The sequence below is a fragment of the Drosophila sulfurigaster genome, chromosome 2L (genome assembly GCF_023558435.1).
Source record: "Drosophila sulfurigaster albostrigata strain 15112-1811.04 chromosome 2L, ASM2355843v2, whole genome shotgun sequence".
NCBI classification, from domain to species: domain Eukaryota; kingdom Metazoa; phylum Arthropoda; class Insecta; order Diptera; family Drosophilidae; genus Drosophila; species Drosophila sulfurigaster.
In genome coordinates, this window is record NC_084881.1 from 1,153,355 (window position 1) to 1,225,443 (window position 72,089).

Genomic DNA, 72,089 nt, shown 5'->3' on the forward strand with positions numbered 1-72,089 from the left:
AGAGTGTAAGTCTTTTGCAACTAAGGCTAGCTGCTTTCAAGCTAACGAATCCCGAAATCGCGTCAAAACAACTTTTTTTTTTGCAAAAAATGTCCAATTTGGGCTGTGAGACATGCACTTATGGTAACTGAGGGTGCACGAGTTATACATTTGTCACCACTTACCACTTCCCCATCTCATTTGTCACCACTTACAACTTACCCAACACTAACACATACAAAGCATTCCATTAGATCGGGATTGCGATCGTCAATTATGTAAACATAAACATTCAAGCTTCCACTATAAACTAATAACCCAAACTGGGACTGCTAGCTTCTTTAACGTAAACATAAACAACCAAGCTTGCAATCTCTTGCAACTGAAACTAATAACGAATCTCAACCCAAGTCCCAATATAAACATTAACCACAACTCCAAAGTCAGAATATGCTAACGTAATTATAAACAACTTAGACGGTTTGGCTGCCGCCAACATCCAAGTATATAATAGCACTTCTTGCACAGCTTAACTTCAGTTTGTATCAATTCTCTGAATAAACCAGTTCAAATCTACAACACTGTGTACATTCTTATTTATTAAATACAACTCATGTATATATATGTCAAATATATATAACTGGCGCAGCCGGTCTGAACGGACGGATAAATTAATAACACACTAAGAAGTAACATTTGAACTAGCTGAAAAGGCATAACAAGTGTTATCGAAAGTGAAAAAGTTAAAACAAAAAACAAAACACACACTAAGAAGTGATATTTGAACTTAGCAAAATAGGCATAACAATTATCGCCAAAAGTGAAAAAGTGTAAAACAATAGTGGCATAAAAAGGGACAAAGTCATAATTGTGCAACTAAACTAAAAACTAAACAATCCAGTGGCAATTTAACAATCAAAGATAAAAAAAAAAAATATATATATATAAACTTTAAAATGGAAAACGAAAATATAAACGAAATGCAGCATTGCATTCAGGCTCTCACTCAAATTGTTGTTCAACAAATGCAGCTAACTACCAAATGTGAACTCAAGAACAAGAGCTAGAAACCAGATTGAAAAGGAAACTCGATATCTTCCAACATTTACTGGACAAGATGGTACTCTCCATGGATTCATTGCTTCAGTGGACCAGATTATGCAGGAATATGCAGATGATGCGGATCAGGTTCAGCACGAAGATTCAAGGACAGGCAAGAACAGTTCTCACCATCAACACACCGACAACGTGGGAGGAATGTAAGGAGAAATTGCGACATCATTACCGGCCAAGAATGGACCAAATGGGTTTGACTAGGAAGATCAACAATCTCAGAGTGACATCTATTAAAGATTTAGATATTAAGGTAAGGTACATAGTGAAAGAAATAACAGACTTTGCTGTATTTGAAAATAATGAAAGCTTAGTAAATATATTAAGTTCACTATTGATTCATCGAATAAAAGAATTAGCTGCAGGCTCCATGGCAGTCTCGCTAATGCCATTAACAACAGTGCAAATAGTTAGAAATAAAATTGCTAAATATATCGGTCTAAATTTTGGAAATTTAAATCAAAGATTGTTAATTCGTAAAAATACCGAGAATGACTCAGGTAACAATATTGATCAAAGAAATAATAATAATAACAACAATAATAATAATAATAACAAAAAACAACAATAATAATGGCAATTTTCCAAAAAGTCAAAATACTAAGAGACAATATAACAACAACAAAATAGGAATAACAATACTAATCCACAATACAATCATAACTATAACAATAATCAACAAAATCAGAATACTAACAATAATCCACATCAATATCCAAACTTTAATAATAATTACAATAAAAATGAAAGTCAAAATGTTAGACAGAATCCCCCAAAGGCAATGAGTGTTGATAATATAATTGATGAGGATAATAAAAGTACAAGTGAAATCCCTAAAGATTTTTTTACCCAGTAGCCTCGGATGAAAGAAAAATTTTAATAGAAGGAACAATTGAAGATTGTAAATTTACTTTTTTGTTAGATACTGGATCCACAATTAGTATATTAAACACAAATAGAGTGCAGGAAAATTTTTAAAAATAATTGAAAAATATTCAAAAACAATTCATACAATTAATGCAAAGTTTGAAACTAATAATTACTTAGTTATGACAGAAGCACCAAGAGAATTTCAATATTCTCCACTAGTTCGTTCAAGATGGGTGGCTTTACCCCTGGATAAATCATATGATTTTCTATTGGGTATGGACTTCATCCAAAGAAACGTTCAATTTATTGATTTCAAGAAGAAAACAATTAAACTGATAAATGATGCTGAAATTCCATTCCATTCCAAGTATCCTGAAGAGGCTTGTGTTTTGGAAGTAAGTGAAATTGAAAGCTTTAATTTAACAGATTTAAATTTAGAAGAAAAGGAAATTATTACCAATCTAAACAAAAGATTTAACAAGTTATACTATAAAGAAGGCGACCAATTGACAAATACAAATACAAAGGTACACAATATAAGAACAATAACGGACCAACCGATCAATTCGAAAATTTACAGGTGTTCTCCAAAATATGAAGAAGAAATTCGAAAACAAATTTTAGAAATGGAAAGAAACGGCATAATAAGAAAAAGCAGAAGTAAATACAGCTCACCTATATGCATGGTGCCAAAGAAAATAGATAATTCAGGAGTACAAAAATATAGATTATGTGTAGACTATCGTCGATTAAATCATGTAACAATACCAGACAAATATCCGTTACCTCTCATGGACTCAATATTAGACAAACTTGGTAGGGCTCAATATTTCAGTACATTGGACTTAGCAAAAGGTTATCATCAAATCTTGATGGCTGAAGAAGACATAGAGAAGACAGCATTTGTTTCACCATTAGGACTTTATGAATACGTTAGAATGCCATTCGGACTAAAAAACGCACCAGCAACTTTTCAAAGATTAATGAATGATGTTTTAAGAGATTACATAAACAAAATATGTGTAGTCTACTTAGACGACATTTTAATATTCTCAACAACGCTCGAAGAACACAAACATGCTTTAGAAAAATTTTTTAAAAAACTCCAAGAACACAGATTAAAAATACAAGTAAATAAATGCTCATTTATGAAACAAGATACAGAATTTTTAGGACATGTACTCAGTAAAGATGGAATTCGACCAAATCCAAAAAAGATACAAGATATTTTAGCTATTCCAATCCCAAAAACAGAAAAACAACTAAAAGGTTTTTTAGGCATGACTGGTTTTTATAGAAAGTTCATAAAAGATTACTCAAAAATTGCATACCCTATGATCAAATATTTACAAAAAGGAAATAATATTAATAAAAATGACCCAGAATTTATAGATTCTTTTGAAAATTTAAAAGAACTTAGCTCACATCCAATTCTGAAATTCCCAGAATTCGATAAACCTTTTACATTAACGACAGATGCGAGTGATTTTGCAATAGGAGCAGTGTTATCACAGCAAACTCAGCCAATAGCATTCGTATCTAGGACCCTAAACAAACACGAAAAGCAATACAGCGCGACAGATAAAGAATTTCTGGCAATTGTGTATGCCGTAGACTACTTTAGGCATTACCTTTATGGCACACAATTTACAATTATAACTGATCAACAACCAATTATGTATCTAAATAAAAAATACAAAGGGAAAGACCTCAAGGACAAACATCAAAGGTGGATATTGAAACTACAAGAATTTGATTGTGATATCAAATATTTAAAAGGAAAAAATAACAAAGTGGCGGATTTCCTCAGTAGGCAGGAAACAGCCCCGCTTATAGACAAAGAAAATATTAATGAATCAAATTTAGCATTGACAGACACAATTCACTCAGCAAACGAGAACGAACCAATAGATTTTTATATAACAGATGATATAGTTAATAAATTCAAAACTCAAATCATTATCACATATTTAGCAACAGACAGTATAATTAAAAATAAAGGCAGAAAAATTATTGAAATTAATCCAACAGACGACAATTTAGAAATAGAACAGAAACTCTTAAACAATATTAATAGGGGAACTATTGGCATATATTCAGAAGTACCAGATTCCATTTACTATAAAGTACAATGTATTATAATAGACAGTTTTAAAGACACGAAAAATATAAAATTCTTAAAATGTACAAAACGAGCAGTAGACATAAATGACGAACAGGAACTCCACAAACAAATAACATAGCTTTATATCACACAAAAGAATCCCTACATAGTGGCATGAACGAGACATTTTATAGTTTGAAAGACAAAATTTATTATCCAAAACTTAGAGAGCACATTAACTTAGTTATATCAAACTGCACAAAATGTAGAGAAATTAAGTATGACAGGAAACCGATCAAAGCAAAATTCAATATCACAGAAACTCCTCAAGAGATAAATGAAATAATTCATATAGACATTTTCCATATCAAACACCGATCATTTGTTACAATCATAGATAAACTTACAAAATTCGTAGCTGCATACAATATAAAAGATAGGAATTGGAGGGCAAAATTGCAAATTATAATAGAGCAATTCACAAAATTTGGCAAGCCCAACAAAATTATTATGGATAATGAATTTAGATCAGAACAGATTCAAAGTTTCTTAAATAAAGAAAAAGTCGAGTTACATTTAACAAAACCAAACTCGCACACAGGTAACGCAGACATTGAAAGACTTCACTCCACGTTAATAGAAATTGTCAATAGCATAGATGAAGACATCTCGATAGAATCAAAAATTCAAATTGCTGTTAACACTTACAATAATAGGTATCACACAACTATAAAATGCTCCCCAAACGAAGCTAAAAATGCAAAGAACTCACAAGACCTTAAAGAAATAATAAGCGCTAACAAAGAAAAAATCATAACAAAACTAAATGAAGAAAAAAGAGAGGAAGGACCAATTAAAAATTACAAAAGATTAAGACATAAAGATGAGCCGTATTTTAGATACGCCAAACTAGAAGATATTCATCCATGTAATATCAAAAGACCATTAAAAATGGAACAAAATTAAAATACATGCACATATACATTAACAGTTTTAGTAATAAATACATATATATATACATTTTTTTCTTTTACTCGCACTTTCAGAATATTTTATTAATCACTTTAATGATTTTATCAATGACACATGCTAGACTGCATGTGGTCCCAATTCAAGAAGAGGCAGGATATGTCCCTATACATATGTATTCTACAGAAATTGTAAATGAAACTATTATAATTTTGCACATTATTGACATTAATCAAATCAATATAATAATCAATAAAATATACGACAATATAAAGAATATCGAAATAGCAAATAAGGAAACATTAATTGATGAAATAGAATTACTAAGGGCAAAAGTAAGTTTTATCACTCCATCAACACGAACAGAAAGAGGTATTTTTAATGGAATAGGCACCGTACATTAAATTATATTCAAGAAACCATTGCATCCGCAAAAAACAATATATTTTTACCAGAAATATTATCAAAAGACGAAATAAATAAATTTAAAATAGATTTTTATAAAATTAAATTAATCAGAATGGGCATATTAAAATACAAAAACAACGCAATTGTCATGGCAATCAAGCTACCCAAAAACTTTGTAAAAACAGACATCAAACTCATAACTGCAATACCTAACAGCAACAATATTCAAATTGATCAAGAAAATTTACTTATTACTCAAATTTGTAATAAAATATACGATTATAAAGAAAATGTAATTTTAAGGGAACTAACATTAAGTAAAAGCTGCACAATAAACAACAATTGTAAATTCAAATTCAACAATAAATCCAGTATAGAACAAATAGATGATGAAACAATAATTGTAAGAAACAGTAAAAACGAAAAATTAAAACAAAATTGCGATCAAAGAAATATTACATTAAATGGAAACTACTTAATACAATTTGTTAACTGTAAAATTCAAATATTATCTGAAAACTTTGCAAATGAACAAATAGAATTTTATGATAGATTTTTTTACCCAACAAACTTATTGTACCAATCTTATAAAAACACAATAAACTTTGAACACTTCTCAATACAGAACTTTGAAAACTTAAAAGAAATCACAGAGTTAAAATTTCATAAAAAAAATAAGTTATGGCATTTCAATTACATTTGCAATTATTATATTAATATTAATATTTTACTTGTGTATAAAATTAAGACCTAATAATATTCATGTTAATTTTAAAAGAATTCAGGAGAATTCAAATTCTGGCGATGGAGGAGTTATACATTTGTCACCACTTACCACTTCCCCATCTCATTTGTCACCACTTACAACTTACCCAACACTAACACATACAAAGCATTCCATTAGATCGGGATTGCGATCGTCAATTATGTAAACATAAACATTCAAGCTTCCACTATAAACTAATAACCCAAACTGGGACTGCTAGCTTCTTTAACGTAAACATAAACAACCAAGCTTGCAATCTCTTGCAACTGAAACTAATAACGAATCTCAACCCAAGTCCCAATATAAACATTAACCACAACTCCAAAGTCAGAATATGCTAACGTAATTATAAACAACTTAGACGGTTTGGCTGCCGCCAACATCCAAGTATATAATAGCACTTCTTGCACAGCTTAACTTCAGTTTGTATCAATTCTCTGAATAAACCAGTTCAAATCTACAACACTGTGTACATTCCTATTTATTAAATACAACTCATGTATATATATGTCAAATATATATAACTCACGCGCCTTGATTGGAATTATACACCAGCACATGCTTACAGCCTCGTCAGCACACAAAATCGAAATTATTGCCATTATAATTAATTTTATCAATTGCACAATAGTATGCCAAATAGTAGTATCGAAAAGCAATTAAAATGCGATAAATGACGGTTCTAATTCGAGCATAAATAAAAATAGCGCGCACAAATCAAAATTGTTCTCAGGCCTGTTTGGAGCTTTTACTGGCCGAACCTTTTTTCTTATTTTTAAGGCCCGGGCCAGCTCCGGGCCTGTGTAAGCCCGCGGTCCACGAAAAAAGCTCGGCCCGCGCCAACCTCTAATGTAGACATATGTATGATATGTATGTATGTATATAAGTACATACATTTCTTAAGAATAAAAAATTTGTAGGTTTAACTTAATCCATTAAAGAGAATCCATTTTTTGTGAGGTTATGGCTCTCTCCTGATGCTGTCTTTAAATTATACATAACTGCAACAGATTGTGCGTTTCGCCAGTCTGGTCTGGTCTCTAAAATTCAAACAATATGTCCTCCGCTATAGCCTCCGACGACATGTCAAAATGAGTTGGTTTTTTTTTTATTGACAAGCTCACTGTCCAAAAATGCTTGCTCTGGATTTCTGTTATATTGAAATCGTGGATCCAATATTGTAGCAATCTTGATTATGATTGTACATATAAAAAGCCGCTCTGCCATCGATTCCTTCTTTTTTTTAATAATGACAATGCGTACGATTTTACTAAGACCAATATCTCTTGCAATACGTTAGCGATGTTTTGAGCTGAATGATTCGTTTGTCCAAAAGATTTTTTGTCGCCAATGATGTTATAAATTCAAACCCATAAATAAAATGACAAGTGACGGTCAAAAACATGGCGTCGGCAATATACAGTGGATCACAGCTTATTTCAACCACCACCAACCGACAACTTTGAGTTGTCGCCAAACTAAAAGAGGTATTAACTTTGTTTAAACGCAGGATTTTAGTTTAATGATTTAACATACAAGATATTTTTTCATTTATCCACTAATTTGTTGTTTACCATATAAAATTATTGAAAAACCAAAAAATGTAAAAAAAAAAGTATCACAGCTTACTTCAACCTGCAACTTTGCAGCTGTACAAAGATCAGTTTCCTAGAAAAATAACGGTTCTTTATTGATCTATTTCATTATGTACAGTATTTTTAATGCTTAGAAGTTAGATTTTCGAAATTTTAAGCTTTAGATCTCAAGAGACACGCGTATTTTACAAAATGGGTCCATGAACCACAATTGAGAAGGAAAATGACGTCATAACTCCTTTAAAGATTGGAATGAGATGTCTTCCCGCATTTTTGACAGCTTTGAAGATTCCGTAATTATAATATATGTATAATATTATATTTATAGCTGCTGCTTGCAGATGAGGTATTGTCAGAATCTGTCAAAGCAATTACAGCAGGAGTGCTAGAATTTCCGATCATTTCATATTCCCTTCCGCAATTTTGCCAACGAATTTCTTGAAATATTTCCACACTTGCGATATTTTACTTTCAATATTAGGTATAAAATATTTCTCATTTACCTAAAATTTGCCAAAATCGTTAATAAAAATACTTTTGTATAATACATACATACTTTTATGAAGAAATCGAATTTTCTGGCAGCAACAGAACTTGCGCTAATTAAAATTTTTACCGATGTGTCGCACCAACTATAAATGGTGTTGGTTGCAACCAAGAGTGCGTCGATAGCGTCCAATTTATAATCGATTATTTTATTGTTATTATAGATTATCCATTATTTCACACCTCTAGTGGAAAGTTAACACTTTCATCGCACGATCAAATCTTTGAAGCAGATTTGATTTGATAAATACATATATGTATATCGTGTGACTTGAAAAATATTTCGAAAAATATTGTCCGCTATTTTCACATGTCGTATGGAAAATAATCGAGTTTTTGGTGCTGTGGCCTACAATTAATATTTATGACCACCAAAACGGTGAAAACTTTTGAATTTATCTCGGAATAGAGATCAGTTTTTACAGTCCCAGAACAAATTAAATAATAGGTTATCGGTGTATCAATAATAGAATGTAAAGACAACATATTTTTTCAAAATGATATATGAATGAATATATGTATTTTGTTTCGACGGGATAAGTTCACAGCCAGATGGAGAATAAGTATATCAGGGGTGCCACAGAAATCACTTGTGATTTTGGAAATTTTCGCCATGCCATAGAATTCCGAGTGGTTTGCCTGTGAGTTGTAAAAGCTCCCACATTGGATAATCAAAAAAAAATTTTTTTTTTTTTTATTTATTTGCCGTAATGGTTCAAAAACATCGATAAAACAGCATGTAATAATATTTAAATAAAAAACAACTTTAGTTCGCATAAAACCTCACTTTTCTAAAAAAAATAAAAGGAAAAATTCTCTCTTACCGAACGATTAAAGATTATTGGGATCTCTCAGTTAAGGATGCAATCAGCTGTTTAAGACTATTATTAAATTAGGCGGGTATTGTGTTTGAAAATGCCCAATGCACAGTGGATCCGCTTGTATGAAAGAGCGGCCAAAAATACTAATAATGGTCATAGCGTGCTGAAATTTATAACAAATATATAGAAAATTTGTCTAAACATATAACAACAAAAATTGGAGATATCGAACAGCTATATCCTATAGCTCCCATAGGAACAATCGATACAAAATTAAAAAAACATATTTGTAATGTAATTTATTAAGATTTTATTATTTATATACATGAAAGTAAATATTAAGAAGGAATGGAAGATATTTTCATATTTTTACATATTATCATGGAAACACTCACTTTTGCCAAGTACCTAGCAAAATCAAATATAATTCAAAAGGGAAAAGTAATCAAAATTAAAATAGGAATTTACAAATTAATAGTTTTGCAAAAACATAAACCACGAAAGACAAAGACAAAGCAACAGAACGATTGGCAAAGACTCACTTTTAACTGCTTTGATCTTTTTACTAGTGAACACTCATCTGCAAATTTCTGCAGCTAATTTTAAAGGGCGATTTAAACTAGAGAAATAACTTCCTGAGCGCAGCCAAAATTAACGATTGCGAAGCTATTTTTAGAAAGTACCTTTAGATTTCCAGTAAAGTCCGGTATGCCAAAAAGAAGTTTAGACATTTACGAGACAATTTTTTTACATTTTGTTTAAATAATACGCCATCACATTTTTTTTTTGGCCTCTGACGGATCCACAGTGCATTGCCAGCTGAATTCAGCTGCAGTACCATTGTTGCAGCTACTGCTACCCTGTCCCCTTTTATAAAGTTATAGTTATATAAATACAAACAATTAATGATCAAAAATTAAATTTCTTATTTACTATTATTATTTGGTATTAAATGTTATTAGTTTAAATGTTGGTAGTACTCTTCTTCTTCAATTGTTTTGTTTACAGTCTTATATTCAATGTTGCAATAACTATAGAAATAAGTAGAATATGTCGATTCATTCTAAATAATATAAATTTTTCTTTAGTTGTTTTTAATAAATTTTAACTACGTTTAATACATTTTTCAAAACACTTGTGATACGAATTCGGATACAAACAAGTTAATAAAAGCAAAATATTGCGGTATTCTCAAAATATACCAGAATTATATAAAAATACTAAAACTATACTATCGATATAGTACCGCATTCAAAATATTTCATAGATGGCACAATATACCAGAATGTCAGCCAAAGCAACTAAGACCCCTAGTAAGTAGGTTTTTTTTTTTGCCCATACAAAAGTATTTCTTTAATAACTTCGACAATTTTTATCTGATCGCAACCAAATTTTCAGGAATCATGACTACTATAGTTATTATTATATATATAAGGCTAGTTGCCTTAGTTTTATTATAATATAGTTTATATAGAGTAAGTTTAAGATAATTGATTTAATACTGCTGAAACGACAACACGTACGGCTGTTCTGCTTTAGTGCTGATTACGGCTCTGCTCGTACTGCTGCTTGTTCTCGTACTACTGCTTGTTCCTTCTTGTCGACTCCGATTTCTGCTCACGCCGGCTACTCGATACTTCCTCATGTCGACCAATCGATATCTACTCACACCGATATATCGATGTCCGTTTACACCGACTCATCGCCCTTTCCATCTTACATATATACAAAAATTCGACTCTAGCTTTAAAGTTACGCTTTTTGTTGATTTGCGGGGGCGCAAGTATGCGTGGCAAAAATTTGAAACAAACTTGATCTGTGTGCAAACATAATAAATGCAGTCGAAAAATAAAAAAAATTATAGCTCTATCTCTTATAGTCTCTGAGATCTAGGTGTTCATATGGACAGACAGACAGACGGACATGGCTAGATCGACTCGGGTGTTGACCCTGATCAAGAATATATGTAAATACTTTGTAGGGTCGGAGATGCCCCCTTCTACCTGTTACATACATTTGCTGCCGGCACAAATTTATAATAACCTTCTACCCTATGGGTAGTGGGTATAAAAATCATCAGCATCACTGAAGCGTTTTGCCGATTTATAAAATTTGATTAGTAATTTAAAAAAAAATGGTAATTTTAACATATTATTATTAGAACACAGCTTAGTCACAAATTCTTATTTAAAATAGAAGTTTCATTGTTGTTTGTAGCATAAGCACTGGCAATATAATCACCATGAAATGGGGTCTGCGGCACCTATAAGTGAAATTCGAGTGGAAGTGTTTTCTGTGGCTCCCCTGATATTCAGATTTTTGGATGGTGTATTTTATGATTTTTTCCATCTTATGCCTCATTGTTTCTATGTTCTATGTTTCTCGCCACTATCCCCAGATTTTACTATCCATTTGAAATAAATTTGACCTGGTGTCATAAAAGCAAAGATCTTCAGCAATTGTATAAAGAAAAACTTGCTTTGCGACGACACTACATGCCTTCGCTTCTCTCGTCATGAAGCACTTCCTTATTCTGAACGGGAAATACACAGTTTATATGAAGCAAGTATTGATGCATTTTAATGGCTATTAACCCAGCAACCTAGAGATATTATGGAGATACAATTGTGGAATGATCCATGTATTCCTCTATGACTAAGTAGACTATATTGTGTTGCCCAGGTGCCTCGCTGATCGGCGAATAACTATTAGTTATCTTGCCAATCTGTCGTTTTGGCAGCAAATTTCTGACGTCTTTTGGTAAATTGGAGTGCATTTTCGAATACTTGGATTGGTTCATGCAACACTCAACGGATTCTGCATTTTCTCTAAAATCGGTTATCCGATTCTTTTTTCATACTGCTTATTTATTTCTACATTAAGATTTTTAATATCGCTTACGTTGTTTATTAATTTGTTTATAATGTTGCGAGTAGGAGGAAGACTTGGAAATTCAAAGCTTGATGTCATCTTATAATTTTGCTGCGGCAACATAACACATCCCGTTCATTAATTATGAATTTACATTTATGAAATCTGAATGACCACGTTTGCTGTCATGCGTCATCGGTTCTGGTATTGAGAGCAATTTTATTTATTTGTATCAAAACTAAGCCGCAATTCACATTTCTTCGCAGTGGTCCGCCACATTTGCCTATGGCAGCGTTTTTAAGATCATTTGCACTCGTATACGCCCTAAGCAGATATTGTCGAATAATGCGACAAACTTTGCGAGAGCAAAAAATTAACTGCAAGATTTGATGCCTCTGCTTCTTAGAGCTGCCCATTTGAAGTCGATTTGAATTCTGTAGGACAATTCATTCCCATACGTTCTCCTCATTGCAGTTGATTGTGTGAGGCGGTCAAAACGTCCAAGAATCATTTTCTTCTGGGTGTCCCTAACTTGCTTTTGGACTGCGATGAAATGTAAGTTTTAGTATGCCAGGTCACCTCAATAATTAACTCGCGACCATTGTTACCTCTTTCAGATAATTCTAATGACATCGATGTTCTCACTACAGTGCACGCCTACAGTGCAACGCCTCACCGTTTTAAACTGTAATCGTCTTGATCACCAGGAGAGAACGTAGGATTGCTTCAGCATCGGTTTAAGTGGAACTCGATGTTGTAGATGAGAAATGAGAGCATGCCTCGAGTTACAAGGCTAATAACTAGAGCTCACTTGAGAACGGCATCTGGTAGACCAATGACAGCCGTAAAGAAGCTTCTCCGCTGTCAAAATCAGAGGTTAGCATCCACGGCAGTTTCAATAGAGGAAGTATGTTGGGTTCGGCAGGCGCTGCCAAAAAAAACAATGTAAAAATACCACAAAAATACTAAAATATAGCGAATGCTATATTTGGTATATCGATATTATAATACTTTCCAATTAAATTACAATATTATTACAGTAGGCGTTTTTTTTTTTTCATACAAACGTATTTCTTAAACAACATCTACTATTTTTATCTGATCGCTATAAATCGCAAAGAAATGCTGTGGTTATTATTGTATGCAGCAAAAATCGTGGCTATAGCTTTAAAACGTGGCAAAAATTCAAAACAAATTTGTTTTGCGTATAAAACTAGCAAGTGCTGTGGAAAATAATAACTCTATCTTTTATAGGTTTTGAGGGTCAGTGTTTATTACGGACATACGGACAGAGCATGTTAACGCTGTTCAAAAATATATATACCTTGTGGGGTTGGAGATGCCTCCTTCTGCCTGTTACATCCATTTTACCCAGGGACAAAGTGGGCTTTTATAAGTGAAAGCATTCAGGAAACAAAAGTCAAAATCTAAACGAAATTATAGAATTTTGTCCAAGAATCTAAAAAATTATAATAAAAATTTGAAAGCACATCAACCAAAAATATTATTGAAGTTGTGCTATTCACGTGTGTCTTAGTGACAGTTAAGTATCAAAAAAATAAACTGGAAGAAGTGTTTCTTAGTAACATGTGAGAAAGCTTTCTCGCACTCGCTTTCTCTATTATCAAATAAGGAAAGTCAGTGCTTCATTCTGAAAATATACTTCAAGAAATTCTAAAAAATAGTGAAGACTAAATGTAGTATATCGATTTAATACTGTAGATAAAGTACTTTATGATAACAAAATATATAAGATTGCCAATCAAAACAACTAGAAGAGTATTATAACTTTCTGTTTACGGAAAATATATATTACAAGCAGAAGAAAGTTTATCCGAGCCGATACATTGAATACATATAGTACATATATACTTGAGTAGCGACCAAGGCGATATAGCCGTGACCGTCTGTCCTTATGAAAACTTAGAATAGAAAAAAAAAACTAGAATTTTTTATTGACACCAGTTGATACTATTGTTTCAGTCACGGCCTCTTTTGCCCTCGCAAATCGTCTCGGCTGTTAACCCTGATCGAGTATAGATATACTATATCCCATGGGGTCAGAGAAATCTTCTTCTGCCTGTTACATACATATGTTCATTTCCTTTAGGCACAAAGTTATAATACTATTCAATGAGTAGAATGGATAATACTCTATTGTTTTAGTCGGTTTTTAAAAGCGAACGGCAAATTTTATAAATATTTGCACAAAAATGATCAAAAGCTATGGCAAAATAAATGCGTTAAAAATGTGTTTGTACTAATAATTTGATAATTAAGCAGTCAATTTAAAACTGTACATTTTTTATATACAACATATTTTCAAAAATATAGCACAATCAGATAAAATATCAGTGCAAAGGTTTCAAAATCGTCTCTCATCTCTCTGTGGCACCTTTCGCCTAATGTAGCGCAATATTCATAGCCAAATCTCAATCTTCTTTGCTCTCACTCTTTGATTTGAACTAAACGGTTACCCAATGTGATTCATCCACGACGAGACGCGACGGTTCTGCCCTAATTGTCTATGCGGTTAGTTGCTGGCGCCGTTATGATATTTAAGGCTCTCCCTCTGCTTTCGTTTTTCTTTTTGAGTCATCGAAGGTTTTCATGTTAATATTTTTTTTGGGTATGCTTTCGTCGCTTGCTTAATTTTTTCTAATTTTAACACATATGTATGTTATGTAAGAAACAGATGGCTAAGTATATTATCATGTCGCTCTTATAAGACTTGTTGTTTTTGTGTATGATTTACTAATATTAATTTAAGAATTTTAAAAGCAACCGGCTTTATTTGTTATGTTGTATGTGAATTGGGCCCCAATCTCTTGTTTATTTACTCGTGTCTGACGTCCTACGAAACTGCAAATAAAAGCTCACTGCTTACTGCGCATGTCTGCAAACATTTTCGAACATGATATAATACATACAGGTTAGACATCGAATGTTTGATAATTAAATGAAATGTATAGATTAAATATATGTTTGGTAAATTTGCAAAAATGTTGAACATAGCTTCAACAATGTTTCACTGTACTCAAATATTCCAAATTAAATACTATTTATTTGTTTAAATTTCATCATAATACTCAAATTTATTTTCGAACTCAGCCGTTCTCAACCTACCACCTATGACTTATTTTTCTTCGCTCACTCTTTTAAGGGGGGCTATTGTGAACGCCGTCAGCTCTGTTGCTCCCCAAAGTGGTTTGTCCTTTTGTATATGTATTGTCCTTGCCAGCAACGTCGGTTTTGGCGTCAGCAAGGTTTACGCAGTCAGTCGCTCGCCTGCTTCTGGACAATTAACATCGACTTACTTAGTTTGTCTTTGTCGTTCGTTGCTTTCGTTCCGTTTCGTGCTGTCGACGTCAGCTTTGTTGTTGCTCCAATAGAGGTAGAAAAACGCAATAATCAGGAAATACGTTCAAAAGAACTCACTCCTAATAATTGATGCTAAGTGCAACAGAAAAACACACTCACACATATCTCTTAAAAGCAAATACCTATCAGCTGACAGTATTCATTTAAGTTATACTGATATCTATAAGCTCGGAACAAGTCATCAAGCTCGTCATGCTGATTGGATTAGTACGCGATTCGGTGATGCAGTGCTTCTGCCACACCTGCCGGGCACCGGGTATTCTGCCAGTTGGTAAGCATAAGTAATTATAAAATCGTGTAAACATCTAGACTTGGTAACAATTTGACTGCTCATAATTCAAAGTTGGAAATGTTAGCTGATTGCTTCGTAATTATGTATATGTATATGTAACTATAAATGTTCATTAATTTAGTTTTATATTATTTGCTGTTGAGTACACTTATGTAAAAGATATTGAAATACATAGGTGAAAATTGTGATTTTCTACATTGTAGACTTGAAAGTTGCAGTACCAAATTTGGCTTAGTCCTTAAACGGTTCCGTTCTGTAATCAATGCTAATATGCTGCACGAATTGCATTAAAAAATGTCCTATGTAAATATAGTATTCTTAATGTACCAATTATTTTAAATGACTTAAAGAACATATCTAAATATCATAAATTGAAAACTACCAATCTTCCAGGCTTCAGAGTTGAGTTATATTAATAAGTCATTAATCTCAACTTACGATGAAAAATTAAGTTTAACTGTATGGCAGGAAAAATCAATTTCAGAGTTTTTTTGGAGAGGGACAGCAAGAAGTGGAAAGAGCAACGTAGAGAGCGAAATATATATATAGAGAGAGAGAGAGAAATGTAGAAAGAGAAAGAGAGGATGACAGGGTGAGAGAGAGAGACCGTTAAAGAACGAACGAGTAGCAATAAACCGAAAACTATGCAATACGACGACGATTTTCGCTACATAATATATGTAACTAAACACAACGAAGAAGGCAATAACAACATAGTGGAGGACTGTTGCCCTTGTTGCTAATTTTTTTCCGAACGTCAGTCAGCCGGCAGTGATGAGTCATCTACTGGCGAAAGAGCCCTTTAAGGGAAACAACTATTAAATTAGTATTTATGTAAAAATGTATTGTCTTACACTCACTGGTAACACTAACTTTCATGATTTTATTTGTGCATTCGTGTGATTTGTAAAAAACGAAAACTCATACGCCAAAATATTGAAACGATTACGCAAGATGCACACGCCCAATATGCATAGGAAAAATGATAGGCATAGTACCTACTAATACACAAGTTTACAATAATAGCAAGAAAGACGATTTCGATTATTAACTAATTGAACGTTACCTTTGCCTTGATTACACAAGAAGAAAGTCAGAAACTCAATTTTGAAGAATAACTACATATAAGCTTTAAAATATACTACATAAATGTACCAATAATATACGAGTTCACAAATAATTTATAGAAATATATACGAGTTCACATATAATATATGGAACTATATACAGTTTCATTAGCCTTCAAAGCAATTAAGCACCCTGGGTCTCAGACGGGTATGACATGTAAAAGTATAGGAGGCCCTTTTTTCTGCATGGTACTCGTTTTCTTAGGTTTCTAACTCTAAAATAGCTACAGACTTCAGAGTTCGGTACACTCGTTTTTGGGAACTGTCAGGAATAAATAAAAAATCAATGTAAAACAAACAAATATTTTTGCACAACAAAATTAGTGTAACAGGTTGATGGAGTGACTTCCGACTTCATAAAGGAAATATATTACATAAAAAATGTATGTAACGGGTAGATGATATCTTCAACTACATATAGAATATATACTACATTTTCTTAATCATGGTAAACATCGAATAGCAAAATTTTCTTCTAATTTTATAATTAAAAAATTATTATAAATAAGACGAAAAAACATGAATGGTATTCAAGAAGTAATTTTAATTACGTTGGTGGACATCTAAATAAGTATACATATTTTGTACTTTATTGTATATTTTAAATGTCGTTATAAGAATTATATTTTGTACTCGTTGACAGAGGCATTTCCGAACCCATAAAATATGCTTATATATGTACATATTCTCGGTATAGTCAGTATAGTCATGTCTTATCTTACGTATCTTACAAGAAACTGCCACCCATTAAAAAAAAAAAAAAAAAAACCAATAGTGGGCTTAATTGTAAAGCTAGGGAACATTTTCTGAACATTTTTTCGCAATAAAATAAAAAATAACTTTCCACACTTAAAATACTCGACTGAAGTTTTTATAATTGTGCAACCATGAATGTAGAAGATGTTAGGAATAAGAAGACTATATAAAACGATAAGACAAAATTTATGTACACTTTTTTTTAAATTTTTGTTTTTGTGCAATTTTGATATTATGTAATCCAGCTTAGTGTCAAATTGTTACCTTGTTCTTTAAAAATCTTTTAAATATATTATTTTTTAAATGTTTTATATAATTGTGTTGTACATTTAACATGCTTACTTATACCATGTAAAGTAGTTTCCAGAAGATCCGCGCCTATTAAGAAAAATAATAAAATACGTTCAAAGCAGCCGCGACTCAACAAAAAAGTAAAATTCATAAGTAAGTATTATTTATTATATTATATTATTATTCCAAAAATTCATTGATTCACCGCCTTGATGATATAGCGGCAAATGCTAGGCGGTTCATTCTTCATCAGAAATTAAAAGTCAATGTACGCGAGGTTTTTCATAATTCGACCTGCGAGTACATTTACATAATAATTGTTTGAATATTTCAACAACTGAATTACCCTATCAAAAGCAAGTACATGCAGCAAACGTTTTCACACACTATATGTACATACGTACATACATGGTTTACATATATGCACATACATATATGTATATAAGTGCATGTGGGTGACTAAGGAAACAGGGCTCTTACGACCTCTCTCTCTCTTACTCTTAAGATTGTGTTTTCAATCAAGCAACCATTTTTCTCCGTATTTGCAAATGTCATAGGTATTCTTAATTGTTCCTATACTCACTACCCATAGGGTAGAAGGGTATTATAACTTTGTGCCGGCAGGAAATGTATGTAACAGGTAGAAGGAGGCATCTCCGACCCTATAAAGTATATATATTCTTGATCAGCGTCAACAGCCGAGACGATCTAGCCATGTCCGTCTGTCCGTCTGTGTGTCTGTCCGTCTGTCCGTCCGTCCGTATGAACACCTAGATCTCAGAGACTATAAGAGATAGAGCTATAATTTTTTTCGACAGCATTTGTTATATTTGCACGGAGATCCAGTTTGTTTCAAATTTTTGCCACGCCCACTTCCGCCCCCGCAAATCAAAAAAATCGAATAACAAGCGTAATTGTAAAGCTAGAATTGCGAATTTTGGTACATATAATAACTACTATAGTAGTTATGATTCCTGAAAATTTGGTTGCGATCAGATAAAAATTGTCGACGTTATTAAAGAAATACTTTTGTATGGGCAAAACGCCTACTTACTAGGGGTCTAATTTGCTTTGGCCGACAATCTGGTATATTGTGCCGTCTATGGTATATTTTGAATGCGGTTGGTTGCGATCAGAATTTTGAAATTGTGGAAGTTATTAAAGAAATATTATACTTTTGTATGGGCAAAAACGCCTACTTACTAGGGGTTGTAGTCGTAGTTTCTTTGGCCGACAAACTGGTATATTGTGCCGTCTATGGTATATTTTGAATGTGGTACTTTATCGATATACCAAATATACCATTTGGTATATTTTATCATTTTTGTATAATTTTCGGTATATTTTGAAAAGAATACCGCAATATTTTGCTTTTATTCAAAATGGGTGGCGGGTATCTCATAGTCGAGCACACTCGACTGTAGCTTTCTGACTTGTTATATATTTCAAGTTGGCCTTAAGAGAGAAATGGTTAACTTCTGTTTTGGATGCAACAAATTTCAACCTAACAGGTTCTTAGTTAACAAACACACACTCTCTCCACTTCATATTTTGATGCTCTCGAGCCTCCTTACTTGTCGCAGCTATTGGTATTTGGCTAAACTACTATCGTAGTTGGTCTTCTTAGCTTAGACTGCAGGCAGGTCACTGCTATATTTGAGTTGTTTACTGTCTTCGCCTGGTTGGTACTACCAAGTTGGTAGTATAACTTTAATTCACTACCCGATGTTAGCCTCAGGAACGCTACAATTATAAGTGTATATATAGAATATACACGGATTACACAAACTGCAGAAGCCGAATCGATAAAAATCATTTTGCCATTCTCACATCATTTAAATATAAAAGTTTTTATTTTTGTAAATATATAACAATATAAGTCAAACGATATACAGTAGAATCCGGTTATAGCGACTTTCAAGGGACCGTCGTTATATCCGGAACACCTACAAACCAAAAGTTGAAAAATAACATTTTGTTTATTTTATGGTTGCCATAGGTTTTTAAAATGCAACTAATTAATGTTTTAATCAATTTAATTTGTATGGGGACCCAAGAAGTCATCGAATTTTCGTCTCAAAAACTGGACGGGCGCTATAAGCGGCGTCGTTATAACCGGATTCTACTGTATTTGTTTAGAAACTCAACCCCTTATAACAATAGTTAAAGCTAATACTATTAGCCTAATAGTAAATTTTAAGCCTTTTTGAATTAATGGGATTCGATTTAAATACAAGCGGTTTCTGCACTTTTCAGATTTTCAGGTTGCCAATGCACAATGACAGATTTTAGCTAATAACTTTCACTAACAAAATAAATTAGATGCAGAATGAATTATTGAAAACAGCAATTATTTAAAAATTAAAAATTTTGTTTCGGTTTATTGGGGTAGGGTATTTAAATAAACTTTTTATTGGGAATCCAGATAAAACCTCTTATTTTTCCTTACATTAAAAGTTTTGCTTTAAAATTTGGTATCTTCAGCTTACTTAGTTCTAAAATGACACTCATCTGCGGGTTCTTCTGGTGTCAGTTACATTATTGATTTTTACAAACTGGTTGCAGCCTTGTATTAATACTATAAGTCAGAAGGCGCAGTAAGCCGGTCAGGTGAACGCCACCGGTGAAATGAGTCATTGCTTTCCCTTTGTCTCACACGTTAGCAAAATGACACCCCGTCGCATAGTGGTTCTACTAACAGTTCTGTTCCGAGGTAATAAAATGTCAGAATCGTCTGGACGTCGCCTTGGTAAATATATGTGTACTCACCAGAACCTCACCCAACCATTCCAATTTGGGTATGTACCCTGCAGCAGTAAACTCGCCCTTAGAGCTTAATAGGGAACCATGTGCGTTGGATATATTTGGCGTTGAGTGAGCATATACACATTGTACATTCTATAGTTCTGTTGTTATACCATGGATAAGTTATGCTGGCTTTACGACAACAGAAAATGTAAATACCGGACATCTCAGTCCTCAGAGTCAAGCTTAAAAGTAGTAATGTATACTTTTGTTATGCCGACTATGATTATTTTGTAATTTCACTAATTCTCACGAATAACGTAAGAAATTTTAAAGTTAAATTCCGTACTTAATAAATAAATAAAAATCATATAAACCTCATATGTTTGAAATCAACTTTGTTTTTAAGTTTACTTTCGGTATATTTTGGTGTATCTAAATGTTTTGTTTTTATAAAGCCTGTGTTAGGACTAGTTCTAATAGTGAAATAGTTTATTTGTTAGTTTTTTTGTATGTTATAATATTAACTTAAAATATAATTTTTTTAACTGGTTTAAAATATGAATATATATTATATTTCTTAGTTTCTATTTTTCTCTTTTGGCGTACAACCAATATTAAACAATAAGTCAGCTTTAATACCAACTTCAATTGCGTTGTATTCTGATAAACATATTTATACCATTTATATTTTATATGTATTATTACTTTTAATTGAAAAAAAAGTGGTAAATTTGGTTGGGTGTCTTTGTGTCATTGTGTCACTCTGATTTTATGAAATACATATGTGTAAATATAATTTACTATTACAGTAGATTCCGGTTATAACGACTTTTAAGGGACCGACCATTTTACGTCGTTATAACCGGAGGACGCACTAACCGGAAGGAGCAAAAAAAAATTTGTTTTTTTTTTAACAAATTAATTTTTAAATAAAAAAGGTTTTTTGAGACATTTTGCGGGTGTAATGCACAAGTGGTCGAGCTTAAACTAAATGACCTCTTCATGGCGCATTTTGTGCATTTTGCGCATTAACTCACATTTGGCGAAATTACGCATTCAAAAAGCAGAAAAAACTAGAAATATAACGGAATAGGCTATGTGGGGTCTGCACACGCACGCTGTAAACATTTGTGTGACGTCAGCATTGCACTTCGACTGTCTCTCTCTAACAGCAGCGTTGCTAAGGCGACGGCTAAGACTGACAGAGAGTAGTGAGAGTCTAAGGGCTTCGTGTCGCTGATACGCACACAAGCAAGGGCGCCGATCACTGATAAATACATACATTTCTAATTACGCCGTTTGATGCTTAAATTTGTTGGCAATTTTACGCTGAATTTTTTTTTTTTCGTCGCTATATCCGGTTGAATTCTGAAAAATTTCGTCGGTATAAGCGGTTAGTCGCTAAAAGCGGAGACGTTGTAAGCGGAGGCGCTTTCATATAAGTTTGTATGGGGACCAACCAAGCCATCGAGTTTTCGTCGTAATAACCGGTCGGACGCTATAAGCGGAGTCGTTATAACCGGATTCTACTGTATTTCCAAATACTTTATCAAATTTGCGAAATACCAAATTTTTACGATATAAAAAAACAAGTAAGAATGCTACAGTCGTTTGTGCATTTTCAATAAACTGATATTATAAAAATAAGCCAAATATATTTTAGACAAAAATATTAATAATGTTATTATTTTTGTATTTACTAAAATACTTAACTCTAGCTTCAAAATTACAACACCTATTTGCGGGGCTGTTGCGGGCAAACAAATTTATAAAACTAACTTTGAAACCAAATACATATGTACATATGTTACATATGTCGCCTAGGCGTGCGCAAAAGGGTTGTACACATACGCTTGAAAATGTACATTACAACTTTTGCAAATACTACGGTCTGTATTTGTAGTAGAGTATACAGTAAGGTAAATTCCAACCTACCTGACAACCACACATGGAGCAGTCACGTTTTGTTCTCTAAATACGGGTATGTAACGAAAACCAAGAAATATACGTACATACATATGTATGTAGGTACATATGTTTATCACCGTTAGCCTAGCAAGTTTTTTCATGTTGAAAAAAATACGGTAATATTGATTCATTTGTTAGCGGTTGTTTTACCACCCCAAGGATATTGTTGTAGGTGATTAGTACTTAGAAAACAAAAAACTCAATTTCGAGGATAGGAACAACATATTGCTTAATTTAAGTTATTTGTGGCAACATGGGCCATGTAGCTAAAGTTTAGATATGTATACTAATAACAAGAAAGCTAAAGAGTGTGCTCGACTGTGAAATACCCGCAACCTATTTTATATAGCAGCAAAATAGTGCGGTATTCATTTTGAATGTGAATCAACAATTTGGATACAAAATATACCATAGACGACATAATATACCAGATTGTCAGCCAAAGCTACTAAGACCCCTAGTGTGTGGGCGTATTCCCTATACACAAATTTTTCTTTATAACTCCTACAGTTTTATCTGATCACAATCAAACATCAGTACAGTAATCATAAATATTATAGTTATTATTGTATGTAGCAAAAATCGATTTTTGTAGATTTGTGGGGCGAGGGAAAAGTTTGACACAAACTTGATCTGCCTGCAAACAGATCAAATTCTATCGAAAACAAGTAAGAAAGATTCAGTCGAGTGTACTCGACTGTGAGATACCCGCTACCCATTTTTAATAAAAGAAATATATTTTGCGGTAAAAAAATACTAAAAATATACCAAATGGTATATTTGGTATATCGATATAGTACCGCGTTCAAAATATATAGACGGCACCATATACCAGATTGTTAGCCAAAGCAACTAAGGCGCCTAGTAAGTAGGCGTTTTTGCCCATACAAAAGTATTTCTTTAATAACTTCGACAATTTTTATCTGATCGCAACCAAATTTTCAGGAATCATAACTACTAAAGTAATTATTGTATATACCAACTGTTGCTTTAAAATTACGCTTGTTATTCGATTTTTTTTATTTGCGGGGGCGGAAGTGGGCGTCGCAAAAATTTGAAACAAACTTGATCTGCGTGCAGACATAAGAAATACTGTCCAAAAATCTCCTTATAAATATAAATATAAATATAAATCTAAATATAAATATAAATATAAATATAAATATAAATATAAATATAAATATAAATATAAATATAAATATAAATATAAATATAAATATAAATATAAATATAAATATAAATATAAATATAAATATAAATATAAATATAAATATAAATATAAATATAAATATAAATATAAATATAAATATAAATATAAATATAAATATAAATATAAATATAAATATAAATATAAATATAAATATAAATATAAATATAAATATAAATATAAATATAAATATAAATATAAATATAAATATAAATATAAATATAAATATAAATATAAATATAAATATAAATATAAATATAAATATAAATATAAATATAAATATAAATATAAATATAAATATAAATATAAATATAAATATAAATATAAATATAAATATAAATATAAATATAAATATAAATATAAATATAAATATAAATATAAATATAAATATAAATATAAATATAAATATAAATATAAATATAAATATAAATATAAATATAAATATAAATATAAATATAAATATAAATATAAATATAAATATAAATATAAATATAAATATAAATATAAATATAAATATAAATATAAATATAAATATAAATATAAATATAAATATAAATATAAATATAAATATAAATATAAATATAAATATAAATATAAATATAAATATAAATATAAATATAAATATAAATATAAATATAAATATAAATATAAATATAAATATAAATATAAATATAAATATAAATATAAATATAAATATAAATATAAATATAAATATAAATATAAATATAAATATAAATATAAATATAAATATAAATATAAATATAAATATAAATATAAATATAAATATAAATATAAATATAAATATAAATATAAATATAAATATAAATATAAATATAAATATAAATATAAATATAAATATAAATATAAATATAAATATAAATATAAATATAAATATAAATATAAATATAAATATAAATATAAATATAAATATAAATATAAATATAAATATAAATATAAATATAAATATAAATATAAATATAAATATAAATATAAATATAAATATAAATATAAATATAAATATAAATATAAATATAAATATAAATATAAATATAAATATAAATATAAATATAAATATAAATATAAATATAAATATAAATATAAATATAAATATAAATATAAATATAAATATAAATATAAATATAAATATAAATATAAATATAAATATAAATATAAATATAAATATAAATATAAATATAAATATAAATATAAATATAAATATAAATATAAATATAAATATAAATATAAATATAAATATAAATATAAATATAAATATAAATATAAATATAAATATAAATATAAATATAAATATAAATATAAATATAAATATAAATATAAATATAAATATAAATATAAATATAAATATAAATATAAATATAAATATAAATATAAATATAAATATAAATATAAATAAGAAATCCTCCCGACTTTTCAGAAGCTAGCATTGATACGCATCATTAAAAATTGTTTATTGCACATACAAATTTTACTGCTTTCCAATAAAATAAAACAAAAAAGTCAAAAAAAAAATTATGAAATAAATAAATAAATAATAACATGATTACATGAATCGCTGATCGCTTCACTCTTACAGGTACTATGAGTAGGAGCTTTAATAATAATTTGAACTTTCAATATGTCACGGCTCCTTTAACAATATTCAAATATATAGTCAAAACAATAATTCAATAAATAAAAAATTAGAGATCAACCTATTAATTGGATTAAATAAATATAATTCTTAAGAAAAAACTTTAAAATATACGGGACGGTACTTCTTAAGAAATGGGGAGTTATCACCCAGCTCACCAATGTACATATGTTATGCTTATGAGAAATTCACAAATATCTACTTCCATTTGGTCACTTTAATCGCTGCTATGATTACGCATTTTCATCACTTATCGTACAGACCGAAATTTTTCTGCGTCAATTATGCATAAATATAACAGCGGTGCCTTAACGAAAGCTCCGCGTAATGCTAGCATTGTTTTAATCGCATTACCTTCCGAGATTTGAGCTTTTAAAAAAGCTGTAGCATAATATACATAGCTGGCTTGCAGTAAACAGGTTTCAAAATATAGTTTTTCCACATATTTCTCAATTATAATTTTTTTTGTATAGTTCTTAAGTTTCATCGATTATAATTAGATATCTTGACTTGAAACTGTTTTTATGTGTATCGAATCATACAATTTTAAGATGATATAAACTAATTTTATCCAAAAGCGCTTATCAATTTGTATTCGAATACTAGATAAATACACTTGGCCTTCGATTAACACGGACTCTTTTAGCACGAACTCGGTCTTACACGGTTACAAATTTGCAAATTTTAACACGCTAAAAACATCGTTCTTACACGATTTTTTGAAAGGGAGCCACCAAAATGAGAAAAAATGTTGAAGCAAACTGGCTTAAGCTATAAATGCCACCAAATGCATTTCAAACTTGATATGAATAGAAACATATGATCTCCTTACTTTTTAACATTTTTTAAGTTTCTATAAAGATTAACCTATTAAATTATTATATGAAAAAATTTTTTTAACTAAATACCAGCTTTTAGTTTTGAAAATATGAACGTTATGCATTTATTAAAGGCATATGCATAATACTTTTTGAACAAATGTATGAAACTTTAATAAAAACAGACAAAATTTGAACAAAAAAAAATTTTTTTGCTGCCAATTTTGAATTTTGCGAACGTAACCTCTTATTTTGTACTGAATCCATGTTTCGCTTAACACTATTTCGCTTAACACGAGAATTTCTGGGATTGTAAATGTGTATAGTGAAATACATATATATTTTATATAATGAAATGGTTCCAATTTTGTACTGGCAAAAGGTATATGTAAATGTCTCAAAACTAACAAATTAGAAAACTAGAGCTACAATGTGCTCAAGAGTTATATACCTTCTACCAATTTTCAATAAAAGCAAAATACAGCGGTATTCTTAAAAAAAATACCGAAACATCAAAATATACTGAAGGCTGTATTTGGTATAATAATATACTAGTACATTCAAAATATTCAATAGAGTACAAAATATGCGAGAATCCGACAGCAGAAGTTGTTTTTTGGGCCATATAAAATTATTTCTTAAATAACTTTTAGGAATAATAAATACTATATATATTATATTATTGTATATATAATAATATATATTGTACAAATTATGTGTGCATTACAAGTGTTGTCGAAAATTATAGTTCTATCTCTTACAGTCTCTGAAATTCAGTGTTTCATACGGGCGGACGGACGGACAGTCAGACGAAAAGACAGCTACATATATAGTATATATCGTCTCGGCTATTGAGGCTGAATATACATATGTACATATATTTACTTGATGCAATCGCAAATGACTCTTTCTATCTGTTACATAAGTTTGCTGTAGGCACAAAGTTGTAATAGCCTTCTAACCTATGGGTTGCAGGTGTAATAATATGTAACAAACAAACCCAATATAATATTCATTCAAAGTGGGTAAATAAATTTGTTTATGATCAATCTATCGAAATACAAGTATAAGAATAATTGTGTTAAATGCATATGTAAGTATTTGCAAATGCATATTAACATACATACGAGGTGTGTTCAAAAATTAAGGTGACCTTGTATTTTCAAGAAAAACTATTAATTTATTTATCAATATTTATGTTATCCCCATCAAAGTAATTCCCCTCAGATACAATACATTTATGCCAACGGTTTTTCCAATCCTCAAAGCACTTCCCATAAGCATTTTTCGGTATAGCCTTGAGCTCTTTCAGTGATGCAGTCTTTATCTCTTCAATCGTTGCAAATCTCCGTCCTTTCATAGGTCTCTTTAGTTTTGGGAACAAGAAAGTCACATGGGGCCAAATCCGGTGAATATGGTGGCTGACGCATTATTGTGGTGTTATTTTTCGCCAAAAAATCTTTGGTTCTTTTGGTCAAAAATCAGAACAAACTTCGCTGAAACACGACTCATGCCCAAAACGTTCGAAAAAATTTCATGGCGCGAGCCAAGCGATATACCGAGATCTTCAGCAACTTCTCTGATAGTGATTCGATTTTCCAAAATCATTTTCTTCACTGCTTGAACGTTTTCATCAGTTGTCGACGTGCTTAGGCGTCCAGAGCGAGGCTCGTCATTGGCATCTTCCCGGCTATCTTGGAAGAGTTTGTACCACTTGTAAACATTTTTTTTACTCAGAACAGTTTCACCGTATGCCACTGTCGATAATCGAAAATATGTTGTCCGCGAAATTTGAAAAGTCACCTTACTTTTTGAACACACCTCGTATATATTCAAAATTTGTAACGTCTTACGTTAAATTAGCAGCACGAATGTGAATGCAAAAATTATGGCATACTGCTGAGCATCTTAAGAGTGACTAGCTCAGTTTCGACATCTTCTTGCAAGTGACGTGTTCAGAATCGCATAATGGAAATGTATTAAATTACTGACGATTCATTTTTATGTTTAATTGCAGCCACTGAGATCCGTTGCCAGGAGAAGTCTCGTGGTGGTCTTAGCTATGAGGTCATCTTGGCCGAACCAGCACCCAATGTGCCAGTGCCCAAGCGTCCTGTTACTCCTGGAAAAAACGTAAGCGTTGAGGACATAGAGCAAAAGTTGAAAGCCGCCGAAGAGCGGCGCATTGTACGTGAGAGAATCGACTTAATGATTTCCGCAAACATTAATTTATATATTGCTTGCAGTCTTTAGAAGCCAGGAAGATGGCAGAGATTTCTATCAAACTTGCAAAAGTTGAGGAAGCTACGCGCAAGAAAGATGAAATAACTAACGAGTTTATTACTCAGACCAAGGAGCAACTGGAGACTAAAATGGAACATCATGTAGAGAAACGCGAAGCCATTATCAGTGATATGAAGGAAAAGCTAAAGGTATTGAATAAAAATGCCTGCATTGGGCATTTATCAAATAAATCGTGAATAGTTGAAAAAAACAGGAAAGTGCATAAATTTGAAAAGAAACATTTTAATTTACAACAGTTATATATTGTGGGAGGCAAATGATAGAATAAATGATGTTGTGAAATTTATTTTCGTGATTCGAGCGTCGGCTTTATTTTGCCTATCGATCAAGACTGACCGCATCGTTCAAAATGATGTATTCGGAGATGAGAGAGTAGCTAAGAGAGCGAGAATAGATGCGAGAGCGTAAAGTGAATATGTGTAGTAATCAAGGAAAGCTCTATTGTTTGGAGACGTATGACCTGGCAATTTTTGTCCGGACAAGGATATATTTTCATACTATGTACAAATGCTTAAAAATTACAACAGCTAACCTAAAACTATTCATTTCGCTTTGTAATATACGATCTCGGAAATTTTACATTATTTTGACTTCTTTGAGTTGTATTTTTAATTTATAAAAATAGCATCATAAAGAATAGCCCAACGTATGCGAAAAAATATTATTTTACAAAATGTGGATGGCTTTTTCACAGATTCATGCCCAGGAAATAGAAAAGACGCGAGAGACTTTGGAACAGCAAAAAGCCTATGAGCAGAAGGCTATTGAAGAGAAATTGAAGACCGCTCAAGCCTTACGCGATGAGAATATAAAAAAGATGTTAGATCGTCTCAAGGAGCATGTAAGTTATCAGCTTCTATTTCAATCTTAAGTAGTTAGCTTTGTTAGTTTTTGTATCTCATATTATTGCATTCTATACCTCATTTGAAATAAGTTTTATAGAATGCAAATATTTACACATGTATGAATGCGCGTATGTACGCATGTATTCTAGTTATTTTTGTTTCATTAACATAATTTATTGGTATTCATTTTCTCATTTAGAATACAATCAAAATTGCTGAAATCAAATCGCAAAACAATCAATTGGAAAATCAAAAGCTTGAGGAGAAGGCGCGTATTATTGAAAACAAATTGTACGCCGCAGAGCAGAATCGCGAGAAGGAATTGCTCAAAAAAATTGAAAAAGTTCAAAAGCTTGTAGGTGCCCTTCAAATATACATCGAAAAATTACACGTCGACATATTTTTTTCGTTCATTTGTTGTAGAAATGTTTTTACATGTCTCTCATATTTGTATTCTTATAACGATTGATTTGCTTTTTAATTACAGGAACGTCGCGCTGAAGTGGTGCGTCAGAATAAGGCTCAAACCCAGGATATTGATGGGCTGCAGAATCTTATTGCCTCTTCGGGTTAGACGCATTGAAAATTGCAATTGCTGCTGGACATGTAGCGCATCCGTAGCGCATCTTAAAGATACACCTAATATAAAATCATCAACAAGATCAACTACAACACTAATCACAACAACATTTGATTTGCTTCAAAAATGTCAAGTATTATAAAAAACAAACATAACATTTCGCTGAGCAATGCTGAAATCAGCGCTAGTACTAAAGGCAAGAAACATGAATATAGTGGCAAGCAACTAGCAAAACTCAATAACTTAAATAACACTTCTACACTACACTGAATACATTTATAAAAAGCTACAATGGAAAATAATATTCTCTTCATTTAACTTAAAAACTATTCAGCCGCTGACATTTAATATTTAAAACATTTCTAAAATAAACGATAACCGTCATTGGCCTGCCTGTCGTTTTGTGTTCGCTTTGCTTGCAAAATAAAACGAAATACAATGCATTAATTTGTACTCGAGCTAATAAATCGTAGTTAAGTCAAAATCATTAAGTATTTAATTTTATTTTCTGCCAAGTTGTCAGCAGGACGACCATAATATTATTGTGTAAGTTCTCATTTTTCATCTATACTTTTAATGAGAAACAACAAAATATATAAAATGCTTACAATAAAAACAAAAAGAAAGTAAAATACAACACAGCCTTTTTCGCTTGATTTACACAATTTAATATTTACAATTATACATACATAATTATAAACATATTATAGAAATTGAAAAATGAATATTTTGTCTAACGTCAAGTTATTTTTAGAAAAAGGTTAAGATGCAAATGGCGCAAACTTTCCCCAAGGCGTGGATTTAATCAAATTTATTGGGGAGCAGATAATTTTTTTAGTCAAAATTTTGCGAAACTGCAAAAATTTATTTTCAAAGTTTATACAAACTAATATAAATCGACAAGTTAAATATGGTTAAATTAATAACCAACCACAATCCAAGACACGTGAAAACTTTAAACCTATTTCAACAAATAAACGCAATACCATCAATTTAATTGATGAAAACGCTTTCGATATGTACTCAATTTATACTATATACCATATGCTATAATCAACACCAATAACCAACGAATAAAACTTTTTGTATGAGGAAAGTAAAACTGACGGTTTAAAAAATTATTTTTCTTTTAGTTGCAGTCTACGCATTTTTTTTTTGTTTGAGGTTTGGGCAGATTATTAACTATTAGGAACTTCAAATAATAATACAATAAAATCCGTAATTTAAATAAATGATATATATTGACAATTGGTAACTAGTAACACGGCTTTCATTTAATTATGCGACATCACAGTTTTTATTTACTTCTGTGGAAATAATTATTTCATAAACTGCATATAAACTTGAATCGATAATGTAAACAAAAACAAGAAAAAAAATTCATAGTAAAGTGTCGCCAAACCAGAGCAACACAACAGAGTTCTCATACTCAATTACAAGCTTTTCTTCTTCAATTCTCTGATGAGTGTTTGTATCCATAGAGTCCATTAAAATCTCATGATTGTCGCCAGTGATGAAGTGATATTGACCCGATGTGCTAGCTAATATTGGCAATATCGGATGGAAGCCAATGCCATTACAGCAGTCACCATGCACTGGTACTTTAGCAGACTGAGTATTATGGTTGGATTTCAAGTTCCATATATTCATGTCACCGTTTGTGTCTCCACTAGCTAGCCATGAATGATCTATGCTTAGGTCAAATTGAATGCGCTGGTTGGTGTTTACTATACGTTGAAATTCACGAAGCGGCGCTTTGTAATTACGCATATCCCACTCTAGTAGCTTTGGGCACTTTCGTGCACCGCTATACAACTGCCAATTGCCTGCATTATCTGCATAGCTCAACTGCGTAATCCCAGCCGAATGGCCGCCCAGAGTAAACATTGGACCTTCATTTGGCGGACAACGTAGATCAAAGTGTTGTATATAGCCCTTCCAGTTGCCGCAGGTAAGTGCGTGAGGGTGCTCCGAAGTCTGGGCTATGCAAGAAACGGCGAATTTGACGGCGTACTCATCACAGATGCGACCAGGCCGACTCGTATCGAAAATCTTAATACAGTGTTTGTAACCTGCATAGATCTTCTGCCCATCATGTGAGAAAGAAAGCGAAATGGCTGCTATTACTTCGTCTACTTTGTCGTAGCCACTGTAACTACATCGCAAGCTCCCATCAAACGCATCCCACATGTGAATTGGCTCGTGCTGGCGAGTAGCTATCCATCTAAAGATAAGATATTGTAACATTAACGACTCTCTGGCTTAAAATAGGTTAGTTTTGATTCTCACAAACAAGTGCTTGCATCTTGGCTGCTCATTAGTGGATACCAGGTGCAATCGTAGACGGCACCTCCCTCAGGAACATGTACTGCTGATTGTAGTTCGGAAAGATCTCTCTCCGGAGTCACGCACTTAGAATTGTACAAATCCAAGGGCATTTCAACTACATGCATGCCATCCGTGTGAACTGGTATTAGCAAGCACGTGCCGTCCGGCGACCAGTAGCAGCCTTTCGTGTATCTCTGAGCTCCAATAGTTGATGACCAGTGGCGACGTCCTAGTTCAACAAGTTGCTTTGCCATAGGTACTGTGTTACTGCGAGTTTGTTCATTACTTGACCAACCCGGGACGGAATCTCTTGTCTCTCTGTTGTCGACGGGAATCTCATCCAGTGTGTCTTCGATATTTATGATGCGCTCGCTTTCTCTTCCTAGTGTACTAGACGATTCTTCCATAACAACGTTTGTTTCCATACAGCTTAAGCTAGCGTTTATGGGGCGCTTTTCCTCCAGATTCACCGACAAATCGTTGAGGACACAGTGCGTGTTGCGATTGACCGTCTCACAATTCTTATCTTCAGTCTGTCTTAGCCTATGACGCTCAGCTTCGCTTAGACTGAAGCTGAGATTGGACATCGATTCGCCGGCTATCGTAGTCGATGCCAATGTGTTTTCTATACTGGTGTTAAAACTCACATTGTGATTTAATAAAGAAGTCTCCTGTTCCAAGTTTATGTCATCAACTGACATGGTAGCACTCAAGTCAACGGCTGTTCAATATTTTGAGTACGTTATTAAAATCAACTTTTGTAAAATGGTATAAGTATAAACTCACAGATCTCCATTTGTTGTTAAAAGTATATCGAAATATCAATTTATCGATATTTTTAACTGATATATTTATATCAGGATATTTTTTCTCGAGTAACAGCATCCGATATTTCTTTTTATATTTTAACGATATTTTCAGGCAGGTCACTTTGATTCTGAAGGGATGCGATTACGGCGTAGAATTTTAATATGTATATTTATTTGATAAACTAATACAATGAAAAGTATAATTATAACAGTTATATTTTTTTACTGTAGAATTTAGATATTGTAAATTTAAAAATTTCGCTTATATCTACGTTTTTATCTGATACTAATTTGTTTGTTATTATGAAAGCCAGAGTAAGGTTTAAAAAATATATTTTTTATTTTATATATTTCTGATATACTAAATATAATTTTGATATTCTATAAATAAGAAAGTAATCAATACAAAAATGGTAAAATGCTCGACAGCCCTAATACCTTGTTTTGACTAGTTGCATAATCGAAAATTTCTGAATGTCAGCTAAAAAGATGGCCGTAATATGGCTAATATTTTGGTATATTAATCGAAAAGAATCCGATATCGATGAAAATAAAATATTTAATGCACATACAAATTTTGGCGCTCTAAGATGAATTTAAATTTTCTTGCGTTTTTGTCAAAATAGCTCAAAGAATTTTAAAAAATAAGCAAAGATATTAGAGAATGTTTTGAAAAATAGCTGACGAGATCTCGTTGGATAGTATATTTGAGATTCACATAGATTGCAGCATCTAAGTGTCGATACCGTTGTTTTTTTTTGTGCTGGGACTGTAAAAACGAAATTCTGCCGAAAAAATGTATGACGGGCTATTTTATATATAGTTGAAAAGAAAACGATTTAGTTTATCTATGTCCAACGCTTATAATGCCTACGCCAGGTTCCCAGATGCGCGAAGTAGGGTTTCTCCGCGCTACTCCATATACACAAAAAAGGCGTGCAAAATTTTTTGCGGCGTTATTTCGTTCCGCTGTTCTTGAAAGAACAAAATTTTTAAGTGTATCGATACTCCGATATGTGGATATAACATCAACAGTTCCCACGTGCGAAGAAATAGACAACCTATTATTCCGCAATGCGGAATCCGCATTTAACGGCAAAAGAAACGGAAGCATCAAGTTAGATAATTTGTGAACAATAAAACAATAGTAAAAAATAAGCGTATAAGCATTATCTCGTAAAGAGATATAGTATTCTTTTTGTGGAGTCTCAAGACTTTAAAAAATTTTAAATATAAAAAATATCGCAATTTAGTTGAAATAATATGTGCATATGATTTCATCTGTTTTTTTTTTTTAATAATGGCGTTTATTTAATAGACAAATGTTTGAGAGGTGTGATCATAAATTTTTTGACCATTTCCGTGACAAGTTTGGGCTCATAAATTTGGCTAAGAGCGGTACCTCTAAGATTAATGGAGCTTGCGAAATATGTATATTGCTTCAACAGCGCTTCAATTAGAGAACCATCAAAATGTATATAGTGCTATCGATAGTTCTGGGAACACTGCTTTAGTTATAATAATAATAATTATAATTTATTGAATTTGACTGTAGTTTTAAAATTACGATTTTTATTTTTTTGCGAAGGCGAAAGTGGGCATGGCAAAAATTGATATATGTTCATACGGTCATACTAACAAACACACGGACATGGTTATATCGTCGTGATAACATTGATCAAGAATATACATACACATACATACTTATATATTTGATGCGTGTTGACAGTGTTGCCAGTTTAGCCTATTTCAGGCTAGATCTAGCCTATTTTGAAATGATCTAGCCAATAAAATTTGTAAATAGCCTTTAGCCATAAATCTAGCCTATTTTTAAAAATAATTTAGCATATTTTTTTAATGTATTTGTGACCAACGAAAAATTGTATTTTTGGTGTTCAATGTTTTGCTGGTTCTTTTTTGCCGATTGTTACGTGAACTTTATTCATATGATCGTGCTTTCTGATCGATAACTGATATCGATGAATTAAAATCACAATTGGACGAAATTCACCTGATAAAATGGGAAAAAACAGAAGAATCGATGCAATTTTGGGCAGAGGTGCTAGCGTATAGAGACGCAGGAAACAACAACCCCTTTAAGGCGCTTGCATTATTTGCCATCCAGTTGTTTTCCCTGCCATGGTCCAATGCAGAGGTGGAACGAGTATTCAGCCAAATGAACATAGTGAAGTCAAAATTGCGCAATAAAATGGCATTAAAAAGCTTGAATGCAATATTGAGCATAAGGTTTTTAAATTGTGTCAAACTTATTTTTATTTTAATAATAATATATTTCAATGTTACAGATATGGGTTACGAAGACACAATGAATGCTGTCATACCTATTCGTTGCCACAAAAGTATCTTGCCCAAATTAAAAAAAAGACAAATATTTGAATGACGGGGAGAACGACGATATTGAAAGTTTGTTAACGTGTTTAATATAATAAAAACATGAAAATTACTTTAATTTGGTAGATATTATTGGATTTTAATATTATTAGCTTATTTTTCAGCATATTGTTCTGAATTTTAGCCTATTCTAGCCTATTTTTACCCAAAATCTAGCCTATTTGCGAGCTCAATACCTGGCAACACTGCGTGTTGAACACATTTCTTGTAGTCACAAAGTTATAATACAAGTCTGCCTACCCAATGGGTAACGCGTAGACAAATTTATGTATGCCACTTTTACAAAATATTGTATTGATAGATTTTTTTAAATCATAAATCGTTATTGTTTCACGTTTTTGTTTTTATCTGAGAAGTTATTCAAGAAATAAGGTTATGCTGATCGGGTCTTTAGTGCTTTGGTTGACATAGCATTTGATATATTTAAGTATTTTTCTGTATATTTATTTGGTATATTGTAATGTAAATGTCATCGTTTTGTTTTTGTTAGTTTTCCTACTTGTTAGGATCAATGCAGGACAACTTTAGTACAGGGAATACATATATACAAACATTCATATACATATGTATGTACTTGAAATGATTCTTGAAATTAGATGAGGGACGTGCTGTAGTAGCTTCATCACTGCAACCGCAGATGTAGCATTACTCGAAACCACTTCAGACTTTTCCACTGTTAAAATCATTAGTACAGGCAGTCTTTTGTTATGATTGGTGTGGTTTAAACGAGCTAATATATGTATGTATGTATGTACACATGTAAATAGATTATTAATGCTCCGTTGTCAAGAGTAAGAGACTAGCATAGAAAAAAAAAATACCGCCACACATTATGTTGTTCATTGTTGCGACGACGCGATGTATTTGTTGTTTTGTTAGTTCAAAAGAATTCATCAACTGTGAAGTTGTCAACGCCAACATTTAATCGAGACAAAAGACGCCGTAAACAAATCAGTAAATCAAGCAGGAGTTATGGTAAAATCAAATGGACAAGCTACCGAAAATATAAACACACTGAGTATGAAAGCCTAACAACAGATTGTATTTGCTCAATTTATGTAAAGTTGAAATATGGGCTCTTGACAAAGCAAATACAATTTAAAATTTAAAAATAAATTATATAAAAACATTAAAGCATCTTATAGTTCAGAAAATTTAATTATCAATTTTTAATCGTCAAAAAAGGGAAAATTTAATCCAATTAAAAATATAATATAAGTTAAACTTTATGTTATAGAATCAAGATTTTGATCTCAGTATTAAGTATCTTAATTCAGAAGGGGCGTAACGAATATCGCAGTCATTTGAAGAACCATAAATATTGATATTAAATTATACTTTATTTTTTTATGCGAATTACGCAGTTTATTACTTTTATGTTATTAGTATTTATTGTATTGAGTTGTCTGCTTGTTTTGGAAATTGGAGCGCGCTCTAATAGTATATCAGCTGTTTTTGTGTTGCTTTCTGTGTGCCCTGGAGTTTGCTGTAGCTTGAATTTGTAACTTGAGCCTTGTGACTTCGATCACCAATTATAACTCCTTTCCGCACATACCAATTACTATTAGCTGCAATTCTAATTACTATTAGCTGCAATAACATTTTTAAGTATCATTCGTGGTGTTCTATTTTGCTGGCGAGCACTCCATAATATTATTTTACATGATTTTATACAAGTGCTTATACATATTTAACATTTTAAGAATATACCATATTATGAATTAGTATTTTAAGACTAAGTAATTTGGTCTTAAAGTGGTCTTATTTCAAATCCATAATTTTGAAGATGAATGAATTCCAGTAACCATGTTGATCTAGTTTATAAAATTAATATTGCAAAAATTGAGGATCGTTGTCGAAGTATGGAAATAATAATCCATCTTGATAAATCTGACCATTAATCTGTTGGATCAGAATTCCTGTTTAGGTTTTTACCTTAAACAAAAATAAAGCTGATCCGTCATACTGTCTCAATCGATAAATAAAAGATCTAAATTTTTATGTAATATTGTTTTAAAACAAGCAAACCGAATTATTATTATTATTTCTTACAAAACGGAGTGGTTAAAAATACTGGCTATGTATATTTAAAACACACACACACTGTTATTATACAATGAAAACGTTTTTTTTCCCGAGACAAAAAATTTCCATGTGGTTTCCGCAAACTTCTTGCGATTTATTTAAGTCATCATACTCGAAATTGTAAGCGTTTTAAATCAAATTGTAAATCCATTGATTGTTGTCTCAATGACTTTTTTCATCAGTTTTTTCACAGCCAGTCTTGTTCCATTGCAGAGTCTTGGTGGTGTCCATTGCAACTTGATTAATTACATTGTCGAACAACTGATTCTCAAACGCATTTGTAGTTTGATCCCGTTGCGCAATAAGTCATATGTTAGTTAATAATTGGAGTATCTTTCTGTATTGTCAAAAATTAGATGATTTTAGGCATGCATTTAGTATCAGTTGACCGGGTAACAACTGGAAGAGTCTGACTTAACTCATTTGGCAACAAAATCACGGCCCAACTAAAAATTTTTTAGTTGTCATGCAGATCATTTAACGTTACGTCCCAGAAAAAACCAACTCTACATTAACATCATTTCGGGATCTGATCAAATAAAATTAAATTATGAATGTTTTTTCGCCACATCCACTCTTGTTTTACGAAAGTCTTTGTCGTTGATTTAGTTGGTGAACATTTGAACAAACTGTTTCGACCAATGATGTCGTATTGTTGCATAATATGTGGACCAATTATGACAATTCTACAATATTTACAAATTATTTTCGATTTTGCAGTTGTTACCAATTCAATTGCCTGACCATAATGTAATGCAGCTCGTTCAAGAATCTCACTTCAATTTCATTATTTCGTGCTTGCAGTTGTTGTGTTTGATAGAAGATATAAGATATGTAGATAGAGAGAATATTATGGTTGGATGTACGTTTGCTGGTCGAATTTTTTTTTTACATTGAAGCTGATCAAAAATATATAAACTAAGCTATGGGGTAACTTCTTCTGACTGTTACTTACATCTGCTGAACGCAAAAAGCTTTTAACCTTTTAACCCTGTGGTATACAAAAATAGGTATTTGTGTTGATAATTGAGGCCTCTTTGATAAATAAAGTCAGTTGAAATAAAGGTTAATTTAATAGATTTATTCAATCACAGAAATTCCACTGTATTTTATAACTTTCTTATATAAGGTTGTCAAAAAAAGTCTTGCTATATTTTTATTGAATTTTCAATTGTTTATAAATAAATAAATTATATATACATATAAAAGACATGCCAAAATAAATAATAAATTCGTGAATTATTATGAAATTTAAAAATAAATTCTTAATTTAAGATGCAAAATTGCCAACTTTTAATCCAGAAGGAAAAAGAACTAAGGGTTTTTAAATTTAGATTGCTCAAAATTTCAATTTTCAATTGCGTTTATGTTTATGTCAATTCAATTGCGTTTATGTTTATGTCGTTATACTTTTTTTGTATTTATTAGCTACAATTTAAAAATTCTTAACGTAATAAAAAATAGCGTAGAATGGTATTATAACTTTGTGCCGGCAGGAAATGTATGTAACAGGTAGAAGGAGGCATCTCCGACCCTATAAATTATATATATTCTTGATCAGGGTCAACAGCTGAGACGTTCTAGCCATGTCCGTCTGTCCGTCTGTATGTCTTTTCGTCCGTCCGTCCGTCCGTATGAAACACTGGATCTCAGAGACTATAAGGAATAGAGCTATATTTTTTTTTTGCATTTGTTATGTTTGCACGCAGATCAAGTTTGTTAAAAATTTTTGCCACGCCGACTTCCGCCCCTGCAAATGAGTATATACAATAATTACTATAGTAGTTATGACTCCTTTGGTTGCGATCAGATACTAATTGTCGATGTTATTAAAGAAATACTTTTGTATGGCCAAAATCGCCCACTTACTAAGGCTCTTAGTTGATTTGGCTGACAATACCGTTCGGTATATTTTTAGTATTTTTGTAATATATTCGGTATATTTCGAGAAAAATACCGCAAAATATATTTCTTTTATGCAAAATGGGTAGCGGGTATCTCACAGTCGAGTACACTCGACTGTAGCTTTCTTACTTGTTTTGCAATGTAGTTTTCCATATTTATAAAGAATAAAGCGCTGTTCCTAGATGAGAAAACCGTGAGGAAAAGCAATATATTTCGCAAGTTATACAAATTTTGGATTGACGCGTATTGAACACATTTATGACCATAAATTTGGTACGGAAATGGTAAAAAATAAAAATTTAAGGCCATAGATGAAATCATTTTCATTGCCTATTTATATGGTGAACACATTCAAAGCACATATTATTGCAATTTGCTTGCAATGTTTTTTTGATCCACAAAGTTATTTAGTGATATTTCTCTTCACGACGCTCAGACGCTCATAATGCTTTTCACTTTGCCGATATGAAAACGGAATAATTGGTTGTCCGGAACTGATGATTTGACATACATTCCAGTATTGGAGTATCGATACGCTTATAAATTTTTTTGTGCTGCATACTGCGAAACGAAATATCGCCGCAAAAATTTAGCAAGGCGCTTGTTTTATATGGAGTTGATAATATTTAATAAACACAAGGTCTACAAATCTATCTATAATCTTTGCCCAAATTAATTTCTTCATTCACTTATTCAGAATTGCTATATTGAGAATTTCGTTAACACACTTACATACTAAAAAAAAGAGTATGCTCATTGCTGCAATTATTTTGATTTCAGTTTTGGGTTTTATTTAACGCAGCTGAAGACACAATTTTCACATAACAATTAAAGCTTATTTAAACAAACTTTTTTTCGACCCACAGATGTGGACGACAAGGTTAAAGGATATTACAGTGCATCTGATCGTATGTCTGTCTGGCCCAGACAGAGACTATGAAAGATAGTGCTAACTTTTACTTTTCCATGCCGATCAAGTTGGTTTTAGATATTTACTCGCAAATCAAAAAACCGATAAGTCAGCGTAATTTTGAAGCGATATTTGGTTCATACAATCATAACCACAGTCCTTACGAGATATGAAATTTTGGGTTGTCGATCATATAAATCTGTAGAAATTATTTAAAAAATAATTTGATATGACAAAAAAGCTACAATTGCTTTAGTTAACAATCTAACGTATTTTGCACTATAATGTATATTTTAAATGTAATAGTATATCAATAAACCAAATATAGCCTTAGGTATATTGTAGCATTTTTTCGGTGTATTAATTTGGTATATTTTAAGAATAATACCGCGTTGTTTTGCTTCTATTGAAAATGGATATTATATATCACACTTCGATTCTCATATTACATATATGTTATACATATGTTATATTTTGGCCGTACATGGGCCGTGCTTTCCAATAAAATTGGCAAAAAAATGAGTATTCTTTAATTGACGGTAATTTAAGAGTTAGCAACTGAGTCTTGTTCCTCTGGCCGTCTTGAATGCGACAATAAGAGATAGATATACAATTTCGTAGTATCGCACATAATAATTTTCAATTTATGTTAAGTGTTAAATGTGTATTGTTTAGTTAAGTTGTTTGAGCTTTGAGATTTATAAAATTAAAAAATAATACTCCAAAAAACCCAGCATATCCAACCACTTTGGTTGAATACTAGCTAGAACTCATCACAATGAAACAAATAACATAAGTACCAGAAGCCACCACATCAACTGCTTAAAAATTGCTAGAGGCGGGTGGTCACGGAGAACGGGAGATCAGAATCGAGTTATTTACATACAAACATGTTATGTTGCTTGCTTTGCCCCGGTATTCCACGTAATTAATTATAACATCCGTTGCTTAAGCAAAAAATTAAAGTCAAAGCTACTGCTACCCTTACTTTTTTTTGTTTATTTTTACTATTGTTCTTATTGTTATTATTATTGTTTGTGAGATTGAGGTTGTAGCTGACCCACGTATTATCTCAATTGTTGATCTTCAACGGGACAAACATAGTTTTTTTCTTTAGAGATTTATCATTGAGTCTTGTTCTGTTCAAGATTTTTAGTTCCAAGATATAATTTACCTTAATTTGGCTATTTCTGAGATGGAATGCAAAAGTCAAAAAGCTACTATTGTTCTGTAAAACTTTTATAGTAATTATTATATATAGTATACTAAAATTCGCAATTTTAGCTTTAAAATTACGCTTGTTATTCGATTTGTTGATTTGCGGGGGTGGAAGTGGGCGTGGCAAAAATTTGAAACAAACTTGATCTGCGTGCAAGCATAACAAATGCTGTCGAAGCTCTATATAGCTCTATCTCTTATAGTCTCTGAGATCTAGGTGTTCATACGGACAGACGGACATGGCTAGATCGTCTCGGCTATTGACGCTGATCAAGAATATATGTATATAATTTATGTGGTCGGGATGCCTCCTTCTACCTGGTACATACCTATTCATACCTATACATTCCTGCCGGCACAAAGTTATAATACCCTTCTACCCTATGGGTAGCGGGTATAAAAATCTAATAACAAGCGTAACTTTAGAGCTAGAGCTGCGAGTTTTGGTATATGCAATAATAACTATAGTAATTGTGATTCCTGAAAATTTGGTTGCGATCAAAATTGTGGAAGTTATTAAGGAAATACATTTGCATGGGCAAAAACGCCTGCTTACTAGGGGTTTTAGTTGCTTTGGCAGATAATCTGGTATATTATGGCGTTTATAACAAATATACCATTTGGTATTTTTTAGTATTTCAAATTTTTTGGTATATTTAAAAAAATACCGCAATATTTCTCTTTTATTCAAAATGGGTAGCCGGTATCTCACAATCGAGCACACTCGACTGTAACTTTCTTACTTGTTTACTTTATTAATGATATGATATTAAATACCTTTCTTTCTGCCAAATTATACTTGAATCCAATTAAATTAGCTTTATAGTTCATCTCTAAAACATGATTAGTTAGAATTAGAAGTATGAAAATCGCGTTGATATTTTCTAACCTATGTTGAATAATAATTTCGAACCAACCACCGATTTTTTAAATAAACCTACAGATTTTTTTTAAATAACTTCTAAGTTTTTCATCTGATTGTAACTAAATTTTCGGGATTTATGAAGACTGTATTACTATCTAAGATCTTGGTGTTAATACATACATTTCCTGTTGGCCCAAAGTAATAATATCCTTTCCGTTGGATAGCAGATATGATAGTTCTAAATAATAAGGTTTGTATTGCTTTTATTGTTGTTTCCATTCATAAATTGAAACATATTTAATGTCATACTCTAGCAAGATAAAATTTTTCCCTTTTTGTTTTTAATATTAATTATTTTACAATGTTTGTAATATTCCAGTTTTTAAATAGTTTTTAAAGTTGACTGATAAGGGCAATGAGGGTTCTTTGAGCCTTTAATTATTTTATTGGCTTACTTAACAAAAACGAATGTAAATAAAAAAAAACTTTTGAATCCGCTAAATTAAAAGATTTAAAATAATGATTAAAATTATATTTTTTAGTATATGTCCTATAGAATATAGTCCCTCGATCTGGATATAATAAAGTATATTCGGTCTAGATAGACAGTCTCACTCTTAAAATTTTGATATATGTATATTTCAAAATATCAAACGAAGCAAGACAGTTTTTTTAATGAATGCTAGGTACCTCATGCTCATAGTAACTGAGATATAGGTTAACATGCGGTCAGACAGAAAGACAAAACTGCAGAAATCCTTTAAAATCACGAAAATATCAACTTAAAAATTTTTAATTAATTTTCTTCGGTTTGTTAAATTTTAGTAGTTTCAAGATTTGTCGAATTTTCGAAAATTTAATAATGTTTCTATCAAATATGAACTATATCGCAATTGACCGAACTATATATTTAACATATGTATGTATGGACTAATTTTAATCCAGTGTTGATCAAGAAAATTAAAAGCTGAGACGAATATTTTTTTGATTTACTCAATTTGAACGATGTAATAGAGTCATAATATTCGCTTACCATAACCTTTATGGTATTTTTGTACTTGCATTATTAGCTAAATTCTGATGTCTATTGTCAGAAAATTTCAATTGTTTTACCATTACAGGGTATGATTTACCCGTATGATTTACATATATATGCTTAGATATGGTTGTGGTTATGCATCATATTTCCCGAAGTGTTTTATTTTTATTCAATTTTTGCCATTGTTTTGGCGTTTGAAATTATTCGAGACGCAGAAGGTACATCTGATTGAAGTGAGTTGTTGATAACTTTCGCTGTGCAACAAACGGAAGTTGATTTTCACTTGATATGCTGATGATGTAATGTCTGTGGGTGTTGCTATTGCGAAGTTTCCACTGAAAGTTAATCAAGTTGGAATATATGCAATTATGGCTATAATTATAACAAATTAGAAAGCTGCAGCCGAGAGGGTTTGATAATTAGTGGTATTGTCGTTAAAATATACCATATAAGTATAATAAAAATATATACATATATATTTTTTTTTCGATTTTCGGGGCAACAGAGCAAACTTCATCTGAGTGGTACAATAACAACTGCTGTCAAAACAAGCATGAAAGCTGCAGTCGAGTGTGCAAGTATTTTTTTTTATAAAAGCATACCAAATAATGCAACGCAAAAATGCTAAAAAAAAAAATACCGAAAGCCATAATTTGTATATGGTACTATATTCGAAATATCGCATAGAGGTCAAAAAAGCCAGATTTAAAGCCAAAGCAGCTAAGCCCCGTTTGAAGTAGGTAATTGCCATACAAAGTATTTCTTAAACAAGTACCAAGGAAAGCTACAGTCGAGTGAGCTCGACTGGGAGATACCCAATATCCATTTTGAAGAAAAGCAATATAGTGAGTTATTATTCTAAAAAAAAAACAAATAATATACCTAACATATACCGTAAAATTATAAAAATGTACAAATACGTTGGAATGTCAATGAAGTACTACCTTCGAAGTACTCGTACTATATACCATTCAGGTTGAAATATACCAGATTGGCAACCAAGGCAGATGGCACCGAATGCAGTTGCCGTATTTTACCATACCCAAGTATTTCTTAAATAACTTCTACTGTTTTTATCCGATCATAACCAATTTCTCAGATACCATAAGTGCTATAGGTATTATTGTCTTCAACAAATCAATTACGCTTGTTATTTGACTTTTGTCGATTGGAGGGGGCGAAAGTGGGCGGGGAAAAACTTTGAACTTTGAACTTTGAGTGCTATTGAAAACAAATTATAGAAATATCTCTTAAGTCTTTAAGATCTACATCAGGTGTTTAAGCGGATAGCCAAAAGACTGGCTGTTGACCCAGATCAAGAATATGTTATATCTATTCCTTACTCTGCCTGTTCCATATGTAAATTTACTGTAGGCACACAGCTATAATAATCTTTTAGTGTTTGGGTAGCTGATCTAAAAATTACAAAAATTGTAAAAAGAAACTAATTTTAAGTTGCTTATATTTTATTGATTTAAACATTCAACTTTTATTTCAGCCCGAAGTTAACGTTTTTAATTTGTGATGTAATTGGTAGGTGTTTGATTGTCGACTCAGACACCACGCAAATTTCATGTATTTTACGCCTAATTTCACAAGATCTTTATCAATTAACCGGAAACACCCACCCAAACAGATTGTGCCCACGAGCTCACACTAGTCTCGACAATAGACTCATTTAAAATTGAGAGTCTTTGGTCAAGCTCGCCCACGGATGGTTCATGTGGACGACCCCGTCTCCAACCCACTTGTAACAGATCTTAGAAGAATTTATCTGAATGTACAAATGTAGTTTTGTGGCTATGTTATATGTACCTGTGTTTGTATGAATTTCGTGAGAGATTTTCAAGTTTGTTTGTTCCAAATTACAAAAGTAACGATGCTCGTCACTTGCCTGCAAATTTCACTTATGCTTTGATATAGTTTAGTATTTCGTCGGTATAGTAATTTCATTTAATTCACCATATTTGTGGAATGTTTTGCTTTTATTAAAAATGGGTAGCGGGCATTCACAGTCGAACACTCTCGGCTGTAATTTTCTTACTAACATAGTCGTGTCTGACTCCAACCTAGATTAACTGTGGGAAGTTTGCTTACTTTTTATACCCGCTACCCATAGGGTAGAAGGGTATTATAACTTTGTGCCGACAGGAAATGTATGTAACAGGTAGAAGGAGGCATCTCCGACCCTATAAAGTATATATATTCTTGATCAGCGTCAACAGCCGAGACGATATAGCCATGTCCGTCTGTCCGTCTGTGTGTCTGTCTGTCTGTGTGTCCGTCCGTCTGTCCGTATGAACACCTAGATCTCAGAGACTATAAGAGATAGAGCTATAATTTCGACAGCATTTGTTATGTTTGCACGCAGATCAAGTTTGTTTCAAATTTTTGCCACGCCCACCTCCGCCCCCGAAAATCAAAAAAAATCGAATAACAAGCTTAATTTTAAAGCTAGAGTTGCGAATTTTGGTATGTACAATAATTACTATAGTAGTTATGATTCCTAAAAATTTGGTTGCGATCAGATAAAAATTGTCGAAGTTATTAAAGAAATACTTTTATATAGGCAAAACGCCCACTTACTAGGGGTCTTGCTTTGGCTGACAATCTGGTATATTGAGCTATCTATGGTATATTTTAAATGCGGTACTATATCGATATACCACATATACCATTTGGTATTTTTTTTAGTATTTTTGTAGTATATTTGGTATATTTTGAGAATAATACCGAAAAATTCATTTCTTTTATTCAAAATGGGTAGCGGGTATCTCACAGTCGAGTACACTCGACTGTAGCTTTCTTACTTGTTTTTAATGATGTTGATTCAAAGTTTCATTTCAATTGTTTATTTTTCTTTCATAGTTGTCAATAGTAATTAACTTTATAGCTGAGAGAATATTATTATTTTACATATAATGGACTTAATAGGATTCGGAGGTAATTTCTAACACAATATTTTAAAATTGTGTATTTTTACTATACAAGAAAGCTACAGTGAAGTGAGAGGGATATTATAACTTTGTGCCTGCAGGAAAAGTATATAACAGGCAGAAGAATATGTATATTCTTAATCAACTGTTAAGACGATGTAGCGATGGAGCTATTAATTTCGAGAGCACTTGTTATTGTTACGCCCTTGAAAATTGAAGAAACAAGTATGAAAGCTGCTGTTGAGTGTGCTTGACATTAGTATACCCGCTACAAAATTCGAATAAAAGCAAAACAGTGTGGTATTATTTTTTGAATTTACCGAATATATGTACCACGCTGAAAATATACCAAAGGCTATTTTAGGTACATATATTGATACAATTATACATTTAAAATATACCATATAGTGCAAAATATTTCAGATATTCAGCCAAGGCAACTAAGACCCCTTGTAATTTGGCGTTTTTGCCTATACAAAAGTATTTCTTTGATAACTTCGATAACCAAATTTTCAGGAAACTTAAATACTATAGTTATTATTCTATGTACCAAAAAATACTCTAACTTCGAAATAACGCATATTATTCGATGTTTGTCGATTTTCCGGGGCGGAAGTGAGCAAAAATTTGAAACAAACTTGATCTGCCTGCAATCATAACAAGTTAAATTAACATACATCGCTATATCATATAGTCTCTGAGATCTAGGTCTTTATACGGACAAACGGACATGGCTAGATGTAGTTTTGAAGCCAGAGTCGATTCATGGGATATACAATAATAATACAGTGTTTATGATTACAGAATAATTTACAAATACTACTACAGTAATTATGATTTCTGATAAGTTGGTTACGATAAGATTAAAATTGTGAAATGGTCATTAAAAGGCTTCTGTGTCCGCACATTGTTCGATTGCCCGTTCATTTTTTGTTCTTACTAAAAATTTAAAAAGGAATCTTATATTATTTCCCTTCTGAAAAATTCCTCTGCATTTCCCATTTCACTTGGTATTTGCGGAAGCTGGCGATGCAAAATAAAAAAACAAACTTGATCTGCGTGAAAAAAGCATGCGTTACTTAGAGTTTTCAATAGTATGGGACCCATACGGGAAATGTTCAATAAATTGTGCCCACGTCCGGTCAACAGGGCATCCACACAAAAAAAAATATGTTGATAATATTATATACACTAGATTGTCCATAAAGTGTAGACATAAAGTGTACAGAGTCATATATTTTTTAAATACTTTAGTATTAATTTATGTAACCAAGCTAAACAAATATTTATTCATTATTAATTGTATTTAAATATATAATTCAGTTTGAGGGAAAAAATTATGTATACTATATGCAGTTAAATAATAACTTCCTCAAAAAAATGTATACTAAAATACAGGCAGGTTAAACTGCGAGAAAGCTGACTACTAATAATATAAAACAATAATTATTAATGTTTGTTGAAAACTCAAAATCTTTACGACGCTGTTTTGCTGTCTTTAACATAATATTATATTATATATGCACGGTTGCCATTCCAGCATTTTGAAAAATGTACCGATTTTAGCAGAAATGTACCACAAAATTTTTCACGAAAGATTTTTTGTATTTCACAAATTGTGATTCACAAAAAGTCTTGCGGTATTTTTATTGAATTTTCAATTGTTCATAAAATTGGTTATAATAATGCGATTTAAGTCAAATATGCGCCGTTTTGTTCGATGACGAGTTCCCAACGAGATGCCAACTTCATAATGCCCCTCTTATAGAAGCTCGCTTTTCTATTGGCAAAAAACTCGGAGAGCCAATTTTCACAGGACTCTCTTGTGGCCAATTTCCGACTACCAAGGTCGTTCGCCATGGACAGAAATAGGTGGTAATCACTTGGTGCGAGATCCGGACTATACGGTGGATGCAATAGAACCTCCCATCCGAACTCCCGGAGCTTCTGGCGCGTCACCAAAGATGTGTGTGGCCTGGCGTTGTCCTGATGGAAGACAATTCGGCCTCTGTTGACCAAAGATGGCCTCTTCTGCTTGAGTGCTGCATTCAAGCGGTCCAGTTGTTGGCAGTACAGGTCCGAATTGAGCGTTTGACCATAGGAGAGCAGCTCATAGTGGATGATTCCCTGCCAATCCCACCAAACACACAGAAGAACCTTCCTGGCCGTCAATCCAAGCTTGGCCACCGTCTGGGCAGCTTCACCGCTTTTCGACCACGACCGTTTGCGCTTCACGTTATCGTAAGTGATCCACTTTTCATCGCCAGTCACCATCCGCTTCAAAAACGGGTCGATTTTGTTGCGATTCAGAAGCGATTCGCATGCATCCCTACGGCCAAAAATGTTTTTTTGCGTCAAGTCGTGTGGCACCCATACATCTAGCTTTTTTTTTAATCCAAGCTTCTTCAAATGGTTTAAAACGGTTTGATGACTCATGCCAAGCTCTTGGCCGATGCTACGGGTGCTACTATGCCGATCTCTTTCGATCAATTCGGTGATTTTATCGCAATTTTCGACGACAGGCCTTCCGGACCGTGGCGCATCTTCGACCACCTCTGCACCAGAACGAAAACGTTGAAACCATCGTTGTGCGGTGGAAATGGAAACTGTATCGGGTCCATAAACTGCACAAATTTTATTGGCAGCATGAGTTGCATTTTTGCCTTTATCGTAGTAGAACTGTAAAATATGCCATATTTTCTCTTTATTTTTCTCCATGTTTGTGACGCTATAATTCACGAACGAATCAAAACAAAAAAAAATAAATCAAACACGTGTTAGCGCGTGAAAAGAGCTTTCCAAAAAGGTATAGCATGAACCGATGCGACGAATAGAACTAGAACTACGCGCTTGCAAAGACACCTATCGGAAATACCGCAAGACTTTTTGGCCAACCTAATATAACTGTTTACGTAACATAGTGATAGACCTTAGATTGGCGCATACATATTTTCTCAATTGACACAATACGTCGCAAATCGACGTATTGGTATATTGAGAATGTACCAAAATGAAAAAAAGTGATCCAATGTACCAACGCATAAAAAATGTACCAGTTTTGGTACATTTGTACCAAAGTGTATTATGAACAAAATCTCACACTATTTAGAAGAATTTGTATCTTCAAACAATCGATTGCAATCGTAAATGTAACTTTTGGCTTTATCGCTGCTATTCAATTGACCAGATCGTGGATTCATGATTTGAACTGCAGGATCATAAAATTTGTTATGAGGTTGCTGACGGCACATGTTCCCTAAATGTTGCTGTAAAAACGCCGAGTTTTCTTTGCACTTTGGCAAGAAAATGGGACAGACATTTTAATTGATACTGTTCAGCTCTTAAAGAAGTTCTACTCGATTTACACATACTATATTGTAACAAACTGAGAGAAAAGTCAGAGGAATGGAAAATAAAATGCATGTTTAATGATTCTTGACATTCTGTAACATTATTTTACATAATATGTCAGCTTTATTCATAATTACAGAAATACAGAAATTGTAACTTGTGAATTTATTATTTGCGGACTCTTGTCATAGAGAATACGGAGGACTGTAGCCAGTTCTGACTGTTTTATCTGTAATTATGTACAGTCAGCCAATTTTTAACCTGAACCGGGCCCAAGTCGATCGCAAGAAATTAGGTGATTTCTTTAGGTGATACACTAGCGAGGCTACTACATCGAACCTCCAGCGGTTGGGTTGACTTAGCGAATTTCAGATGCTCGCCGCTCCTTCTCCCAGAAAAACATTCATTGTTTTTAAAGGTTGGCCTTTTTCTCTTGGAAGACCTGGACGCCTCTCGTTGATCGCATTCATCTTTTTGTAGATAAATACATGTTAAGCGCATCTTCATGGTTGTTGTCTCACTAATGACATTTTCTGCATATATTTTTTAAAATTTATAAATTTAAGTTTACTTTTAATTTTTAATTTTAATGGGATAACTGAATCATGTAAATTGTATATCATATAACTATGTATACAATAATTGTATGCCCACTGTGCCACGTTTAAAATTATTATTTGATTAGGGGGTATGTAAATTGAAATTTCTAAAAAAAACATTTTATTTTTATTATTAATGAATTAATGCTAAGTGCCAAATATCCTGCTAATGGTCAAATACTCTATAATATATTGGGTGATATGTCACGTAATAACTTTTCGAGAGTTTGTTCAGTAAAGTGTCCACTGCTTAAATTCTTAAATTCAGGATTCTGCTCAGTCACTGTTCTGAACATTTGTTTTGTAAGGGCTCTACCAGAAATTGTTGAGTTGCATTAGCCCAACTGACTACAATCTAAAATAAATGAATATGATTTTAACAAGTTTAAAAGAGTTAAGAGAACGAAAAAAAATAAAAAATGTATGTATACCTAGATTACCTTCAAATAACGCACAGTTAGACGAGAACGCATTTATGATTCTTTCGAGGAAAAATCTAGGTGATTTTGATATGCTGAGCCTGGCACACGAATGTCTGTGGCTCAGTCCATCGCTATATTGGAAGGGAAAGGTTTTACGACGATGTCTGAACAAATTGTTAATATTAGAGGAAAAAGGGAAGATGTGCAATAAACCCTGTTGTGCCGAAAACTAGGTCAGTGTTTCAGCTATATTGTCCGCTTTTCAAATAAAATTCGCTATTGAAGCGTTGACACAGACATGTCTTCATCGATTCGGCTGTTGTTGGAGTTGCAGATGATGTGGCTACTTTTTAGTGGACATTCTTGAATATTACCATTACGTGTTAATAAATTTGACCTTTTATGGATGTGCTTGACTACAAAATTAAACTGAAAAAAAACAAATCTAATCAGTTTTATGCATTGTATAATTTACAAATTTATCAACTAACCGCAACCAATATGATTATCTACATTATTTCAATTGAACGGAAAAGAGATACAAAATTCTAAGCCAACTTTAGTTAATAATAAAGTTAAAAGCAAAATATGAAGTACGCAGCTCTTTAATTAAATTGATCAGCAAGCATTACATATCCTTTTCTTTTCTCATTCTTATAGATTTTAAAATAATATTCTTATACCCGCTACCCATAGGATACAAGGGTATTATAGCATTGTGACAGCAGTTTTAACAACCGAGACGACTCAGCCGTGTCCGTCTCTCCGTCCGTCCGTCCGTCCGACTGTATTAACACCTAGATTTTAGAGACTATAAGAGATAGAGATATAATTTTTTGGACAGCACTTGTTATGTTTGTTTCAAATTTTTTCAACGCCCAGTTCCCCTCCGCAAATTGGGAAACTTGGAAGCGATCAGATAGAAAATATAGAAGTCATTTAAGAAATTCTTTTGTATCGGGAAAAACGCCTACAGACTATGGGTCTTAGTAGCTTTGGTTGACTTTCTGATGTATTTTGTACTTTATGGTATATTTTGAATGTATTACTATATTGATATACCAATTATAGCCTTTAGAATATTTAGAATTGTTTGTTATTTTGATTTGGTATATTTTAAGAATAATACCGCGCTGTTTTGCTTTTCGAGCACACTCGAGTCTTGCATTGGAATATGAAGTAGAGTTTCATAATTCGGTAAAGGAATCAAAAATTTGTTGGCTCGGCTGCATTTGCATTCAGTAAAAAGACGCGAACACATTAGATTAGAAATTTTTTCCACAACCAAAGAATTGAAGTATAAAAGTTTCATTTATATTTATTTGCATTACATAATATTCTCAAATGTTATTAGTCAGAATATTGCAAACGCCTTATATAATAATGTACATTCATATATAATTTTTTCTGATCTTAATTTTCTGCGACTAATCCACGTGACTAAGTCTATTTCGGTCCGTTATAAATCTAAAATAAACAGCAAATATATAATTAAAATTTCATAGATCGTCAATACGGTGATTATGAAGTGCATTTTTACTATTTATTAAGCATATGAATTAATTAACTGATTTCAAATAATATTCAAATCTGGGAGGCACCTTGAAGGTGTATAGAGTCTTAGACAGACAAAAGCTGAGACAATTTTTCGACCTTAAATGAAGTTTTAGAGCAGATTCGCTTGAAAACTTGTCAATCCCTGTAGATCACCCCATATCCAATATTTCACAATCTACTCCTTGAATTATAGTACTTTATCTTTTTGATCTTTTTATATTATTATTCTAATGTGGTAGAATTAGAAAGATTGTTCCTAATTACTTACTGATTAAGTATCAACTTACAGTCCAAACAGCCAATATTATGAAGCTGTAAATCGTGTAACAAAAATACAGTATTTTAATATTCTTACTATATGTAAGTATATACTATATAGTATATATACTACATAGCCTTTGGCACTTCTGCATTTAAAGTCCGAATTTCTGCATTTATAGTGTGCAAAAAAAAGACAAAGCAATAGTGCGGTATTCATTTTCATATATACGGAACAATAATAAAAATATACCAAATTAGGTATTTGGTATATTGATATAATACCACATTCAAAATATGCCATAGAGTTCAAAATACACCAAATTGTCAACTAAGACCCGTAGTAAGTAGGTAGGATTTTGCCCATACAAAAGTATGTAATACAAAAGTATTTCTTAAAGAACTGTTACACTTTTTATCTGATCGCAACCAAATTTTAAGCAATAGTTATTATTTAATGGGACAAAAATTGCGACTCTTGTCGTGTTATTCTATTGTTGCCAATTTGCGAGGCCGGAAGTGCCCGTGGCAAAAATTTAAAACTAATCTGCGTGCAAACATAACAAGTGCTGTCGTTAAATCTATATTTTATAGCCTCTGAGATCTAGGTCAGACGGACAGACGAGACGGGCATGACTATATCGTCTCGGCTGTTGATGCTTGTGTATAGAATAATAATAACACTTTAACTTTTCGAATTGTTGGAATTTGTAATTTTACAATTATTTTATTGCACTTGGAAAAATGTACACTTGTTGTGCCGGTCAGAATAGTAGAACATATGTTATATGAAAAAGCACTAAAAGTGGGCAGGGTGACCAACATGAGGATAAACTAGATCAGTGTGACTGCGCGTGTGACAAGGTCACACGCACAGTATACTAACTTTGTCGCTATCGATATCAATCGATCGCGACCACACTGTCAGCTGTTTTGAGTGGTCACTCCTGCCATCATCTGGCATCAACATCCTCCCCCCCTTGCAATGAGTTGCAAACGGATTTATTGTGCACATGGACCGGACAGAATCCAATTCTGGGCCATTGGCAAATCGTTGGTGCTCGGCAGGATGCCATGTTGAATGATGTGAGGATACACATCAGTGCCGAGCACCAGGGACGGAGGGGGCAAGGATGTGAGCGAAGTTGGAAACTCCCCAGAGGTGAGGCATGCTCGTGGGCCGTGCTGGAATTCAAGATCGAGTCGTTTCCGGCTGGTCGTCGCGTCGTCACTGACGACTTGGCATTCACTTATTTGGCTGGTTCCACCAAATAAATTTCTGGTACTTGGGTCCCATGGCAGCAATCATGTAATAGAGTTGAGGCCCATCCACACGGAGAAGGGCATACAACATGGAATGAAACAAGAACAAATGATTATTACAGTAGCTTCTTTACAGTATAGGACAGCACAGGACGACGAATAGAGAAACGAAGTAGGAGGTTATTCGTCTTTGTGTCGATGCCTATCTGGTTTGGATGAATGATGAGGCAGATACAAATTAGAGTGGTGACGGGCTTCCGGAATGGAAGAGTCACCCGAGATCTGCCACATCTGCTGCGTGATTGTGTTTTCGCAGCTAACCAGCTTCGACGGAATATCCTCCGCCTCCCAAACTTTAGAGCTTAGTCTGTCGAGTTGATCGTCTGCTTGGATAGCGACTCTTGTCGAAAACGCAGAGACAGTTTTCGACACATTCTGGGAGACGGGGCCGGTGAGAATCAACCAAACACGGTTTGTTGGCCAAGGAGTGAGCCACAAATGTTTGGCCGGGTACCGCTCAGGATGACAGACGGAAGGATATCCGCGCCAATTAAGATGTCAATCTGAGCACCTTTGTAGAAGTTTGGATCTGCCAGTTCAATCGCTGGTAGATCCTTTAGGAACCCTTTCGGCACTCGGAATGATGGCTGCTTGTCTGCCAGTTGTGGAATAACGAACGCTGAGGTCTCGATGTGGAGCCTCGGCTTCGTTGGACAACCAATGCTGAAGTTGCATAACTTCTGCGGTTGGGCCGCAATTGCATGATTCAGCCCGGATACTTGGGCTTGCACGGATTGGAATGGCAACTTTATGCGCTGGAATAAACGCTCAGAAATGAAAGTCGCTTCGGACCCTGAGTCGATTAGTGCTTGCGGTGTATGTAGTACCTAGATGGCATTTGACAACCGCCGTGCCGAGAAGGATTTCTGAGCGTTAATGGCAAAGTAATTTTGTACATATTGATTCGGAGTGGACTGTATGTTGGGAAGTGTGGATGGAGTGGAAGAGGCAAAATGGAGAAGAGTGTGGTGCCGCCTCTTGCATGTCAAGCAATTGTGCGCACTCATACACTCTCGGAGTTGGTGACCTCTTGCGAAGCAGTTTAAACAGAGACTTTTCTGTTTGATGTAGCTCATCCGATCATTGACCGACATTTCAAGGAAGCTTGGACAAACCCGGACAGGGTGATTCTCTTTTGAGCACAAGTCACACGATTTGCCTCTCTGAACTCGGGCCTTGAAAGAGTTAATTCGCTTTGAACTTTGCTGTGAATGGTCCAGCGGTAGAGTTCTGCGAGGTTTTTGCGTCACGTCCTCAACAGCCTCGAGCGTACGATAACGCTCGTTGAGGAATGTGCTCATGTCATGCCATGCGGGAATCTTGGTCTTGTCCACCAAATGATTGCTCCCATAGTGAGAGTAAAGCTTGGATGAGCAAAGAAAGACCAGGATGCAGTCGGCGAAAGGACTAGAGACTGAAATGTCTGAGTGGTCAAGAGCGGTCAAGCACCGCTGAATTGTGCCATGCAGCTCCTTAATCGCTGCTCAGACTCTTGCGAAACCGTGGACAGGTTGAAGAGAATTTTAACTGGCTCGTTATTAACAAGCGCTTATTTTCGAATCGCTCGCAGAGAGCACTCCAAGCCAACGCGAAACCATCGTTCGTCAGCGGAAATTTGGCTACGATCTCATTGGCCTCATCTGCGGTTTTGAATTGAGATGGAATAGTTTCTCAACCGGAGTCAACCTCGGATTGTTGACGTAGATGGCCGTGAAAAGATCACGGAAGGTCGGCCACCGCAAGTAATCCCCACGGAATACTTCGATGTCGACTGGAGGGAGCCGGCAGCCACTGGAGTACACAGGAGGAGCGGATGCTTCACTCCTGGTTGATTCGGAAACTTGTGTAATTTGCCCCTTTACATGGGCGAGACACCGCTCATACACTGCATAGCAGTGGTCATATTTGGCCTCCATGGCCTGTATGCCTTCGTTGTCGCCGTCTCGATGCAGTGCATCAGCGCACTTGGCATAAGCGGTCTCTACACTGTCCCAGAGGGCTTGCAGGCGGTCACGACGGATCTCGTACGTGTGTACATTGTCGTCTTCGGCTGCAGGCCCTCTGACCCGACTCTCAAAGTGCACCAGTCTGTCAGAGACGGCGATGAAGTTGCTGAGAGCCATCGCACGGGTGTTGCTAAGTTTAGCCTGGACGGATCGTGTAGTTGCAGAAGAAGCAGACGGCGATGGACGATCAACTTTGACTCGGAGTTGAGCGGCAGGAGTGGCGGATTTGGATCCCGAAGGAGCGGGCGAAGCGGACGACAGGCGACGAGCTGTGGTCGGAAGCTTTAATGAAAGTTTAGAGTCCTTTTCACTCTTTTGGCTTTTGGACATACTACGCTTCGGCAGCCGAGAGCAAGCACAAAAAATGGAAAGGAACTTCGGCTATCACAGGATAGTGAACAAAGCCGACACAACTATATACGGAGTGTATATTGAATATATACGGAGTGTATATGTAATATATACAGAGTGTATATGTAATATATACGGAGTGTATATGGAATGTATACGGGTGTATATGGAATATATACGGAGTGTATATGTGTGTAAGTGTCGTATATGGAAGTGTTCGTGTATGTATGTGTGTCGTATGTGGATGTATATGTGTCGTGTGTATATGTGTATATATATATGTATATATATATATATATATATATATATATATGGAGTGTAGTGGATCTACGCGCGTTTGTTTTAATAGAGTGCAACTTCCTTGTTATTTAGAGTAAAATAACACGAAGAGGTTGCATACACTGGAGTGTGTCAAAAAGCAGACAAACGCGACACGACAGAAATGTAACAAAGTACACACAACAGCGGCCAAATAGGAAAATATAAGCGAACTCTTTTAAACTGTATAGATACTTACACATACATATACATATAAGGATATATATATATATATATACTGTGCAAAGTATACACAAAGTAGAAAAGATTGCGGAAAGAAAGCCGGTAGAACGCTTATGTACTTATATATATGCTGTGTCACATATATATAATGTACAAGGAAAAAAGAATATGGCGCGAACACGACACTTGCACAAAATGTATGGAGAATGTATGAAAGTGTATTACTTATCTTGAAAACCAATGCTATTGCTGGGGTCGAGCGAATCCAATCATATATCCGGCTCGAAGGACCAAAATGTGTAGGGGGGCGTCTTCAGAATAATAATAACACTTTAACTTTTCGAATTGTTGGAATTTGTAATTTTACAATTATTTTATTGCACTTGGAAAAATGTACACTTGTTGTGCCGGTCAGAATAGTAGAACATATGTTATATGAAAAAGCACTAAAAGTGGGCAGGGTGACCAACATGAGGATAAACTAGATCAGTGTGACTGCGCGTGTGACAAGGTCACACGCACAGTATATAACTTTGTCGCTATCGATATCAATCGATCGCGACCACACTATCAGCTGTTTTGAGTGGTCACTCCTGCCATCATCTGGCATCAACAATGCTGATCAAGAATATATATATGTATTTCATAAGGTTGTACTTGCTTCCTTCTGCCTGTTACATACATTTCCTGCAGGCACTAAGTTATAATACCCTTATACTAATTTCTTCTAGTTTTCACACCTACGATTTATTGTGTGAAAATATTTTCTGCTTTTGATACGTAAATGCAATTGATAGTAAATTACTTAAAATGGCTTTAAGTTATTCTGAAGGAATAATTTTTATAGAGCTTAAAGCTTGCCAACAATCAGGACAAATAATTTTATATATCTGTGTATGATAGATAAAAGGAAATAAAGGGACTTTTATTAAAATTCATAGTAAAGTTTTTTAAGAAATAACTATAGACCGCTCAAGCTACTGGAAAAAATGATTTTTTTTTGGGTCTATTGATTGATTAAACAGAACTCTCAGGAGTATCTATGTCGTCGGATTCAAGGGTCTCCGGAAAATCGAAAAGTAGCGGGTGAATTCCCGGAGATACGTCTGATAAAGGTTCAGATTCATCATCCACATTTTCAAGATCTGGAAACAAGGGAGAGTCCATCTGGGGATCAGATAAGAATGTTATAGGTAGGACACTAGCTGAATTTATCGGTGCCGCAGAGATAGAGTCAGATGGTGATGAGAGCACTAAAAAATTACCGAATTAATGTTATACAGTTGATTAATTTTAAAAGTTACAACTTCAAATACCGATTGGGTTCTGCTTCTCTTGTGAGGGTAAATAAAAGAATGGCGGAAATTGAGATTTCGATTCGCCAAGGTATTGTTGTAAATCCGAAATGCCGACATCATCGTCACCATCCAAACCTGCATCTACTTGTATTTGATTCTGGCAATCAATACAAATATTTCCAGCGTTTGCACCGTGAATATTTACAGATATATTTCTAGGTTCTCCTCCACCCCCATTTCGATTATATATCTGAACTTTCCCTTGGGTTTCATCGTATAATATCCCAACAACTGAATTATAGAATCCTTAATTATTAATAAAATGTTTATATTAATTTCTTTCTTCTACTTACAAGTCACTATCAAAAAAAGAGTCCTTAGTTGAACCATATTATAAAAGCTTTTCCAACAAACTAAATGCTGTAGGGCCTGTGATCGGCCTTTTGAGATGGACTAAAGACCTACCGAGACATCTATTTAGTTACGGAAAGTTAAATAACTTGTTATGCTTGTACGCTATGGTTATTATTGGACAATCTTACGTAAATTTCCGATATGCTTTCATAAGAGATCGAATATCTTGTACAATAGTACACCTATATTAATGAAGTTATTTGAATCTAACATACTAACATACGCCTCAGAAACAGAATCTAGTCATACACCACCGTTGAATAACTTTAATTGTTTCCAAGTACTAACAATACCATATAATACGATTATCTCGTTTATGGTTTTTGTCGACAGACGTGAAAAAGCCAAGCATTAGAACGCGTTTTCATCGGTCTAAATAGTGTGATCAGCTGCATTGGCTCAGATCCTAAAATGTGATCTTGTGTGACGTTCTATTTATGGAATATTGTAAATGCAAAGCTTGCTTTTTTTTTTGTGTTGCCCTTTTTTTGGACGCAACAGTTCACATACTCAGTATTTGCTTTGTGCTCATATATCTTGTTTAATTTTATTAATTCACTGCAATTGGTCAATTTTATAAATAATATTTCTACAAAACAAGTTTATATCAAAATACAACGCTGGAAAAACTCCGGCTCAAGATTGCTAGAATTATATATTTTAAGTAATTACATATTATCTATTTTCTAATATTAATAAAATTCTTGGATTCTATGGGTAAATGCACTCAAAGCCAACTTAGTGCCGCCTAATTCGTAAATGAATCTGTTGATGACACCTAATGCAAATAAAACCAGTATTTCGGCCAAAAATATTGAAAAGAATATTTTTTAGCTTATCGCCATCTTTTCGTTGAAGTATCTGCAGCTTGCAATGCATCACATCAATCATTAGCAAAACACCTAAGGTATATTCTGTATATAAAAAAGATAGTTTCTTAAGTTTTTTACTTACAAAAGACTAAGATTAGCAATTTCTTAACTACAACCATGTTGCTGTTAGTTCGTTGCGGTACTAAATTGTATACCTCAATATTATGCGAAGTAATTTAAATTAGTTGCAGTTAGAGAAAAATAAAATTAATACTATAATATAATACGAATACAATATATAGCCACGTCTGTCTGTCTCTGGGTAAGCTCCCACATATGTAAATTTCAGTAACTATGAAAGATTCAGACATGTTTGAATGTACTCATGCTGCACGTTGCTATGCTGATTTTAATTTCGATTTTTGATTTCTAGTTCCAATATCCACTAGAATCAACAAATTCAGATATACTTTTCAGAAACCTTACATTAATAGTATATCTTTATATATACAACGTACTTTTTGCATAGGCTTAAGTAAATAGTCATCTGGCTGATGATGCGTTTATATCACTTTGTTGTTAAGAGACCCTAGAGATTCTAACGACGAGCCGATACATACATATATACATACAAATATTAATATATATATATATTGATTTAGTATATTTTAAGAACAATACCGGACTGTTTTGCTGGTACTGAAAAAGTGAAGCGGGTATCTCACAGTAGCTTTCTTACATGTTTGTAATGTAATAAACATTACAATGTTATTATAAATAAATTATTAAAACACATTGATGTAGACAAGTACATGTCAAACATTTAGTTTTGAGATATGTATGGTGACTCCAATTACATTTGGAAGCTACCTAAATTCATTGTAATGTATATATCGTTATTGTTCTCTCTTTTCCCTCTTTCTATATGTTTGACTCCACTTATTGAGGGTGCACTGAGCCGGCTGCAAGTTTATGGCCATCGGTCAACAGCTGCTACAGTCCAAAAAGACGTGATCCAAATATAAACAACTGACAGAAGCTGATGTTGACGTTGATCTTGATGCCGCGACGCTCTTGCTAGCAATTCTTAAGTTGCATCTGCCGGACGGCTTTGAAACTGTCTGTTTCAATTTAATTACGTAATTTACTTCCATTGCAAATAAAGCTATTTATCATGTTCTATATTACGGTACACTCATTATTAAAAGAAAATTTTCATTACAATATACATACATACATCGAATAAACCAATTTTCAATGAAGCCGCCAGATACTTTTAGAGAACTTTTAGAGATTTCCATATTCAGAGAAACTAGAATTTTAACAAAAATATTGCCCCTCATCAAAAACAAAATGTTTCAAAACTCTATTCTTACATTTGCTTTCGTTTTCAGTGGGAAATACACTATATGGGCATTGTATTTTTATACCCACTACCCATAGGGTAGAAGGGTATTATAACTTTGTGCCGGCAGGAAATGTATGTTACAGGTAGAACGAGGAATCTCCGACCCTATAAAGTATATATATTCTTGATCAGGGTCCGTATGAAACACTGGATTTCAGAGACTATAAGAGATAGAGCTATAATTTTCGACAGCATTTGTTATGTTTGCACGCAGACCAAGTTTGTTTCAAATTTTGCAACGCCCACTTCTGCCTCCGCAAATCAAAAAAAAAAAATCGAATAACAAGCGTAATTTTAAAGCTAGAGTTGTTTATATAGTATATAAATAGTAGTTATGATTTCTGAAAATTTGGTTGCGATCAGATAAAAAATTGTGGAAGTTATTAAAGAAATACTTTTGTATGGGCAAAAACGCCTACTTACTAGGGGTCTGAGTTGCTTTGGCTGACAATCTGGTATATTGTGCCGTCTATAGTATATTTTGAATGTGGTACTATATCGATATACCACATATATCATTTGGTATATTTTTAGTATTTTTAGTATTTTCGGTATATTTTGAAAATAATACCGCAACATTTTGCCTTTATTAAAAATGGGTAGCGGGCTGTGAGATATCACAGTCGAGCACACTCGACTGTAACTTTCTTACTTGTTTTAATTTAATTTAAATGAAGATGAAAATGCGACAAAAATTGATATTTCGACAACTCTATCGGGCTAATCGCCTAAACCTGAATGATGGTTTAAAGAATTTAAACTAGACATCCATTTGGTAGAAGGGTATTATAACTTCGTGCCTCCACTAATGGACATATGTATGTAACATACAGAAGGAGTCATATACGAATATAATGCATATATACTATGCTTCAAAAGCGTGAGCAGACGAAACGAAATAACAATTTTTGTCTGATTGTCTGTCCGTACGAACACCTAGATCTCAGAGTCTATAATAGAAAGAATTTTAATAACACCATATTATTTGAGCTTATGTAGCAGCTAAAAGATATCACGTCTTCTTTGCTTAAATTATGTTAGTTTCTGTCAAGCAAAAAGACATTATTATATTATCATCTGAGAAAGCTATAGTCGAGTGTGCTCGACTGTGAGATATCGACTTCGAACATTTGTTATAAGTTTAGGACAATTTGACCAAATCATAACTTTCCTTTATGTATTTCTTTTACTTATTGAAATTGTATTTTGAAATTTGAAGTATACTGGGTCAACATTATTAGCAAGTTAGACTAAAAGAATGATAATGGGGTTGTGTTTTCATGTGTGCGCACTACTATACATTTCAAAGCTCTAACTACGAGTAAATGCGAGTATTCTATACATAGCTCTAACTGTTTTATCAAATGTATGTAGCTGGCAATTTTCTTTAAGTAAGTAACACATACATAAGTATGTACATCTATACGTAATCTATTTATATTCATACGTGACTAATGTTTCAAGCCCATCCGGTGTGCCGAGAGTTTCGGTCACGCACTGTGCGCCCTGGTGCACTGCCTCTCTCAATAAACCATCCCAAAAACAACCTTTACGCAAAACCCACACGCCGGACGAACTCTTAATTATAATTGAAAACTCGTTTTCCAGAGGCACGTTGCATGCTAGCTAGGTATGTACACACATACATATGTACATATTTTGAAAGCGAAGAGAATGCCAGTGGAACTAGTTCGCCCAAACAGAGTCGCCCACAGTTCAGTAACATACAACCACTGCATACACACACTGGACAAAGAGCGCACCTATAATGATGTAGTCACTTCAAGAGTGAGTTTAAGAGCGGACGAGTACACGATATGCAGTTTGGGAAACTCGCATCAGTAGGAGTAAAGTTTAAATTGAGCCAAATATGAATTTCTCTTTTTAATACAAGTAAAACATCTCGATCGAGCCAAGTCCCCAACTTAGTCAATGTTTCGTTTTTATTTTTGTTTCTTTTATGACGAGGATCTGCTTTGCTTTGAGAGAAGTACAGAAGAGAGAGAGAGAGAGAGAGAGAGAGAGAGAGAACCTCTCTCAAAAAGAAAGAGCATAAAAGCTAGAGCAGGAGAACAGTTTGTTTGGGTGAGTTGGCAGAGCTGGTGCATTGCTTCGGTGTTCGGATGGCAGACTTCAGTTGTTCTCTAAATGTTATTGAGTGCGGTCGTTAGTTGCGATTGTTTGATCTCATCGTTTCTATGCTCTACCATCGCAATATATTCAAGTTTTTACAAAATACATCACCAAAATAAAGTATACTTCGTTTATTGATTATTTATTGGTTTTTTTTTTTTGAGGATTTTCGGTATACTGATTTGTAATACAATTAAAAGAAAACTCGGTACAGTGACTAACTTTTCGGCACGGATGTTGTTTTGAAAAATAATGCATAATAATAAGACCCAAGATAAACTAATGCTGACTAAGCCCTAGACGAAATCGAAAACCATTATGAACATTTATCCCCAGAAAGAACTATCTCAGTGTAATAATGTGTAATTATTAAGGGTGAAATTTATTTTTTAAATATAAAACGAAATCTATTCAAGTCGACATATGATATAATATTTTTGGATTACCTTGGATACACACACAACTGATCTTTCAAAACCTTATAAGGTAAGACTATGAGGAATTTAGTATCATCTTCCAAAATGCCACTAAAAACAGTTTTAGGTACATGGTATATACTATATATGTTTATCGCATATGATTAATAAAAATCACGAATTGCAAACACAACATGTTCCATATTAGATCGAGCTAAGAGCATAGTGCGGGCTTCAACTCTACCTTCTAACTACTACTACTGCTGTTTGAAAGAAACAAGAGGTTATAAAATTGTGAACAATGAATAGTTCTCGTTGAAGATATAGAACGATATCAGAAAGTAGAAAACGGTGCACACAGAAACTGGCTACTAAATGTTGACTTTACAATTAAACTGTTCAAATCATGTTTATTATATCGTTCGTCTATGTTTAATTATTTGTACTATTAATTCTATCTACACATTCATATCCGATTTATCTGACTTGAAGAGGGTATTTTTGTAGTTTATTTTTATTTCATTATTTGCATAATTCGCTGAATTACAGCTAAAAGTTGGCTTAGTCAACAACTTGAAAACGAAATTTTAAACTCGTAACAAAAACAGCAGAGCATGGACACCAAATACGGGGAATGAAGATTGAGATATCAGCAAATGAAACTCATAGATACATACAAATATACTCAATGTTCATAGCATAGAGAAATGGCGTTTTGTTGTCGCTGAGCTCGACAATTGCCAAGTTGCTTTTCGCATTGTCTTTTTTGCTGACTCGAATTTGTTAACAATTCTCAAGCAACCTGAAAATAAATTGTATTAAGAACTTAATTACAAAATTATTGAAATACTTAGCAACTTTTATAAAAATGTTTGCACAGTCGCTGCATGGCGTTTATATTTGTTGAGTCTCTTGAAGCAGATTTTAAATCTACATATTTCCATAGACATTCTTGATCAGCGTCAACAGCCGAGACGATCTAGCCATGTCCGTCTGTGTGTATGTCCGTCCGTCCGTATGAAACACTGGATCTCAGATTTTTGTTATGTTTGCACGCAGGTCAAGTTTGTTTCAAATGTTTGCCACGCCCACTTCCGCCCCCGCAAATCAAAAAAATCGAATAACTAGCGTAATTCTAAAGCTAGAGTTGCGAATTGTATATACAATAATTACTATAGTAGTTATGATTTTTTTTTAATATTTTTGCATTTTTTTAGTATTTTTGCAATACATTTGGTATATTTTGAGAAAAATACCGCAACAAATATTTCTTTTATTCAAAATGGGTAGCGGGTATCTCACAGTCGAGTACACTCGACTGTAGCTTTCTTACTTGTTTTACATTTATTTAAAATGGGTGTGAATATCTCACCGACTTTAGGTTTTTGATGGTCGTTGAAAAATGTAGACTCAATAGGTAATAAACATTTCAATATTCGAGAAAGTACCTATCATGGCGATTCAGTGGTAAACTATGCAATTTTTATGTACGAACACTTCTCGCGGATTAACTGACGACGACGTGAATCTTTTTCTCTTTAGCACTACATTATCTTTTCTTCACATTGAAAGTAATTATTTTAATATGGGCTTGGCTTGGGCTATACTCATTAGGGTCGAGTATTCGAGCTTTGAGGGAACTGATTTCCTTTTGTTAGACTGGTTACACTTTCGCAAAAGCCCGGACAATGTAGATTTTATTCATTATCGGAGCACGGAACATTGAAACAACAAACCTTCCCTTTGTTTTCGCCCACAAAAAGAGTGAAAATTCTCACACCCAATGTTACGTGCTTCCATAACAAAAAGAGCAACAGCAATAACACAAATAAACTCTCGTCTGCTGTTTCTCGGTTTTGCGGTGGCACTATAAATGCAAACCGCAAAATGCGATGCGGTGCGGTGCGGTGATGCAGTGATGCGACGTTTCCCAGCTGCAATCCTTGCATGGCATGGGAAATGCTGTTGCTTTAATGCATTGTGAGAATTCTTGACAAGTTAATTGACTTGACAGTAATTTTTTGCTGTGAGATTTATTAACAGTAACTCTACCACCGAATTCTTCACCATGCACAGCCTAGCCTCTTTCCTTTAGTTTGTTATTCGCTCATTACCATGTCCCGTTGTAGTAATCGATATGCTTTCCAGTCCCCTTAATGTCCGTTTGTTGAAAGGATTAAAACCGGAAGCGTCCCAGTTTAAAGTCGTATGAGTGACAAAATAAGTAAGAAACTACAGAGGAATGTGCTCGACTGTGGGACACCTGCTAACCATTGTCAGCAAAGGCAAAACACAAATATATATACCCAAAATTTACTTAAATACAGCCGTTGTTTTGCATAACAAATTATTTCATAAATAACTTCCACAATTTTTATTTGATCGCACCCAATTGTGTGTACCAAAAAACGCGACTCTTGCTTGCACTTTTTATTCAATTTTTTCAATTTGTGGCGCAGGAAGACGCTGTGACAAAAATCTTAAACATAGTATTTTCAAAAAATAATTACAGCCCAATCTCGTATAGTCTCTGAGATCTGATTATGCGCACGCTATCGCAATGTTAATTGCTGCTCCAATACAGCTTGCAGCATGCGTCTTAATCAACTAGAAAATTGTATGAGTTTCTAGCAAACCAACCGAATATCAACTCAGAGCCAAAGATCTATTGCAGAGATTCTTTATTTAGAAGATGTATTCATAGGTGATTGATTTTGAATATTTAAAAAAAAATTAAACTTAAATAATTTTGTAGATTTCCAAGTAGAATGAAAAATAATATACATAGTTAACAAATCGTCATTTGTTTTCTTTGTAATCATTTAATTCAACAAAATCGCTATTTGCTTCGGGTTTATCCAGAGTATTAGATGCATTGGATGAATATGTGACCGCGTTTGGTATACAATGTGTTACATATGTATGTATGTACATAAATAAAGTGTGTATATATGTACATACATACATAGGTTTTTCAACAGCGCCTTGCTGATTCGACTACCCTTGATTAAAGTTGAACTGTTTAGGCATTGGAATACCCTGGTGTCTCTTTAATGTTTTTACTATATACTAAAAGTATTTAGTGTATATAATATACACACATAAGAGAGACCTGAGTCCCCATGGAGTTGGAATTAGGTTTTCGGTATTGCTGATTGTGAGAGAGGAGCATTAAATTCAATTTAAAACTTGTGGCAGCGACGAAGCAAGCTCGTTGGTTCCGACAAATATTACAATGGTGACAATTCTCTTCTCAGCTATAAGTTGAGTTAGCAGAGCAACATTTCGAGCCTAAATTCCCACATAAAGTAATTGTATTATGTGTGTACAATATCTGCACACAAGTATTCATATACATATCATATATTAATATTCGTTAGCATGCATAGCAAACCATATTTATACAACAGCAAAGTCTTCGAGAAGGCTTTAGAGTTAGAGTAAAGTCTTGTCTATTAACGCAGAGCCGCATAAGTCAAATCATTTCTTAGCAGCACGAACAACATGAACAAAGTCAAGGGACATTGCGTAATTTCATTTGTACTTTGTTTTGTTAACAAGACGCAAACAAGAATAATAAGTTGAATTTTGGAATTTAAGCTTTATCCGGACAACTGAAAACGAGTTTGCCAGATGTCGCATTTGGATTGAAGTAGAGCACGAATTATGAAATTGTGAAGAAGACTAAACGAATTACTTCTTGGAGTTTTTCTATAGGGGGAATATTTTATAAAAATGAATTCCCATTCATTATTAATAGTGCGGAAATAATGTCCGTAAGGGCAAAAAGTTGCTATCTACACACGGCTGTTATATTATTATGTACAGTGTCATATTGTCAGTGCAACCTGCAACATTTAATATTATGATATGTTTTTGCTTGAATCATTTCAACAATAGTTATTGGGTTTGTACCGAGGGGCTAGCTTTGGCATGGCCCAATTCGAATCGAAATCAAACTTGATTTGCATAAATAAAATGCAATGTAGAAAAACCTTTCAACCTGAACTCTCCATTCTTAGGCGTGGCTTTGTTGTCATTAATTCAAGTTAAGTGAATTCGAGTATGTTAAGATCACTTGTTGCAAGAAAGTAGCGCGATGAGTTAAAGTTAGACGGCTGCAACATCCGCACCAAAAACTCAAAACTCAAACCGGAAATCGCGGAAAAATAACACACAAGCAGTTCGATAGACAGAAATGCACCTCGCTTCCATACGATTTCCAGTTTGTATTTCCCCACGAGTTTCCTCGTGACGTGTATGCATTATTCCTTTGGTGACTACCTGCTACCACTACCACAGCAGCCTGTGGTGTATAAAACAGATGCCCTGCTGCTCAGATTTCTCACAGCGACATTCCCACAGTCACTATCAATGACTGGATTGGGATAGACAAGGATGCAAGTCAGCTGTCTTGCTGCTGTGTGCATCATGTGCATCTGAAGCATATCGTTATATCTGATTACTGAGTTTTTCTTTCCACTCTTCACATTTTTCCATATGGTTTTCTATATTTCAGTGCTGCGGCAGCTGTCGTGTGTATGTCGTGCAGGCAAACTCAAACAAATGGCAAACTTTGAGTGCCAAACAGAATGATGCCATGGGGAAAAATGGATACAGCAAATTAATTTAGTTGCGGCTGTTGCGTCTATTAGTTGATCAATGCGTGCACACCAATATTATTTAGTCGATCTGTATAGTCTCACTATATACTTTATATTACAGAGGTTACATTTTTAACAGGACGATAAAAATGTTTGTCTTTGCAATGTATCTGAATTCAAAGCAAAACGTGTTCAAGAGACGATGGAACCACTCAACTGGGATACGTCTCATATCCACAAAAAAAAAAACAAGTAAGAAAGCTTTAGTCGAGTGTGCTCAGCTGTAAGATACCCGCTACTGAATTTTAACAGCACAAAATAAGTGCAAGGCGGGTGTTACTCGAATGAATGTAGTGCAAAGTAAGGAATTGAAATTTTTAATGAAATATCATTACTAAAAGATTATACAATAAAAGCTTTATAAAGAGACAGTTCTGAGCCATGTAAAGCTAATTATAATTTCACGTTGAAAAATATGTCTCTAGATTTATTCAATCAATAATATTGTAGAACATCATAAGAAACTGCGGAGTCTTAGTATTCAACCTGTCGGCTCGGTAACGTTATTTTTTTTTACAGTTTCCGCCCTAAGTGCTCAACGTGCCACCGGATGCTAAATGTGTAGAGAACCAGTTTCAGACTGAACTCCGCGCTGCAAAAGATAAATCATTAAAAGAATTTATGAAGCAGGAAAATTCCTCAGTTAAGTTTGAGTTGGGGCAAACACGTTTTACTGGGCAAGAACTTCCCAACGGAAGTCAATTCAAGAAGTCACATTATCGCCACGAACTTCTAGCATCGTATGTTAGGCCTCAAAACCTCTTAGCTTTGTGTTTTAGCTCAAGTAACCAATAATTAATGAGTTTTATATGGGAAGTGATTCTAATTTAACTTCCTGCCATATCTTGGCCAAGCATGGGCAAAGGATGCACTTAATTAAAAGGCTCCAGCCTGGTCCGACTTTAATTGCTTCTTGTCACGCAGATTCAATGATGGCATGATTACCTTATAGATATTTGAAGTATTTGTCTGAAGCGAATCTTACTTTCTAGATAAACTTCATGAAAAGGCTGGCATTTTTCATAGCCGACACACTAGAAATTCATTCATTTGGTCTAATTAACATTTAAATATTTAATCAATCGAATTTACTTGACTTACAAGCAAAAATCGTTCGTTTTAACGCACGTTACATATGTAAAACAAATATGCATGGCGGTGTATGAGTACTACAACAACAGTGCTCTCGCACTCACTCTCCTGTGTCTCGAGACATGGCTGTCTGTGTTGGACTTGCCCTACCTCTTTATGTGTTTGCAAATGCATATGGGCTTATGTATGTATGTAGATATGTATATGTTTATAACTCTTCGCTTAAGTATTTTGTTGTTTCCTTACAGTATAAAACGTTCACACATATGTACTGTATTGTACATTCTAAAATAAGCTTTGCAAATAAAAGTGCAAACACAAAAAGCGAGCTTGTGTGTTATACTCGAAATGCAGAAAGTCTCAGTCGTAGAGTCAAATGTCGAGATATGTAATTGTGTGTTGTTCTTTTACAAATTTTTATTCCCTCTAATTATTGTATTATAACCTTGTGCCGGCAGGAAATGTATGTAACAGGTAGAACGAGGCATCTCCGACCCTATATATATATATTATTAATCATCGTTAACAATCGAGTCGATCTAACCATGTCCGTCTGTCCGTATGAAACACTGGATCGACAGCATTTGTTATGTTTGCAAGCAGATCAAGTTTGTTTCAAAATTTTGCCACGCCCACTTCCGCCCCCCAAAAATCAACAAAATCGAATAACACGCGTAATTTTTTAAATCTAGAGCTGCGAATTTTGGTTTGCGATAAGATAAAAATTGTGGAAGTTTTTAAAAAAATACTTTTGTATAGGCAAAAACGCCTACTTGGGCTCTCAATTGCTTTGACCGACAATCTGGTACATTGTGCCGTCTATGGTATATTTTGAATGTAGTACTATATCGATATACCAAACATACCATTTGGTATATTTTTAGTATTTTTGAGTATTTTCGGTACATTTTAAAAATAATACTGCAATACTTTGCTTTTATTCAAAATGGATAGTGGATATCTCACAGTCGAGCACACTCGACTGTAAGTTTCTTACTTGTTTTTTTAATTCTCTTTGCTTCTGCGAACACTTTGCAATGCACATACCGACTAAATCCCTATTGTCAATTTGTGCCATTATTTAGATTTGAACGCAGTTCTCGTTCGGCTAACAGGAGTTCTCATTAGGGTTCTCAGCTAGTTAAATTCTCCAGATTGCAGTGCTAGGTTGCAATTACATACTATCCACACTCACTCAAATAAAAATTTAATCAGGTAAACATATTCATATTAACATAACAGCTGTGTGGTAAAGCTCCTAAAGCTGTAGGCGGAGATTAAAATTTTCGCACAATAGTGTTTGTAGTTTTAAGAATATAGTATAGAAATAACAAGTAAAAAAGTTATAGTCGAATCTCGACTGCGAGATACCCGCTACACATTTTCAATAAATGTGCCGTATTACGCTTGAAATATCCAAATAAATTAACTGAAATGTACTGAAGGCTATAAGGGGTATATCGATATAGTACTACACTTAAAATACAAAATATATCAGATTGACAACTTAAGCAACTAAACTCAACTTTTGCAAACGTTTTCTCTTTTGTTTTGGAAATTTGATCAGGATTGTTATCAAGACCAGAATTATTATGTGAAGATATGAAAATATTTACAAAAGTTTTCAATTTATTATTTGTGGAAGTCATGAAGATACGAAAATATTTACAATATTTTCAATTCATTATTTTAAATATGAAGTGTCGTTAGAAATCTAAATGTGAATACCTTCAAAAAAGATACCTTACCGGTATTAACAATCTCTTATCTGTTATTATCACAAAGTTTATATACTCTTGTACTTTTTGTAGCCGGTATAACAAAAGGCAGTACCTTGAGACGATTAACAGAGATCTTCATAGTTTTTCAAACCCTGAAATTATTTACAAACGTTAACTGGCAGAAACCTTAAACATGACGGTATGAATTAAACAATTAAAAACTGCAGAAAGGCTAAAGAAAAATAATGTTTTCTTTTATTCTTAAACAAACTTTGTACGTGTTTGTAATTGGTTTTGCTTAAATGCTGACCCGAAGGTGTTAAAAGCAATAAACAGATTCAGCAGCTTGTAAAAAGGCCATGACAATGCTTAAGCACTGGCATAAAAAATAATAGTTAAAATTGTCTTAAATAAAATAATAAAATATACCGGCTTGCTTTATTCTACTAGATGCGAATATCGTTATAATCATACGAGAACAATGTTATACTAACTGAATCATCTATTTATGAAGTCTAACTTTCTGAGCAAAGTACTGAAAAAAATTATTAAATATTATTTGAAGACGAGCCACTTCTAAAAACTGCTTGCTGTAAATCAAGAATGAATAAATGAATGGCTTATTAACTCATTATTCAATTCGTGACTTTGAGCTTTCTTTTATTTTACCTCAATATGAAAGGAAGCATTACGAAAGTATTATTTTGCTCACTAGCTACGCTATACACTAGAAATTCATTTTTTTCGATTCGCAAACACCGGAAGTGGGCGTGGAAAAAATATAATACTGTGGGCAAAAAGTAGTAAGACTTTGTTCATAATTTTAAAAAACTCATTAAGAATCAATGCAGTATGCGACGGTGCATTATCGTGATGCAAAAACCAACAGTTGTATGTTCAAATAATAGTCCTTATTAACCGGATGGAAGGAATTCATAGTTCGCAACACCACGAAAATCGAAAAAAACTGTCATCATGACCTTGATTTTTGATCGACTTTGACGAGCTCTTTCTTGACCCTCCTTGAAGTCTTTGTACCACTTAGAAACATTTTTTTGTGACATGGTAGAATCACCGAAGGCCTTTTGCAACATTTTGAAACATTTCGGCACCCGAAATTTGATACCGCACACAAAATTTAATGGAACTTCTTCATTGAAAAATTTCACTTATTGTAAAAATCGCCGAATGCACTTTTTGTACTTCAGAAAAACTGGCATATATTAAACACTAATGATTATTTTAATAT

The 72,089-nt window shown here is 33.3% G+C and overlaps 4 protein-coding genes and 1 long non-coding RNA gene across 11 annotated transcripts in view; 2 read left to right on the plus strand and 3 right to left on the minus strand.

The window, feature by feature from the left end:
* The first annotated feature begins 15,328 nt into the window (after window positions 1–15,328).
* On the plus strand, window positions 15,329–30,424 carry LOC133835100 (GRIP1-associated protein 1). Of its 5 annotated transcripts, none has more exons than XM_062264978.1 (7): window positions 15,330–15,694; window positions 17,956–18,042; window positions 28,296–28,465; window positions 28,525–28,710; window positions 29,277–29,423; window positions 29,627–29,782; window positions 29,915–30,424. In XM_062264978.1, exons 1-7 carry the CDS (start codon window positions 15,616–15,618, stop codon window positions 29,999–30,001), a joined length of 912 nt encoding a protein of 303 aa, XP_062120962.1. In that variant the 5' UTR covers window positions 15,330–15,615; the 3' UTR covers window positions 30,002–30,424. The 5 variants fall into 5 exon arrangements, with proteins under 5 accessions (XP_062120964.1, XP_062120962.1, XP_062120963.1 ...); XM_062264979.1 differs by having other exon boundaries at window positions 15,331–15,694; window positions 17,959–18,042; XM_062264980.1 differs by lacking the exon at window positions 17,956–18,042 and having other exon boundaries at window positions 15,329–15,694.
* A 798-nt stretch (window positions 30,425–31,222) lies between these two features.
* Window positions 31,223–33,234, minus strand: LOC133835099 (telomerase Cajal body protein 1 homolog). The gene is made up of 3 exons (XM_062264977.1): window positions 33,122–33,234; window positions 32,297–33,056; window positions 31,223–32,231 (listed from the first exon to the last, which is right to left on the minus strand). Exons 1-3 carry the CDS (start codon window positions 33,129–33,131, stop codon window positions 31,388–31,390), a joined length of 1,614 nt encoding a protein of 537 aa, XP_062120961.1. The 5' UTR covers window positions 33,132–33,234; the 3' UTR covers window positions 31,223–31,387.
* A 17,391-nt stretch (window positions 33,235–50,625) lies between these two features.
* On the minus strand, window positions 50,626–51,448 carry LOC133844856 (uncharacterized). 3 transcript variants are annotated; one of them, XR_009894647.1, is made up of 4 exons: window positions 51,378–51,448; window positions 51,100–51,315; window positions 50,905–51,017; window positions 50,626–50,819 (listed from the first exon to the last, which is right to left on the minus strand). It is a non-coding gene; the product is annotated as an uncharacterized LOC133844856 (long non-coding RNA). The 3 variants fall into 3 exon arrangements; XR_009894643.1 differs by having other exon boundaries at window positions 50,905–51,315; XR_009894644.1 differs by having other exon boundaries at window positions 50,896–51,315.
* A 6,329-nt stretch (window positions 51,449–57,777) lies between these two features.
* LOC133850142 (uncharacterized) lies at window positions 57,778–58,634 on the minus strand. Its single transcript, XM_062286138.1, has 3 exons — window positions 58,534–58,634; window positions 58,199–58,471; window positions 57,778–58,135 (listed from the first exon to the last, which is right to left on the minus strand). Exons 1-3 carry the CDS (start codon window positions 58,568–58,570, stop codon window positions 57,900–57,902), a joined length of 546 nt encoding a protein of 181 aa, XP_062142122.1. The 5' UTR covers window positions 58,571–58,634; the 3' UTR covers window positions 57,778–57,899.
* A 4,321-nt stretch (window positions 58,635–62,955) lies between these two features.
* LOC133845286 (uncharacterized) overlaps window positions 62,956–72,089 on the plus strand; it is a 14,075-nt gene continuing 4,941 nt past the window's right edge. Inside the window, exon 1 of the mRNA XM_062279714.1 lies at window positions 62,956–63,433. The gene's annotated coding sequence lies outside the window, so the exon portion shown is untranslated. The remainder of the gene's footprint in view (window positions 63,434–72,089) is intronic.

Coding starts and splice junctions, on each gene's coding strand:
- LOC133835100 (XM_062264978.1), top strand. CDS start 15,616: ATGCTGATTGGATTAGTACGCGATTCGGTGATGCAGTGCTTCTGCCAC. Junction 28,466..28,524: donor CCGCCGAAGAGCGGCGCATT/GTACGTGAGAGA, acceptor TATTGCTTGCAG/TCTTTAGAAGCCAGGAAGAT. Junction 28,711..29,276: donor ATATGAAGGAAAAGCTAAAG/GTATTGAATAAA, acceptor GCTTTTTCACAG/ATTCATGCCCAGGAAATAGA.
- LOC133835099 (XM_062264977.1), bottom strand. Junction 32,232..32,296: donor CAAGATGCAAGCACTTGTTT/GTGAGAATCAAA, acceptor TCTTATCTTTAG/ATGGATAGCTACTCGCCAGC.
- LOC133850142 (XM_062286138.1), bottom strand. CDS start 58,570: ATGGTTCAACTAAGGACTCTTTTTTTGATAGTGACTT. Junction 58,472..58,533: donor TCTTTTTTTGATAGTGACTT/GTAAGTAGAAGA, acceptor TCTATAATTCAG/TTGTTGGGATATTATACGAT. Junction 58,136..58,198: donor AGAGAAGCAGAACCCAATCG/GTATTTGAAGTT, acceptor GTAATTTTTTAG/TGCTCTCATCACCATCTGAC.